Source organism: Cryptomeria japonica, chromosome 5, assembly GCF_030272615.1.
Source record: "Cryptomeria japonica chromosome 5, Sugi_1.0, whole genome shotgun sequence".
NCBI classification, from domain to species: domain Eukaryota; kingdom Viridiplantae; phylum Streptophyta; class Pinopsida; order Cupressales; family Cupressaceae; genus Cryptomeria; species Cryptomeria japonica.
The window spans coordinates 8,318,988-8,391,076 of NC_081409.1; the positions used below are offsets into that span (position 1 = coordinate 8,318,988).

Consider the following 72,089-nt stretch of genomic DNA (forward strand, 5'->3'; position numbering starts at 1 on the left):
GCATGAAAGAAGTTTAACAAAACAAAAGAAAGGAGAAGAGCCTCCCTAAGATGCTTTCATGATGCCTTTTGATGCTTCTCCCTTGTTTCTCCCCTCTCCAAGTCCCAAATGAGTGTAGATCTCAGCTTTTAGCACTAGCCATGGATGCCATATAGAGATTCAAGATGGTTGGATGTGATAAACAAATGCTATGCAAGTGTAGATAGTGATGCTATGACAAAGCTCTATGCTAATACCAGTATAGCAGCAATACTCTAATGCTTCCTTCTTTGCTTGAGGAGAAGGGTTCTATTTATAGAAGAAATGGGGAAATGAAGGGTTAAGATTGAGCAATCTTAATAAGGGTTAGGATTGAAAGAATTCAATCCATGTGAGACTTTCAACCAAATCCCATGTTGACAAGTGTCACCTTGAGGAGGCTCGAGAGGAGAGATACAGAGCATTGAATGTTTGAGGGGACATGATGGTTACCCTAGGGGGTTGGGTTAGGGTTAGGTTAATGGATATTCCTTTTATCCAAGGGATAAATGAATGTGCAAGGGTTAAATGGTTACCTTAGTCAAAGAAATAAATGATTTGAAGAGACCCATGAGTCAAAAGGATGGTTAAGTTAGAGGAAAGTCTCTAACCAAAGGTAAAAGGTGAGTTAACCATAAATGGTTATGTAAGAGCCTTTAATGGTTTGGAAGACTTTAGAGGTTAACCATTTGAAGACATAAAGCCTTTAATGGTTATTGAAGACTTTGGAGGTTTTTGAGAAGTGACTTCCTTTTATTTAAGAATGTGACAATGATTAGGATTGGATTAGGCTAATTAGAAGGAGTTAGAAGAATCTAGAAGGGATTTAGGCATACAAGTGGATTTTGTAGGAGAATGCAAGTGGGAAGAATTTTGAGATTTTCAATTGAAATAATATCATTTATTTCAATTAAATGGTGTAATTTGCATTTGGATAGATATTTAAATAAATATTAATTTATTTAAATGTGAATGTGAATTTTGGATTTTATTTAAATAAATCTTAATTTATTTACATGAGAAAAAAGAAGATAAAGCATTAAATGCTTGAAGACTTTGAGGGAAACCATTAAAGGCTTGAGAAGACTCTAGAAGGAAGCCATTAAGTTTGAAGACTTTAAGGGAAATCATTAAAGGCTTGAGAAGACTCTAGAAGGAAGCCATTAAGTTTGAAGATTTTAAGGGAAACCATTAAAGGCTTGAGAAGACTCTAGAAGGAAGCCATTAAGTTTGAAGATATTTAAGGGAAACCATTAAAGGTTTCAAGTGGGTGAGGATAAATGGGATTTTAAATAAATTATTTATTTATTTAAAATAGTTGTGCAACTTGCATTTGTAGGAAAATGCAAGTGGATGGAGGATAAAGGTGATTTAAATAAATGTTAATTTATTTAAATGTGAGAGATGGGATTTTGGGGGATTTAAATAAATATTAATTTATTTAAATGTGAGAGAAGATTTAATTAAACAAATATGATTTATTTATTTAATTAATGGTCTGAATTTGGTTAAGTGAATTAAATCAAATAAATTGAATAATTTATTTAATTAATAGGAGAAAAGGGTTAAGATGAATTAATTAAATATTAATTTAATTAATTATTGATTGATGGTTAAATAATCAAATAAATACTAAATATTCATTTAATTAAGTGGATAGATTTATGTGACTAGATTTGCCCCTCTTTGAGATGATGCGATTTTATCATGTCGTTTCAAAGAAAGAAAAATAGGTGTGAAGAAATATGCCCCATAAATGTTAATTTAGTGGGTGGTATGCCCCTCGAGAGATGGGCCGAATTTTTTTTGAAGAATTGGGTGATCTCTCGAAAAAGAACGAGAAGTGGAGGGGAGGTAGAATAAAAGAAATTAGCAATAACGGTGAAAGAATGGAAGAAAACATAGTGAATACGGAGAAATGGCAAGCCAGTGAGTACCCGTAGGTTATGCAAGAGATACAGTGCAAATGTGGTGTTGTTCTTTTGATTGATATTGTACAATTGATCAAAATTGGTTGGACAATTTGGTGCAATCGGTTTAATTGCCCCAGTCGAGTCAAAGCATGACAGTTGATGTCAGTTGTTCGCTTGGACAGGATAAAGTCTGAGTAAGTGAATCAAAGTGACCTGATGGTGACTTAGACAATTGATGTAATTGCCCGATGAAGTCAAGGTATTTGAAGCAAAATACTCATTGAGACTTAGACAATTGATGTAATTGTCTGCTATGATTGTGTTTGATTGGTTGATCAATTGATAGTGTGTGCGTGTGATGGATGGTTGTGGTGAATCATAGCAGCCCCGTTGAGACTAGGTCATTATGATAAATGCTTGTTGTAGTCTAGGTGTGCCATAATCGATTACCTGTTGAGACTCGAAGATACTTGATCAGAGTATCTGTTGATAGTCTAGGTGTGTGTGAGTCGATGTGCCTGTGTAGACAGAGTAATTGGCTTGATTGGGTTGATGGGAGATGATGTAGGGTATGTGATGTTGATTACCAAGATGGGGAGGGTGAGGGGGGTTCGATGTTAGATAGAAGAAATGGAGGACCTATGACGCATTCCTATGGAAGAAGAGGAAAATAGAGTATCCATTGTCATTACTATGTATGAATGATATGCAACTATTTATGAATGTATGGATGGATGGAATGCAACGAAATGTAATATATACAGATGAGATGGAATGACGATCCATAGTGCTTTATTTTCATCATTGAGCATGGTAGTATCAATCTTGGATGAGGCAGTAGGAACCAAGGATGGAGCATTGTACCTGCAAGCAAGCAGCATAAATAAAGAATAAAGAATATGGACCCTCCATAATGGTTCATGCTCATATGGTCGGGGTATACGTTGTAGTCAGCAAGCCGTAGTGATCCATGATTGTATTTTGCATAAGATCACGTAGCTTAGTGAACTTCCCATGTAGACACCATTAGTACATGCCCCAAAACTTCATTGAAATAATTCATAGAAGACATACAAACAATGCTTAGGAACCATCCCGACCACTCTAATCACTTGTGGATATCCCGGAGTAGCGTAGGAACCTGATATATATAAATAACCCACAAATCGAACCAAGTACTTGATAGCTTTAACATAAATTTCTTGTCAAAGAAAACGTGATCTTGTCTTTGTTTTGGTAAGGAAGGATACATCCTTGTGAAGACAGTTTTTGCGTCGATGTTGATTGTTGGGTTGATGTGATAAGTGGTGATCATTTTGAGTATGTCACAGTGTTTGTTTGGTATCTGCTTTGAAAAACGCATGTACAAGGTGTTGCCAAGTTTTTGATTGATTTTGATGTTTTTGAAATGTTTTTGGATTTTGTGAGATAGTTTTCCAATTATTTTGGAATTTGATGATTGTTTTCCAATGTTTTTGGTATTTTGTGAGATAGTTTTCCAATGTTTTTGGATTTTGTGAGATAGTTTTGAATGAAGAAGTCAATGAATCACAAAAATAATGTATAATCCACTTCCATCAAACAGATTAAGGGAATTTCTCCCAATTTAGACATGACTATGAAAAAACGGGATGCGAGACGCGTGAAGTACTATCCTTGATTGCAAATCAATAACAAGCCATGGTTTGGACAGATGGATGAGTGGATGAATGTGAATGTGATCACAACAAGTTTGAAAGACAATGGAGCCATAGCTGCTACGAGTGGCACCTGTTTGCTAGGTTTTCACCATCGCACTTACCCAAGGTGCCACCGGAGTGGTTGTTCACCGTTTGGATGCATGATTTTTCTTTACTATTTTGATGTTTTTATATTTTCTTCAGGACATTTACCTGAATGTTTTTGGTGTTTTTCCCGATATGCATGGGAGCCTGATGCTCTGTATAGCTTATGTATAAAACCATTTGAGGTGCATGTTGTTGATCAAATCCGCTAGCGGTTCTCCTTCTAAAGTAGCCAACTGATATGCCCCAGACCCAAATACAATAGTGATAACATATGGACCCAGCCAGTTTGATTCAAACTTTCTTTGATGTTCTCTGTTTGGTTGGTTATGAAGATTCTCTTTTAGAACAAGATCACCTACCTCAAATGTACGAGGTCTAACTCGGTGATTGTAGCTTCTGCTCATGCGCTGCTGATAGGCCTTGAGGTGATTATATGCAGCTTGTCGTTTCTCATTGAGTAGCTGTAAGTCCTGAAGATGTGATTCTCTGTATTCTTCATCATCGATGAGATTGTGCAAGGAAACCTGTAGTGATGGTATCTCAACCTCAATAGGAAGGATAACTTCTGCACCATAGACCATTGAGTAAGGAGTTGCGCTTGTAGGGGTTCGAATGCTAGTTTGATATGCCCATAGTGCTGAATTTAGTTGAACATGCCAATCACAGCCAACATCATTGACTGTCTTCTTGAGGATTCTCAATATGTTCTTGTTTGATGCTTCGACTTGACCATTTCCTGGTGGGTAATAAGGAGTGGAAAAGCGGTGTTGGATATGAAACTTCTCACAGAGCTCACAAACATCTTGATTTTTGAAAGGAAGACTGTTATCTGTGATGATGGACATGGGCACACCATATTGGCAGATGATGTAATTAAGGATGAATGAGGCGATCTGCTTGCCGGTGACTCGGGTAAGTGGAACAACTTCGATCCACTTTGTGAAGTATTCAGTGGCAGTAATAATGAATTTGTGGCCATTGGATGAAGATGGATGGAATTTACCCACAAGGTCAAGTCCCCATTGGCAAAAGGGCCATGGTGTTGTGATTGGTTGCAATTCCTGTGCTGGCGCATATATCAGGTCTCCATGAACTTGGCATTTCTTGCACTTTCTGACAAAATAGTAGGAGTCTTTTTCCATTGATGGCCAATAGTATCTAGTGCGCATGAGTTTCTTGGCTAGTGAAGGACCGCTTGCATGAGTTCCACAAATTCCTTCATGTACTTCTTCCAAGGCCTTTGTTATCTCATCCTACTCCAGACATCGAAGGAGAGTACCATCAAGACTGCGTCGATATAGGGTTTCAGCAATAATGGTATATTGAGTGGTTTGGCGAATGAAGGCTTTATGTTGGTTATTCGATTGGTTAGGAGGAAGTGTGTGATCGTGGAGGTAGGTGTAGAACTCACCGTACCATGGGGATTCAGAACCGATAAGGTGACATATCATCTCAGATTCGGGGATATCATAAGTGGGAATCCAAAGCTTTTCATCCAAGAACTCGTAGCGTGTTGAATTCTGTGGAAGATCTAGGAGAGATGCAATGGTAGCCATAACGTCAACAACTCGATTCTAATCTCTAAGTATCTGCTCAAAGGTGATAGTAGTGAATGATGTCTTTAATTTGTCCACCATTTGTTTGTACGGCATGAGTTTGTCATCCTTTGTTTGATATTCATCTATTGCTTGTCTAATGACCAGTTGGGAGTCGCCATATACTTGTAGTTCTTGTAACTTCTATTGTATGGCTAGCCTGAGTCCTGTGATCAAGGCCTCATATTTAGCTATGTTGTTTGTGCATGGAAATGTAAGCCTATAAGACTTCAGGATACTGTCACCTTGAGGTGTGATAAACAGAATGCCCGCCCCCGAGCCATGCCTAGTGTATGAACCATCAAAAGTATAGTTTCCATGGTTGTGCTGCTGTGATCATGAATATCTCTTCATCTAGAAAATTGGAAATGAGAGGATGATCGCCTATGAGGGGAGCATCGACCAACTGATCTGCAATAACTTGGCCTTTGATAGCCTTACGGTCCACATACTCGATGTCAAATTCACTTAGAATCATCACCCATTTGGCCAAGTGGCCTGTCAATGCTGCTTTACTGAGTAAGTATTTGAGTGGATCAATCTTTGAAATTAGTTGTACTTTATATGTTAATAGATAGTGCCTCAATTTAGTGGTTGCCAAGATTACTGCTAGGCAAGCTCGCTCAATAGGTGTGTAATTGAGTTCATAGCGAACCAGTGTGCGAGAGATGTAGTAAACAACACACTCTTTCCCTTCTGCATTGTGTTGTGCCAATAGTACACCCAATGTTGTATTTGTTGCCGAGATATAGAGTAACAAAGGCCTACTTGGATCTGGTGGAATCAACAATGGTGTATTCATGAGATAGTTCTTAAGCATCTGGAATGCTTGCTGACATCTAGGATCCCATTGAAAGCGGATGTTCTTGTGTAACAGGTGTGTAAAGGGGTGACACTTATCTACCAGTTATGCAATGAATCTTCGGATGGATTGTAGTCGCCCTTGTAATGTCCTTAGTTGACTGATGTTCTTCGGAGGTGGCATGTCCATGATTGCTTTGACTTTGGCAGGATCGACCTCAATGCCTTTGCTTGAGACAATGTATCCTAGAAGCTTCCCTAAGGTTACTCCAAAGACACATTTCTTTGGGTTGATTCGAACATGATATTGTTCCAGTTTGTTAAATATTTTCTCTAATATTTCCAGATGACCTTCTCTTGTTAGTGATTTTGCCAGTAAGTCATCAACATAATCTTCCATTATAGTATGCATCATGTCATGAAAGATGGTGGTCATTGCTCTTTGATAGGTCGCTCCTGCATTATTTAGACCAAAGGGCATTACATTCCAGCAGTATGTTCCCCATGGACATGTGAAGGCCGTCTTATGTTGATCCTCTGGTGCGATCTTTATTTGATTGTACCCTGAAAAGCCATCCATGAGTGAAAGCATGGCATGTCCTGCTGTTACGTCTATGATTATGTCGATGTTTGGTAGGGGGAAGTCATCTTTAGGACATGCCTTGTTCAAATCTTTGAAGTTAGTACAGATACGGATGCCCCCATTTGGTTTTCCAATAGGCACAATATTGGATATCGGATCCGCATAATCAATTGGTCTAATAAAACCAACATCTAGGAGTTTCTTAAGTTCTGCTTTGACTAGCACCGCAATCTGGGGATGCATCTTGCGAAATTTCTGCTTGACAGGTTTGGCTCCTTATGTGATGGTGAGGTGATGCATGACTAAATTAGGATCAATCTCAGGCATGTCTACATATGACCATGCAAAGTTAATCTGGTGCTTCTAGAAGAATTCTACAAACTTAGGTTGTTCCTCTAGAGTTAAAACAGATGCATGATGTATGTGGTGAGGAGTTTCAAGATTCCCCACGTTGTATTCTTTGGTTTCCTCGATGAGAATAGTTGATCATTCCTGTTGTGTACTAGAAGGGAGAATGTCAAACCTTTCATCCTCCGGCGCCTCAAAGAGGTTTTCACCATTGGATACGCTCTTTCTTTTTACTTTTGTGGGATCAAACAGTGCCACAATGTGGTTTTCAATGGAAGATCCATGTTTTATTGTTATATTTTTGTAGCTAAAAGGTTTGACATTCACCCCAAAGTATGTTGCGCTATTAAGTTCAATGGCGAATCCAGCTTTGTGATCCCCACTTGGTATGTTATCCCGTAGTTCCAAAAAGTCAATGATCGCCTCATCGTATTGGAAATGGTCAAGACATGGGGGATTAGGTTTGTTCCATTCGATGAGTTCAGGATGGATAATGGGCATTACCTCATCGATTAGGTTAAGTTCGTTAGATGTGTCAATGAGGGTTAAAACGTTGTGGTGAAGGTCATTGATGGTACTCTCCCTGTCAGAATCAGGTGTAGGATGTGACGTAGGGTCTGTGGAAGAAGTTTCCAGCTCAGGAACCCAAGAGGTCCTTATCTGTGCTTCTTCGTAAACAGGGATGTCTTTGCGGGGTGGAGGTAGTGATGTGTCTTCCTCATCTGAAGTATTAAGTTGAACAAAATCAAATTCCCACTCATGTGAGTCAGTCTCTGAGTCACTTTCCAGTATCCGATTACTATACCATACTGGGATATCCTTTGAGTTAAACACTACAGGTGTGATCGGTTGATGTACCTTTGTAGATGAAATGATTGGTGCTGCAGGAAGGATTATGGGGATCAATGAATCTGATACGGGGAGTATCGATAGTGTTGAATCTACTGCTTCTACTGGAATTGTCGGTGTTGTCGATACTGCTATGGTTTCTGATACAATTGTTGTTGCTAATGGTGCTATTGATGTTATGGTTGCTGCTAATGGGGTTGTGGGTTTGATTGGTGGGATGATTGGTGTTGTGGATGGTTTTGCTGGGATTTTTAGCCTCAATGGGGTAGTTGTTAAGGTGTGTGGTGTTGTTGATATAACCAAAGGTGACCTCTTTGTAATAGGCTGATATAGTGGTTTGTTAGGTTTTCCTTTGAATCTAAGCTTAGGAAGGATCTCCTTTTGAAATCCTAATCTTGTGTTATTTTTGGGCTTTAATTCCAGCTGCAGCGGTTCATGTCTTCCTTGCTTGCAAGGTCCCAAAGCACTCTGACCATCATAACCCATTCTTTACATAATGAGAAGGCCTTTGCCATACTGATCTATGGAAATCTTAGCTTGTGGGATGTCCGTGGTGATTGGGTCTTTATAGATCCATTCTGCTAAGTCCTCATCTCTGGTTTCTTCTTCTTGACTCTTTCCAAGGATGAAAGGCATCAAAGTGCATGCTAGCTTGATCAGTAGCGTTTGAAGTAACCGTTGAGGTTTACCATGAGTTCTAGGAGAAGTAGGCATTTGTCCAACACAAAAGAGTTGGCTCAAATTGTACTCCCCAGGACCTTCCTCTGCTATTTTCATCTTGAGCTTCTCTTGCTTGGGTATAGTGGTGTTTGAACTGGAAAGAGAGGCTGGATTTACATATGATGTGGATGAGATGGATTCTCTATTGTTGGGAATGGTAATCTCTGGTTGATGACTTATATTATGACAATATGCAAAGGGGTTTGCATCGCCCAGGATTGTGATTTCTACGCCATTATGCAGGAACTTGATACACTGATGGTAGGTGGATGGAACGGCTTGCATGGCATGTATCCAAGGTCTTTCTAACAACGAATTGTATGGCAGAGGAAGGTCCAGAACTTGACAGATGATGTGTTTCACCACAAGGCCCACTCGGATTGGTAGCACAATAGCTCCTTTGGATGAACGCTCTGCATCATCATAGGATTTGAATGTGATCTTCTTGCGAGGTTCCACTTATTCAATTGCATATCCCAAAGCTGTGACTAATTGTAGTGTATAGATATTCAGGTCTACTCTATTATTGATCAAGACTTGCTTGATCCTATGTTGGTTGATAAACCCTTCAATGTGTAGTGAGGCGTTGTGAGGTTGCTGGAAGGATGAGTTGTCACTTTCAGAGAAAGTGAGACAAGGTGATGATCTTAGGTTTCTAACCATAGCTTGGAACTGATCTATATTTAGGTTTGCAGGGACTAACGCCTCTTAGAGAGCTTGATCCAAGATTGTTTTATGGAATGGAGATAGGCACAATAGCTCTAAGATAGATATCAGTGCGGGCGTTTTGTCTAACTGTTCCACAAGGTTATACTGCTTTGGGATAGATGGGGTGCCTTATGGAGCTACTTTTATGGTAATCTTGTCGCGACGTGTAACAACATTGCAAGTGGAGCTGGGATTTTTAATGGTAATAGTTACAATTTGTTCATTGGCATCATATAGGTGATTCACAGTGTAATTATACGCGGCTTGCATATAATCAATGGTATCTGTGTTTCTCCTTGAAGTGGAAGGACCCCTTTGATCTTGTGATGGAAGTGGATTTTTGAACATAAGATGATCATTGTTTTTTTTTTTGGGTCATGTCCTTCGATTTCGATTTCACCTCGGTCAATAAGATCTTTCAATCTGTGACAATTGCTTGTCTTATGCCCTTTCCCTTGATGGAAATCGCAATGTTCAGTATCCCTCCACCATGAAGGTTTGACTTGAGGTTCATAATTTGATGTTTTGGGTAAGGTCACCAGATTTTGAGAAACCAACTGACGTAACACTATTTCGATGGGTTCCCCCAAGGGAGTGTATGTTTGTTTTGGTTTAAAATTTTGTTGACATTGTCTGGGTTCCTCTTGAGATGTATTGCGTCCTTGATTTGGAGGAGCAACTGTGTTATTCTTGGGTGGGGGGTTATATCCTGCAAATCGAACCATAGGTTATGCACTTTTGATAGTTCTTGCATCCACAACCTCATCGTTGACAACTTTTTTGTTTTTGTTCCAGAAGTTAGGCTTCTCACTATTGAAGCGTGGGCGAGGGCCATCCTTTGGCTCATTATATATCTTGATAAGCCCTTTTTTGATGAGAGATCGCTCACATTTGAAGCCTTTGGTGATCATGTCATTGAAAGAGTCTGTGTCTTTTACGTCTAGGTGAAATTCCATTTCGTCATTTAAGTTGGAAATAAATATTTCCACTAGTTCTTGTTCAGGTAACTGAAGAGAACGTCTGCTGGACATTTGACGTCATCGTTGTAGAAACACTGAAAATAGCTCACCTAGTTTTTGTTTAGTGTTACATAGATCAGCCATGGTGATATCACGTTCAATGTTGTGTGAGTAATGTGCCAGAAACTTCTGGACTAGCTCTTCGAAGGTCCTAATGCCACCTGGTAATCGGGAAAACCATGATGTGGTTGTTCCTCCCAAGCTTTGGGGAAAAAGTCGCATTAGGTATGTATCCTCGTATGCCACTTCAAGGCAAGCTAAATGGAATTCTCTAACATGATCACAAGGATCTCCTTTTCCTCTGTACTTTTCAAACTTGGGTGTTTCAAACCCTCGTGGAAAAGGTGGCATATGAAGATTCCTATCAAAGGGATAGGGACAAATGTCATTGAGTGAAAATTGATTAGTTTTTTACACCACTATGAAGTTGTTGGGTGAGATTTTCGACTTGTTGTTGCAACATGTCTATTTCATTTGGAGGAGGAGGTGGGGGATTACCTTGAGGAAGGTTATATTTGATGTGATCTCAACCTCTTTCATCCTCATTATGACTTTGGCATTCAGATGCTTGTCTTAGTTGTGCAACATCAAAGTCAGAGGGTAGTTTAGCCCCCTCTTGAGCAAGTCTTAAAAAGTGAGCATCAGCATTGCTCCTGAGCATTTCATCAAAAAGTCTATTAAAGAGAGGGTTGTGTTGTGCCCTTTCTATTGCTATAGGAGTAGGAGTACTTGGGTTGTCATCATTTACGTTTCCTCCAAGGGCTTCTTGGAATTCATTGATATTTTCCTCCTCTTCCTCTTCAATTTCTTGTTGTCTAGACCTGGACCTGGTATGAGCCATTTTGTTTACAAGTTTTTGTTGAAGCTTGATGAAAATGATGATAAGTTGGTGATGAAATGAAAGATTGATGTTTGGTGAAGCGTTTTGCATATGAATCTCTAGCACTAAAGGTAGATGGTACCAAAGTTCCTTCTTGAATTGCTTGTTGTGTTTGATTGACAAAGTTTGATGTGATAAGGTTTAGAGAGATCTAAGATGTGTTACAAACTCAACTACCTAGTAATGAGAGGATTCACTCATAGACTAGTTTTAACCTGCGTAGAAGTGCCTCTTAGGATGAGTTTATCCTAAATGTAGAGACACTCTAAAAAAGTGATGTGTTTGTGTTTGATTCAATCAATATCTAAATAGAACTTAGGACAAAAACCTTTTGATGTTTTGAGAGTTGGAATGGATTTGATGAGATATGAATATGATAATGGATGAGATGTTTAACTTCAATAGAAACTTTGTGTTACAAAAGGAACAAATTCTTCCTCTTCTTGTTCAGGGGTTGGTGGTTCTTCCCGAGCTACGTTATATGTGATGCAAATGTCGGGAAATAAGTCAGAATTGATTTTTCCTCCTTTGTTCTCGTGATAACTCAAATCTTGATATTGCATAAAAGCTTTGCGGTTTAAAGACTCTTGGTCAAATTCGTTTGATTTCCCTTGAAGATATAGACGCATGCGATGTAGGAAGGTTCTATGAGAGACAAAGATTTGTCTATTAAGATAGAAGAATTTCCTCCTTTTGATAAGAACCTTTGAGCTTAAGGGTCTTGTCTTCAAGTTGATGTGTTGATGAAGATTATGCTTTCTTAAGATGTGAAGAATGGTCATATAGTTTGATACTTTTTGTTGTTGCTCTTTGTGTTTGAACTTTTGTGTTTTTGAAAATTTTGGTGTTGGATGAATACTTGTTTTGATTTGGATTTATGATGTTTCTTTGACAAGAAAACAAAGCAAGCACACAAACACAAGAATGTTGCCTAAAAAGGCACAAGTAAGTATGGGTCTAGATCAACCCAATCTTTTGAACTTTTTATGACCCTTTCCTTCAAATGTATTTTAGGTATTTTTCCAAAGCCCGAAGTCGGCTCAATTTGCACTGGTCTTGACTCAAAAATGAAAACACTTCAAACACTCTTTATCCCTAAGGTCAAATGGCCAGTTGCGATAATTTCAGCCCACATCTTGATATTTCTTTGACTTTGGTACTACATACCTTATGAATCCCATCGTGGCAGGTAAGGATGTGATATACTAAATCTTGCGCGAGCATAAAAAATAGATGATCCCTATGATGGGGGAGTCACCACTTTTATCAGGCTACAAGTAACCTTTCAAAAAGCTATGTTTCTACTCAAGGAAATATGTATGGTGAGTATCTTGGGAGCAAAACCTTCTATGCTCTTGCACTGAATTTATCACAAATATCCTCAATCAATAGAATGGGTGGGCTACCACATAAAGGTGTTTAGTAATTTTCGATGTCTTTGGACATAAGTTCATTCTGCAGTGACTCACTTAAGAGCCTTGTAACTTGTGGTGGGGCCCATTTGTCCTTTCGGCAAGTTACACTGTAGGAACAACTATACCCAAGGCTACAACTTTCGCTCACACCTAATTTCTATAGCAGCTTGAAGGATTTACCGCGCGAGGTCGTTCCCAAGAGTGATGTGTCTCTTGGCAGACCTCTCTTAAAAAGATAAATTTTTGAGTGTTACTAACACTTTTCTCTTGCACCTAGGACCACGAAAGTCAAGGGAGAGGATATTGTGTGTTAGAAGTAGGACCACTCTACAGATTTTCCACAAGTGTGCCAAACACAAAAGACACTTATTCTTTTGAACCCATCATCGCAATGTGATCTATTTGCTACCTGGAGATGTTGCTCCAACAACCATGGTGTTCTTTTTAGTCAAGATAGCAAAATGAAGTGTTCATTTTATTTAAGATTGCAAAATAATTGTTCTCTTTTAAACTCGAAAAATAACAAGTTGATTGTTCTTTTTAGCCCATATTGCAAGATGTGAATGTTCGTTTTAGCCAAGATTGCAAAAATGATAGTTTGTTTTAATCCAAGATAACAATGTGATTGTTCTTTTTAAACTCAAAAAAATAACAAGTTGATTGTTCTTTTTAGCCCATATTGCAAGATGTGAATGTTCATTTTAGCCAAGATTGCAAAAATGATAGTTCGTTTTAATCCAAGATAGCAATGTGATTGTTCTTTTTAAACTCAAAAAAATAACAAGTTGATTGTTCTTTTTAGCCCATATTGCAAGATGTGAATGTTTGTTTTAGCCAAGATTGCAAAAATGATAGTTCGTTTTAATCCAAAATAGCAATGTGATTGTTCATTTTTAAACCAAGATAGCAAAATGAAGACAATGTGAATGACTATCCTAGGATTGATCAATTTTTCCAATTAGAACATGTTAAGGAATTTTTGTTGTTGTTGCAAATTTGACACTTTCAACACTTGCAACAATATGTTAGAAAGACGCTCCTTATGTCCTGCACAAGATGTAAACCCAAAATTAAATTAATCATATTAACACAAATCACACTAACAAACAAATTAGATCTAAATTAATAAAACTAATTTAAATCTAATCGAAAACTAAATTAAAAACTAATTTAAAATCTAAATTAGAACTAAATGAAAGACTAATTTAGAAAAATCTTAATTTAAAGACTACTTAAAAAAATAACAATAAAAAAAAATCTAATTTTAAATAAAAACTATTTTACTATTCTAAAAGACTAATTAAAAAAATAAAATTTAAACAACTAATTTAAAAGTCTATCCTAAAAAAGAAACCATTTAATAAAAAAAAACATTCTAAACAACTAACTAAAAAGACATTCAAAAAAAGTAGAAAAGAAAGCTAATTTAAAAGAAAAATTCTATTCTTTTACGTCGGGTTCACCAAATGATGTCATGAAAATGGGGAAAAGGCAAGAACAAAGTTCAATGTTAATAAGTTAGTTTCAACCATAAAACCAAAACAAAGAACTAAAAACCATTCCAAACATATCAAAAGAGATTTCAAAAAAGCATGAAAGAAATTTAACAAAACAAAAGAAAGGAGAAGAGCCTCCCTAAGATGCTTCCATGATGCCTTTTGATGCTTCTCCCTTGTTTCTCCCCTCTCCAAGTCCCAAATGAGTGTAGCTCTCAACTTTTAGCACTAGCCATGGATGCCATATGGAGATTCAAGATGGTTGGATGTGATAAACAAATGCTATGCAAGTGTAGATAGTGATGCTATGAAAAAGCTCTATGCTAATACCAATATAGCAACAATACTCTAATGCTTCCTTCTTTGCTTGAGGAGAAGGGTTCTATTTATAGAAGAAATGGGGAAATGAAGGGTTAAGATTGAGCAATCTTAATAACGGTTGGGATTGAAAGATATTCAATCCATGTGCGACTTTCAACCCAATCCCATGTTGACAAATGTCACCTTAAGGAGGCTTGAGAGGAGGGATAAGGAGCATTGAATGCTTGAGGGGACATGATGGTTACCCTAGGGGGTTGGGTTAGGTTAATGGATATTCCTTTTATCTAAGGGATAAATGAATGTGCAAGGGTTAAACAATTACCTTAGTCAAAGAAATAAATGATTTGAAGAGACCCAAAGTCTCTAACCAAAGGTAAAAGGTGAGTTAACCATAAATGGTTATGTAAGAGCCTTTAATGGTTTGGAAGACTTTAGAGGTTAACCATTTGAAAACATAAAGCCTTTAATGGTTATTGAAGACTTTGGAGGTTTTTGAGAAGTGACTTCCTTTTATTTAGGAATGTGACAATGATTAGGATAGGATTAGGCTAATTAGAAGGAGATAGAAGAATCTAGAAGGGATTTAGGCATGCAAGTGGAATTTGTAGGAGAATGCAAGTGGGAGGAATTTTGGGATTTTCAATTGAAATAAAATCATTTATTTCAATTAAATGGTGTAATTTGCATTTGGATAGATATTTAAATAAATATTAATTTATTTAAATGTGAAAGTGAATTTTATTTAAATAAATCTTAATTTATTTACATGAGAAAAAGGAAGATAAAACATTAAATGCTTGAAGACTTTGAGGGAAACCATTAAAGGCTTGAGAAGACTCTAGAAGGAAGCCATTAAGTTTGAAGACTTTAAGGGAAACCATTAAAGGCTTAAGAAGACTCTAGAAGGAAGCCATTAAGTTTGAAGACTTTAAGGGAAACTATTAAAGGTTTCAAGTGGGTGAGGATAAATAGGATTTTAAATAAATAATTTATTTATTTAAAATAGTTGTGCAACTTGCATTTGTAGGTGGAGGATAAAGGTGATTTAAATAAATGTTAATTTATTTAAATGTGAAAGATGGGATTTTGGAGGATTTAAATAATTTATTTAAATGTGAGAGAAGATTTAATTAAACAAATATGATTTATTTATTTAATTAATGGTCTGAATTTGGTTAAGTGAATTAAATCAAATAAATTGAATAATTTATTTAATTAATAGGAAAAGAGGGTTAAGATGAATTAATTAAATATTATTTTAATTAATTATTGATTGATGGTTAAATAATCAAATAAATACTAAATATTCATTTAATTAAGTGGACAGATTTATGTGACTACACCTATGACATATAATGATGCTAATTTTAAAACCATTGCAAATCATAAATACTTCCCCTGTCAACTTGGCTATGTCACTTCTCTTCAAAATACTTTTAGAAATAAATCTACCCGTTCAAATTTTGATGACATGTTCTTCCAGCTAGGCACCATAAGGGCCCACAACTCTCCTTCTCACTTTCCAAATTTTGGAATTAATTCTCGCTCCATAGAATTTAAAAACTTAAAAAGCCAATCCCTATTACAAATGACTAGCTAACCAAAAAATGATTTATAATATATCCTCCACATCTATTCAAATACCATCTATTGTTTGATTAGCCAAAACATCTGCAGATCGATTTCCTTCCCTGTAAATATGATTGCAAACTACAACTTCAAAGAAACTAATTATACTTAGAGTTTTTGCTAATAATGCATTTAATCTCCAATTTGGTGTTTTCTCTTTTCTCAATGCATTGATAACTATGGTCGAATCCCCTTGTATCTCTAAGCATTTTATATCTAATTCTTTTCATTTCTTAAGCCCAATCACCAAAGCTTGGAATTCTGCTTGATTGTTGGTGCTCAGATCTAATTGTTCTGCCTTTTTAGCTATGATCTTACCATCCCATTTTGAAATCAAACAACCCGTGCCTGATATATCTGGATTTCCTCTGGCTGCGCCATCGAAGTTTAATTTATACCAGCCCTCCTTGGGCAGTTCTCATTTACATTCCATTCTATCTTGTTCACTAGCCGCTCCTCCCTTACCACAAAATTGAGGGATTTTAAGACTAGATCATCTCCCTCTAATTTCACCATCCCAATAAGAAAATGAAGAGTTCTTGAGTGATCTATGCTCATTCCTACTATTCACAACCTCTATGATAGCCCCTTCAATTTTTTTGATTAGTGTATTTGTCTCCCTTTTTGAATCTTTGAAGATTATTCTATTTCAATCTTTTTAGATTTCCCAAGTGAAAATGGAGGGACTTGACATCCACAAGCCATTGAATAGACTTGTCCTATTTAAACTTGGCCAACTCTTGAATAAACTTAGGATATCTTTTGGAAAGGCTATTGCCCACCCTAATTTCACACACAACCATTGCCAACATTGCTAAGAGAAAGTGAAATGTAGGAAGAGATGATTCATTGCTTCCTCAGCCTGTTCACATAGGGCACATCTTGAAGGTCCATTTAAACCAGTTTTTTGAAACCATTATGCTGTCAGAACCCGCCCTTTAAGCATAGCCCAATAAAAATTCCCAGCTTCAGGAAGGCATCCTTTGTTCCAACATAAATGCAAGGGGAGATCTGATTTTGACCAATGTTGTTGTAAAGTTAGTTCCTTATAACTCTCCTTCATTGAGTAGACCCCTGATTTAGAACCATTTCAATGCAATCTATCTCTGACATCTCTAAAAGTCATTCATCTGCTATGAAGAATCTCTTGAACCTAAATAATCTTCACCCTATGGACATCTAAATTTTCAAAGGATTTCCACTCCCAAGTTCCATTCTTATCTTTCATATTAAAGCTAACAAAATATTTTAAAAGATTGCCCCAGACTCCACCTGTTTTGAGTTTGAGTCTATATGTATTCATAAGTGAACTAATGGCAGGATACCCCCCCCAAGAATCATCCCAAAATAGAGTCTTCGAGCCATCCGCTACATCCCAAGTTAATATTTTCATAATTAGCTCCCTACAAGACAATATGAAATTCCACACTCATGACCCCTTGGGGGGATCACTTGTTCTTAAAAGAGATTTTGCTTCATTTCCTACTAAATATTTGTTTTGTAGAATCTTGACCCATTTAAGATTTGGTTGTTCATCCATTTTCCATACCAATTTGGCTCCAAGAGTTTTGTTCTGCCAACCTTGTTTCCTCAGAGCTACTCCACCAAACTCTTGAGGCTTGCAGATAGAATCCTAGGCTATTAAAGCCATTTTTTTTTCCAGTTAACCCTTGCCAGAAAAAATTTCTCGTCTACTTATTCATATTATCAGTAGCACCCGTGGGGAGAGCTAGGCAAGACATAAGATATATGGGCAATGCAGTCAACACTGCTCTTAGCATCACAACCCTGCCCACCCAAGTTAACCATCTACCTTTCCATGTGGTTAATTTATTTTCAAGCTTCTTTTTAAGTGGTTCCCACAATTTTGAGGATCTAATTCCACTTTCAAGTGGTAGACCTAAATATTTAGGGTTACATTCAGAATCTCACTGGTGATACTAATGCCTTCAATGATCCCCATGGACTGAGCCTTCTGTATTTTCCTACCTAATTCCTTAGCCATAATTATAAATAAAAAGGGTGAAATTGTGTCCCCTTGTCTTAGACCTCTGGAAACTTCAAAGAAGCCCTCTGGTGTCTCATTGATTATCACTGAGTATCTTGGAGTAGCAATACAGAAGAAGATCAGGCTGATCCATTTCTTGCAAAATTTGAAAGCCTCTAAATACTTACATAAGAATCTCCATTCCACTTTATCATATACCTTCTTTATATCAAGTTTAATTAACATACTAGGGAGCTTCTTTGTTTGAATGAAATGTAATGCTTCCTGAGCTATAATGATACCATCTAAGATTGAACTTCTTGGAACAAAACATGATTGCTCCTCTGATATGATTTGAGATAAAACCAAGTTTGATTGATTCGCCATGGATTTAATCATTATCTTATACAAGGTATTGCATAACGAAATTGGTCTATACTCCTCAAAGCTTTGAACATTCTCTTTTTTGGGAATCAAAACCAAAAAAGTATTGTTTAATTTTTAAAAAAATATACCACCATTTCTAGTAGCTTCAAGAGCTACTGTCATCTCTTTACCGATTATTTGCTAACATTTCTGATGGAAGATAGCTGGAAAGCCATCTGGACCAGGGGCTTTATCTGGATGAAGTTGAAATAATACCGAAAGAATCTATGTTTCAGAGAACTTTTCTGTCAAGGCAACATTCTGTCTATCAGTTATTATTTTTGGAAGGCATGCTAATATTTCTGATTGATCTCTAAGATTTGATCCTTCCCAATTATTAAAGGTATCTCTGAAATAATTAACTTCTTCCAACACTACCTCCTTTTTGGTATCCAATACCGAGCCATCCTCTCTGACAACTCTCAATATTTTATTGGATCCTCTTCTGATTTTAGTGCTAGCATGAAAAAATTTGGAATTTTTGTCCCCTGCCTCCAACCATCTTTCTGTGGATTTCTAATGCCAAAGAACTTCTTCTTTTGCCAAAACTTCATGATATTCTCCTAATAATATTTTTTCTTGTTCATAGAGCTGAGTGTCCATTCCCTTATTTATCACTTCTACAGATACTGTTTTCATCTCCTCTTCCAATTCTTTTTTCTTCTTAAAAATATCTTGAAATTACTCACAGTTCCACTTTTATAACTTATGTTTTATTGCTTTCATTTTGGAAACAAAGCAGAACAGTTTTGACCCATCCACAATTTCCTCCTTCCACCACTTTTCAATGATATCGAAAAATTGTGCATCCTTAAACCACATATTTTCAAATTTAAATGGACTATGTCTGGGTTTCTATTCCTCACCTATATCCAATATCATAGGATAGTGATCTAATTTTGCCTAGGATAATATATTTGTAGCCATCTCTCCTTTAAATGAAAGCAAATATCCTTTGAAGAAGAATCTATCTAACTTCTCTGCTATGTTACTGAAGCCTTTGTGTCTATTATTCCATATGAATATTCCATTTCCACACTTAATATCTGTTAGGTTATTCCTTTGAACCCACTCACTAAAATCTATTTGAGCTTGTAGCTCTCTTCTGGTACCCCCTTTCTTTTTTGACAAATGCAATATCGCATTAAAATCCCCCCAATAATAGTATGTGGACAGACATTACTGCTACAAAAGGTTTCAATCTCCCTCCATAGTTCTCTCTTTTTGTCTGTTGTTGTTGGACCATATACATTGATCACTCTGAAAGTTAGATCTCTGTTTATACTTCTTAGAAGACCTCCCATCCAATTTTCTTTCTCCATTAAAGGTTCCACTGCAACTCTATTGGGATTCCAAATTATTGCCAAACCTCCTGCAACTCCCATCGCTTGAACTGCCCAAACTGTCCATATACCCAATGATCTCTTAAAACTTTCCATTTCCTCCAAACCCAATTTTATTTCTTGGATAAGTACTACTTCAAGTTGATGCTTCTTGATCTCGCACTTGATTGAGCGCCTCTTGTTAGGGGCATTTAAACCCCTAAAATTCCATGTGAGGAGATTCATGTTTCCTTGGGAAGGTTCTTCCCCTTTCCCTACATTCAACAAGGATGTTATTTTGGTTTGATCTAAAGCATAGCCATCTATTAATTTGAGTTCTGGCAATGTTTTCCTTCCTCTTTTTTTTCCTTTTAGTTTTGTCACAATCTGGTTTATCTTTCAGAGGGCAACACATACGTAAACCCAAACATTTCCTTTCTTCAAGTTCCTCCACCATATTGTCCATAATTTCATCCTCTCCTATCTCCTCCTGTTCCATTTCATCTAAACCTTCATTTTTCAGTATTTTCTGCATTATTTCAAAATTGGCTTGTTGAAGAGCCCCTGAATCCATTTTCGTAGATGCTGAGAGGCCCATAAACTCACAAACCACCTCAATCCTAGAGGGACCTAAACCCAGATCATTAGAGATTATTACTGTTTCTGAGACCCTCTCTTCTTCTATAGAGATCAATGTTTCCAAAGCTCCTTGATTACTTAGGAGATTTAATTGATCCAAAATCTCTTTGTTTAGGATCTCACTATCATTTTTAAAGGTTTTCAGTTCTTTAAGAGATTTATCTGCTTGGCATATTGATTCCAAATCTTTAGAAACTTCTATCTCTAGGCTCACTTTGTTTATTGTGTTTATCTCTATCTTCTCTTGATCCCTACTCAAGATTTACGTATGGGTGTTTTCCTTATGCTTGTCTCAATTTACTTCTATTTGGGACACCTTCGCGAGGTCTTGCCTTGGGACTAGATGTTCCTCTGGAAGAACCCTATTATTCTCATTCTATGGTGTCTCTCTTTCCAAGCCTTCTGTAGCTATGATTGGGCCCATAGCCTCTGACACCAATTTATCACCCATTCTTGGTGCTAAGAGATCTTCCTGATTACTCCCAGTTACTTTATTGATGTGAGAGATATTATAGTCTAAAGCAAGAGTAGGGTTTTCTAATATCAAGTCTTCTCTCATCAGATACTTTTCTGGGATTTTATTATTCAATATCTCGATTCTTTGTTTCCATCTGCCTAGTTCCGAGAGGATTTCAATTTCTTTATATATTCCAGAGCTCTCATCTACCTCTACCAACAAATTAGCTATATCACTAGCTATCCCTTTGATAAAATTTTCTGCTATGCCTAAGCAAGTTCTTAAGACATCACCTATCCTAACCAATGCTTCTATTGGCCAAAACTTAGCAGGCAACCCCACTAAACTGATCCAGATTTGTTTTTAAGACGATTGAACCCTATTGTCCAGTTTTTCCTATAGAAACTAGATCCTTTAAAAACATAGGAAAACCATGCAATAACTCCATTTCTAAGTTGGCTTCATTGCATATGATTAGGAAAAACTTGTTCTGAAGAGGTCTGATACATAACTTATCGGGGAATGAATCTCTCCACCATGCCATGATATCTTCTTGCGATCCATCTGTGCCATACCATTTAATGAAGAGTTCCTTCTCCTTTAGATTTTCTGAAGATGCTTTTAGGAGATTAGGAGGAAGAACTATCATCTTTCTTCCATACCTCTTTATGTAATTTGAAGCTAAGCCAATATTAACCTCCCCTGGCTTCTTCGTGATCCATCAATTGCCTCCAAACCCATTATTCGAATAGCCAAATTTATTCTTGTTTGAAAATATTGCACTTTGTACATGGTCATACCTTCCCCTAGGGCCATTTCTAAAGGTATCTTTATTTCTATGCAGACCCAATCTTTTCCATCCTCCCATCTAAAAGTTAGGGTTTCCATTTTGAATGGGTCTCGTAGAGCTCCGTTTCCTTTGACCTATTGGGATGTGATTTGAACCCATAGCCAAATCATTGTTTTTCCCTTTGACCCAAGATTTCCTCTTCTACCATTGATTTTGACTTAGAAGCTTGAGAGGATCCTGCTCGATCCATGAAGTCCGTTGCAGAGGGTTTTGAAATCTCCTCATCTTTTTTCCAACAGACAATTTTTACTATCCCTACCAATTCATTAATTACTTTACACAATGAATGTGTCTTTTATCCTTTAAAATCATTCAAGCATAAGAGTTTTTATGACTTCAACAATGTGCAGAAATTTTTTTTCATCAGGGCCAGATGAGTCTTGTCTGTCATCCTCCTCGTCCTCTATCACTAGGACATCTTCCTCTCTCATACTCTTGTCCGTATTTTTTTATCTATACTTGAACCCTCGAGAATGATGATATTATTTACAAAATTGGAAAGCAAAACATTTTTAGAGTTTTACATGTAAATCCAGGGCGAAAAACAATGGAGAATGGCAAAATTGGTGAAAAATAATGAAATTGTTGGCAAAAATGTGTGCAACCAATTACAAAAAACAATAAAACAACAAATAAATTTAAATTGAGTGAGGTGAAAACATTAGTATGCCTATATATGCAAGGACTAATAAATTGGAATGATCTTTACAATCAAAACTAATAAAAAAATTATATGTACACAAAAAGGCAATGTCTAAGTAACCTTCGTTAATTACAATTAAAAGTATTTTAAGTTCCATCATTCCATCCAACATCACAAGCACCTGTTCTTCTGTAGCATATATCTAGCTGTAGAATTCCATTTTCTTGAAGCGTCTTTTAATGTTGGCCAATTGTGAGGTAAATTGGGCAAAAATGCCAATTCGTGTCCAACGATGTGAGTGCCACATGTCAAGAACTTGTTGTAGCCGATTGCTTGGACCATACTATTGGTGTTCAAGGGTTTATATCCCATTATACATGGCAAAGTAATTCATTTTTGAGTGTAAATTTTTTCATTAAACTAGTTGGCAAGCTAGTCTTTTAATTTTCTCTATGCTACCAAAGGCTCTCGTTGATAAATTTGGCGTCGAATTTGGCACTCATTTAAAAGATTTGTAGCTTTCTTAACACTTTTTCTACAAATGTAGGTTTTGTTTTGTTTTTTCTTTGTTTAGACAATGGAGAAGTGTTAGCTCTAGTTCTAGTTTTAGAATAACGTTAGTTTATGTTATGATCATTTTATTTGTATTCTAACCATAGTTGGACTACTCGCCCAAAAATTCAGCGAGTTTCTAAAAACTTGTGAGTTTTTCTGGTTGGCGAGTAATAATGACATTGACTTGTAGAAGAAACTCGTCGATTTCTTGGGAAAAACTCACTGGGTTCTTGGTGATTTTTTCACAAAAACTCGATGAGTTTCTAGAAAAAAACTTAGCTACATTAAAAAAAGAAGCCCAAACATGTAAAAAAATTATCTATTTTTTTTTCAAGTCAGTCTCATTCTCTTCATCAGAATATATACATGAAATATAACATTTAAGTATAAGTCACATTTTACTTTAAGTTATATTTCATGTATATATTGGCAAGATGTTTGAGAGTGATTTCAGATCTCTAGGAGTTATAATGCGAATTCTAGGTTTTAGAAGTTCTTTTAAATTTTCAGACTTAGTCAAATTTCAATAATCACTAGGCTTCTATCAACATTTTTTTGCTCTCTCTATCTCACTCACTTTATCTGCCCTGAATTTTAGACCTATCTATCTCCCCATCTCTCTTCCTATATCCCTCTCTCTACCACTCTCCATCTCACTCTCTCATCTCCCTCCCAAGATCTAGACCTATCTCTCTACCCCTCTCTTTCTCACCCTCAGACCCCCGCGAGGGGTGCTACCCTCAATCTAATTTTATTTTGTAGATGCTTGGTGGAAAAGTTGGGGTGGAAATACCCCAAATCTCAAAAAAGTTACCCTCATAATCTTATGTCAGCTTTGTAGTTCATCCAGTTGTGAACGCAATTGGAGCTTGTTTGAGGCCATCCACACGAAGAAGAGGAGCAAGTTAGCTCAAAAATGTTTCAATGACCTTGTCTTTGTGCAATATAGTCTTCGGTTGCACATAAGGAAGGTAGAGGAAGCACTAGTTGGTCCAATTGATTTGGATGATATAGATCCTTACAGTGATCAACCTCCATTGTTTACAAAGGATGACATCAATGATTTGGAGATGCAGGCTACGAAGGAGGAGGGGGTGGAGTTGATTTCACACTAGATGACATTAAGGAGGATGATGAGTCATTGCCAGTGAAAGGTGCAACTAGAGGCATAGCTACATCCAGGATGGAGGATGAGCCACAACCTGAGCCATTCATACCGAGCAAGGAGGCACAATCACACCCACAACAAACTTCTAAGACTAGACCCTCTAGTTCTACCTCTCTCCTAGTTTTTATTAGAGTTGAGAAGAGGAAGATGTAATTGTATTGATTTATTTACTTTTACTTCTACAAAAACTATTTACTATTTTGCTTCCATCCATCAACATTCCTCATGAGGATGCGATTTTGTACCCACTTTGCGTTTAAATATATCTAGAGTCATCTTGTTTCTTTTCTTTTCTCATTTATTGACTTGTGGGATGCATCATCTCATTGAATTTTGCAAAAAAAATGCATTTCTAATTAAATTTAAGCAATTTTTATAAGTTCCTGAGTTTTTTGCCGAGTATTGGCCGAGTTTTTCCTGAGTTTTTTTTTTTTTCAGCTTTGGCGAGTTTTTGGTTTTGGCGAGTAGTTCAACTATGATTCTAACTATAGGTATGTGATTTGCTTTTCATGAGCACATTTAGTTGAGTTAAGAAGGTTAGCATAACATGTTTCTCTTGAAGTTTTAATAGTTTAATTTTAAGTTTTTCTGATTTTTTATTGAATATAATTATATTCCTTCAAATTTTTATAGAGAAAAATGATAAAACTGTTGGCAAAATTGTGAACAGTCAATGAGAAAAAACAATAAAAACAGCAAATAAATTTATTTAAATAAGAATCTTCATATCTCGATAGATCATAAGATAATGTTTTTTTTAATTGGCCAACACTGTTTCCAAAAAAAAGCATTAATTAATCTCTGCCATAAAGAGGGAGTAAGAATACAAATCAATCAAAGATATTTCTATACGTACTTTTCTCTAAAACTAAGTATACAAATCTTTTCTATTCCATTACATTCCAAAATAGAAAAAATATAGGTAGAATTGACGGGCTAGTCTATTCTATTCCATTACAATCTAAAATGGAAAATACAGGTAGAATTGACGGTCTACAAAATCCACATTGTCAAATATTTCTTAAAAATACAAAGCCCCACCATTTAAGCAATGCCTTAAGTGGCTCCAATAACTGTTTTACGGGACGCTGTCAATGCAGTTGAAGCTTGCGGAGGCGTATCGTGGGATCAGACAAGACACGTGGCAGCACATCGTAAATACACCTTGTATTATACATATGTACAGAGGTACAACGTATCCGTAATTCCTTGTACGTGCAGAATCCACAGCAACTGACACATCTCTATCGCTTTCTAGAACAAGGAAAATATCTCCTTTATTTAAAACCCTCGACAGTTCCGCCACTTTTCTATTGTCTTTCATGTAGGGCAGAAAGAACCGTCTGCAAAATAAAAAGTAAAACCTGAGCATCCATGGCCGCTTCATTTGAGAACGAGCGCTCGAGGCTTTTCGTTGGCGGCCACTGTTTTATGCACAGTTTAGGTTTTAATGACAGGCCAAGGTTCGGACGAGAGTTAAGATCTTATGAAACGCACGACGATTTTTCGGACAGCCGATCCCCACGTCGCGAGTTCAAATCCGGGCGAGTCAAACCCACTGCGTCTCGCAACCAGCAACACTGCCACATGCGCCGCGACTGCTTTCACGGTTCTGTCGCGAATCATTTGGAGCGCCTTCAGATAGCAGTTAGTTTTCACAACTTTTTTCTTTAAATTGTTTAAATTTTTGACAAAACTAAAATTTTGGACGTCAATATTAAACATCGCTTACACTAATTTTGAAATTTTTACAGTCCACAATAGAAATCAGTTTGACAAAATTTCAAGTTTTGTTTATATAATATTTATCATTTTCGGATCATCCATGAAATTCATCAAGATGAGATTTGATTATTGAAAAAGTTAATTTCAACATTTTAACCTTTGCCTGGGGTGTAGTTTGTTTGTTAATTTGAAAACTTTACCCTTTGAACTTCCCTGTTGGATGTTGTACTGTACTTGACTCATTTTCAACACTTATTATCACGCCAGCTAGGGACTCATTTTCAACACTTTTATCACGCCAGCTAGGGACAGACTTTGCACCCAGCCTTTTCCAACCGTTAATCTACGGGTGAATGAAATACTTTACCTAATTTTAACACTTTATCGTGTTATCTAGGAGCATGACATGCACCCAGTCTAGTAGATATGCTAGCTTACAGCTGAATCGAGTGTACTACATAATTTCAACCCTATATCATGTTGAGTAGGTATGACCATGTGATCTGCACTCATGCAAGTAGTTGAAGTATCTTATTGTTGGTTCTACTTAACTCAACACACTATGATCTTGTTTAGGCACGGAACTTGCGCCCAGCCTACGAAATGTGTGTATATTAAACGTTGGATGTGCGTCACACAATTTATCAACAGTTTATCATGTCGCCTAATGCCGGTATTTACACACATTCCAATAATGCAGTATCTTTCTGTTGCCTGTACTATTTTACTTCAAACACTATATTATATTGTCTAGGGATTGACTTGTACCCTGCATAATTGCTGCATAGTTTTACTGTTGGATGGAACGCTCAACCCAAATTCTACACTGTATCTTGTTGACTCTGAATGGGACTCGCACCAAGCATAGTTGATGCAATCTCTTACTGTTGGATGTAGAATTTTACGGAATTTCAACACTTCATCATGTTGCTTAGAGATGGAACTTGAACCCACCCTAGTAGATTCAGTATCTTACTGTGGGAACCAGTATTTAGTATTTTACTTAATTTCACACTTAATTATGCAATCCAAGAATGGGTTTACACACTGTTGGGTGCAGTATTTTACTAAAATTGAACACTATATCGTGTCACTTTGGGATGGTCCTTGCACCCAACCTAGTAGATGCAGTACCTTACTTTTAATTTACTTATTTTTGATTGTTTATCATGTCACCTAGGGATGCGATTTGCACCCGAACTTGTAGATGCAGTATCTTAATTTCGATTTACGTAATTTCTACGCTTTATCATGCCATCTAGGGATGGGACTGGCACCAAGCGTAGTAGATGCAGTGTTTTACTGCACGATGCTGTATTTTACTTAATCCCAACACTTCATCATATCAGCTAGGGACGGGACCTAGTAAATGTAATATCTTTGTTGATGGTGCAGTATTTTGCCTAATATGTACATTTTATCATGTACGCTAGGGACAGGACTCATGCCAAGCGAAGAAGATGTTTTATCTTATGGCTGGATGAAGTGTCTAACTTAATTTCAATACTTTATTATGTCGCTTAGCTACAGGAGCTTCTCTCAGCCTAGTAGATGAGCTCTGTTGTTGTTTGATGTAATATTTAATTTGATTTTAACACTGTATCATGTTTCGTATGAATCGAACTTGTGCCCAGCCTTGTAGATGCCATATTGTACTGCTGGATGTAGCGTTTTGCTTGATGCCAACAGTTTATCATGTTCCCTGGGAATTGCATTTGCACATCCTAGTAGATGTGATATCTTACTATCGCATCAGTATTTTGCTTAGTTTATAACACTTTATCATGTTGTCTTGGGAAGGGAGTTACATCTGGCATAGTAGATTATTAGATATGGCACTGTACTCAATTTTAAGTTTCAACAGTTCATTTGATCATCATGTATCCTATGGTTATTGCTTGCACCCAACTGGGAATATGTGGTATTATACTGTTGGATGTAATAATTTGCTTAATCTCTACTCTATCATGTCACCAAGGGAGTGAAGTCACACCAAGTGTGGCAGATGAGGTATCTTATTGTTGGATGCAATATTTTAGTTAATGTCAACATACTCAACACTATATCATGTCAACCAGGGACGAGACTTATTCGCAGCATGTTAGATGTAGCATCTTATAGTTTGAAGTAGTATTTTACTAAGTTTCACAATTTTATTATGTCACCCAACAGGATTTACATGATTTTGGTTTGTTGGGTGTATTATTTAACTTAATTCAATACTATATTGTGTCCCCTAGTTATGGAACTTGCATCCCATCTAGTAGATGTTTATCTTGCAATTGGATGCGGTAATTTACTTAATTTTAACGCTTCACATGCTATCTAGGGTCAGATATTGAATCACCCCATTAAATGTGTTATGTTACAGTTATGGATGCAATATTTAACTTAATCTCAACAATTCACCATGGTGACCAAGGACAAGACTGACAGTTATCCTAAAGATGAGGTATGTTACTGTTGGGTGGAATAATTTGTGATTTCAATACCTTACCATGTTGGCACAGGTCCTGCATCTAGCCCATTAGTAGTTGTATTTTACCCAACCTATTTTACCGAATTGGCCAAAAACCTAGGCATACCTAGGTACAATTTGTTTCAGAATTAGAATCATGTTCAATTCACTGTGGAGTCATCCAGGGCATGGTTTTTCGCACATAGATTTATATGGAATTGTTCATGATCATACCTAGGCCATTCTAGCTACATCGAGACAATTATGGGGTGATATGAAAATCAACAATTTCAATGTGTTTTGTTTGATATTTGACCATCAAAATCACACCCTAAACCCTAAATCAATAGTCATTCTAACCTGTGTTTTGTTTGATGAGTAACAGAGAACAAACACAAACATTATGTTTGGTTTGACAAGTAAGCAGCACCATAATAAGATTCATAGTCGCTAGGGTAAGTAGTGCCACGAATTTCCTTTGATTCTGCAGTCATTTTCAATTTTTGAGTTATATTGCCAACATACTTTTGCTGTATGTGGCAGTGGGGCTGCTTGTGGTTCTTCTAATCTACCTACATCTAATGTCAATGATTATGTTGTTGGTCTTGATGAAGACCTATATGGCATTGATCATCGATTGTATTATTTTAATATTGAATAATAAATATCTATCATGGCATTTGAATTTGACAAATTGGTATTGAATTGGTATATCATATTTCAAATTTGTAATATGTATGGTAGTTTGGTTCAGCATATGCATTATATGTGGTAGTCTGAACTTAATTTCTATTTATAGAGTTAGATATGCATAACTATTTGTTTATGATTTTAGTATGTTTTGTATAGATGTATTTGTTATATTTATGGTAGTTTTAAAATTCAGCATATGCGTGACATGTAGTTTTCTGAACTTAATTCCTGTTTTTAGGGGCAGATATTTATGATTTTTAATTTTTTTTTACAGATGTATTTGTAATATTTATGGGACTTTTGTTCACCAAATACATCATACGTGATATTCTGAACTTAATTCCTATTTTTAGGGGCGGATATTCATATATTTATGATTTTTATATGTTTTCGGGTATGGATGAACCCGAAACATACCCAACCTCCATATTTATATTTTTTTGCCGTACCAGCATATAGTACCCACACTTATACTCAATTCCAATTTAGCAACTTCGCATTTCATAATTAGATGCAATGTTTTACATAATTTCAACACTTTATTGTGTCTTGTAAGGATTGTAGTTGAACCCGAAACATACCCAACCCCCATATTTTTTTTTTTGCCGTACCAGCATATAGTACCCACACTTATACTCAATTCCAATTTAGCAACTTCGCATTTCATAATTAGATGCAATGGTTTACATAATTTCAACACTTTATTGTGTCTTGTAAGGATTGTAGTTGCATAAGTCCTAGTAAATACGATATCTTATTGTTGTATGTAGTATTTTACTGTTGTAACATTTTATCATGTTGTCTATAGAAGGTAGTTTCATTCTGCCTAGTAGCTTGTTAAATGTGGTATCATTCTCAATCTCAACTCGTTTATTTTATCATTATGTCTCCTAAGGTATTGACTTGCACACAACCCAACAGATGCACTATCTTAATATTGGATGTAATACTTGGTTTAGTTTCAATTCTCTATCATGTCATCTAGGGAGGGAATCCTAGCAAGCCCAGTAGATGTGAAATTTTACTGTTGGATGGAGCATTTCACTTCATTTCAACGCTCTATCGTGTTGCCTAAGGATGTGCCCAGACCTTGTAGATGCAGCATCATACTGTTGGAAGTAGTATCTTAACAAATTTATCATGTAACCCAAGGATGGGTTACACTGTTGGGAGCAGTATTTTACTTCAATTTAGCACTTTATCATGTCACCCGCTTATAGGGCTTACACCCAGCCTAGTAGATGGAACTTTTTTAATTAATTAAATGATTTATCGTGTCAGCTAGGGACAGGTTTTGTACTCAACCTATTAGATGTGCTATCTTACAATTGGCTGCAGAACTTAATTTTAGCACTTTATAATGTCATCCAGAATTTACTTAATCTCAACACTATCATGTCATTTTATCGATCTTCAATTCAAACCTTAGTTTGAAATAAAATAATTTAAGTTCACTCTCATTGTTGGTAGGTTTGCGAGGCCTCTTTAACTCCAAAGCTTAGTTACAAGATCAAAATTAAATATTGTTTGACCTTTGTTTCTCTAGATTTAAACCTCATGACCAAGCTTGGAGAATAAACTTAATCTTGTAAATCCCTTTACATCCAAAGTAGAGGGACAAAGATTATTTTTTCATCACAATCAAGGTAGATGCAAAATGGTCACTTTGGACTTTCTTGTAAAGTTCTCCATGAATATTTCTTTGTATTTACCTTATATATTTGTTTAAAATTCTATACTCGTAGGTTTGAGCTATGTGACCGGCTTGGGAGTCAGTTAATCCTAAATCCCTTTACATCCAAAGTAGAGGGACAGAGATTATTTTTTCATCACAATCAAGGTAGATGCAAAATGGTCACTTAGGACTTTCTTGTAAAGTTCTCCATGAATATTTCTATACTCGTAGGTTTGAGCTATGTGACCGGCTTGAGAGTCAATTAATCCTTGCCAATTCATCTGCAAGTTGAGTTTATATGGATGGATGGAAAAATGAATGAATCCCCTTGCTCCTTCCCCAAGTGTAGGCCTTGTGACTGTTGTGACCTTTTTCACACATCGCCCCATTGCAAATGTGGACCCTCTCTTTTCTTGCTTTCTAGGATTTTGTTAGTATCCTGTGACCTTTTGCTGTGACCTTTTGCTACAGTTTCACCAAGCCTTGTCCAGTTGTCCAGTTGAGAACATTTCAGGCCCTGACGATTGAAAGTTAGTTTGTTGCAAGTTATGTGATTCCGAAGTGTGAACACCACCAGAGTGCTTAGAGAGGCCAAAGGACGAAGATCGCAATTGATTTGGACGAATTTGGACAACTTTCTATTTTTAGAAAGTTTGCTTTTTTGCTTTTTCCTATTTTTTAGGAAGTTTCGTTTTTCGCATTTTTAGCCCAATCCCTGGTATGGCTATTTTTAGAAAGTTTTTCCTATTTTTTAGGGATGTCTGCTTTTTTTTCTTTTTCGGGATGCAAACCTAGGGTTTACACTTGCACCACTGACCTGCTTCGACCGGGACTCCGAAAATCCAAGTTTTGACCTAGAAAAGCTAAATCCCTAGATTTTAGGCTTTTGCTTTTTCGGGATGCAAACCTAGGGTTCACACTTGCACCATCGACCAGCTCCGACCAGATCTCCGAAAATCCAAGTTTTGACCTAGAAAAGCTAAATCCCTAGATTTTAGGCTTTTGCTTTTTCGGGATGCAAACCTAGGGTTCACACTTGCACCATTGACCAGCTCCGACCAGATCTTGAAAATTCCAAGTTTTGACCTAGAAAAGCTAAATCCCTAGATTTTAGGCTTTTTGCTTTTCCGGGATGCAAACCTAGGGTTCACACTTGCACCATTGACCAGCTCTGACCAGATCTCGAAAATTCCAAGTTTGGACTTAAACTTCCAAATCCCTAAATTTTAGGAGGTGGGATGCCGCAGATGATCCACCTAAGCACGGATTTCAAATTTCAAGTTAATCCGGTTAAATTAGATTAAACTGTGAAATTTTGAAATTTCTTTGGAAATTCTTCTAAGTCTGGCTAACAAGGGTTTTGAAGTGTTTCTGCAGGAGGCTGTGTGGGTGCTCTCATCAAAGTCTGCCATGCCTTAGGGAGGCCATGTGGGTGCCTTGCCTAAAGTCTGCCATGAGTTTGGAGGTCACATGGGTGCCCACTCTAAAGTCCGCCCCACCTAAAGAGACCATGGAGGAGCAAGGGTTGAAGTCCGCCCAAGGCTGAAGAGGCTATGTGGGTACCTTGCCTAAAGTCCGCCATGCCAATGGAGGTCACATGTGTGCCTACTCCAAAGTCTGCCATGGGTTGAAGGGGCCATGAAGAGGCCAAGCCAAAGTCCACCAAAGCTTAAGAAGCCATGAAGGGGCTAAGGTTGAAGTCCGCCCAAGGTTGGAGAGGTCACATGGGTGCTAAGCCAAAGTCTGCCAAAGCTTAAGAAGCCATGAAGGGGCTAAGGTTGAAGTCCGTCCAAGGTTGGAGAGGTCACATGGGTGCTAAGGTTGAAGTCCGCCCAAGGAGGAAGGAGACCATGAAGGTGCTAAGGCTAAAGTCCACCCCACCTTGATGGAGGTCATGTGGGAGAAAGGGTCAAAGTCCGCCCCAATGCCTAAGTCAAATTTTCACTTTAATGGAGGCCATGAAGGAGTTCTAGCCAAAGTCCGCCATACCTTGGAGAGGTTGGCAAAGTCCGCCAAAATTTGAAAAAGATGGAGATAAAATTCGAAAAATCAACCTACACATGGAAGGTCAAACAAAGTCAACATGATGTCACAAAATCCATAGAGATTTCAAAATTAGATCCAAAATGAAGAAATATCTAAATAAAAAAAAAATCCTCAAAATAAATCCAAAATGGAAAGTTTTTTTGAGAATATTGAGAAAAAAAATAAAATTATTGAGATATTAATTCAAAATGGGAAGTTTTTTTGAAAGGGAATATTGGAGGATTAATGAATATCTTCAAACTTAAATCAAAATGGAAAGTTTTTTTTTAGAATTAGAAGTATGAGTTGGATGATTTTAGGGGTTTTGCTTAAACCTTGTATACAAATACTTCATTATCAAATTCATTATTACACCAAGAAGTTCAAAATTACTAAGGAGAGCTTAGTAAAGTATGTCAGTTTAATCCAAGTCAGAGGTGAAATTAAAATTGTGAATTTTCCGAGTATTTTCCAAAATTTAATAAATGATTTTTTCGAAAAGTTTGGAGAAAGAAAATCATTTTTGTTTTGGCTAAGTATGAAATTTTTTGGAAGTTTTGACACTTGGTGGTAACCACAACCAACTTTAAGACTGAAGGTTTTAAGGTGAAAATTCGATTTTTATGGCCAAGTATGAGAGTAAAAAATGGAAAATTTTCCAACACTTAGCCATTTCGCGGCCCCGTTATTTTTTTCAAAATTTTGCAGAAATTTTCTAACTTAAAGTTTTCATCATTCATCTGCAGGTCTTAAGCACCATGAAGTTCCAGGTAGATAAAGATGCTCCTCTAGAGTCGAGGATGACTTCCAAGTGGAAGAAAATCAGCGACACCAACCTCGGACACATCAATCTGAGGGAGTTTAAGAAGCGAATGTTTGGTCTGGACAACCTTGTGCCTACCACCATTGCGCGAAAAATGATGAAGAGTGGTATCGTGCACGCTGCCGGCTTCCTCCCCACCATGCAGTGCAATGAACTAGTAGTCGAATGTGCCAAACACTACAACCCCATCAGTAAGGATATTGTTGCACCTGATGGAAGAGTGTTGGCGAATGTCAGCGATGAGGCCATCAGAGAGGCCTTCAGGATCCCTGAGTACCACAACGCAGTATATATGACCAAGGACGAAGTTGACAGTCTGTACCACGATCACCTGGAAGAATATGATGCCATAGTTAATCATTCCTGGCTAGACAAGCCGAGGAAAGGCGCCTCCAAACTCCAGAGAAAGAGCCTAGTGCGAGCATGCTTCAAGGAGGACATTGGGGACATGATTGTCTTGCTCAATAAAATAATAGGGAATCCTCAGGGAGCTCCATTCGAACCCTGGATGTATTATTTCATCAATGAAATAATCAATGGAGTAAAAATGATAGACTGGGCCCGTATGATCAGCGACAACCTAGACAGCCAGCTAAGGAATCTGGAGGCGAATAGGACTTTCTTCATGAGTTCTTACTTGTTCTATTCTTTAGCCAGGACCTACAGGTACAGAGGTCTCACTTGTAGAGGAGAAGTCGGGAACAAGGAGAACCAATTTCCGGTATATGATTGCTATCCCCAGCTCCATATGGAGGAGAAGTTCCATTTCAAATGGGTGAATGATGCCTTCCTGATGCACATTACCCGGACCCTTCAAGGTGGCCTGCACCAGAGGCTCTCTCAAGAGTCTATGGACTTCATCGGTCGGTTCGGGTGTTGGTACATCCAATATCCAAAGTTCACTTACCTCCGAATTCAAGGATTCTCTGGGCCTCCATACAAGCTTCCAGCTTACCCTACCAACCGAGTGGTGTTGCTCAAGGTTGTGAGACACTTGGAGGAGTATATAGTGATTCAAAGGGATAAGCAAAAGAAGGCAGGGACATCCTCACTTACAATTGGTAATGGGCTGGAAATATGTCCATCATCACAGGCTGCAGCTACCGCTGAGAAAGAACTGGCCTGGTATCCCTTCTACCAATACAAGGCAAGAAAGGATTTCGATCCATTCCATAGGATAAAGAAGATCGAAGGGACAACGTTTGAGCACAGGTTGGATCTGGAAGACTACTGGGCTAATGCAGCTAATAGTTTTGAGATCCGGAAGAGGTTCTGGTCAAGAATTCCTTTAAGTATGGTGAGAGCAACGGAAGTATTCAAAGTTGCCGATCAGGTAGAAGAAAGCCTAGAACTTCAGCAGCCGGGTTTTGAGAAGATGAAGAATGAACCTTTAGTCTTGATAGATTGGACAGAGGGAGAAAAATCAGATCTAGCAGACCTCATGAGGTCGGTGGTTGAGTACTCAAGGTGGTGGGCGTCTGAAAAGACAAAACAGTTGAAGGCCAAAGGTGTGGTTCTAACTTATGAATTAATGGGAGTAGATGATCCTCTGTCCGTCCATCCTTGTACCTCCGCCGGTGATGCTCGGAATCTAGAAAGTGTTGGATCTCGAAAGAGAAAGGAGTTGGGTGGAATCTCCACAAAGTGCACAGGGAAAACGACTGTAGTTGAGAGAAGAGAATCCAGCGAAAGTCACTCCATCCTAAGTGCTGCTTCCATTGCGCCTGATCAGAGTACAATTGGGGAACAAGAGATGAACATCTATGTGAGTGATGATGAAGTAAGAGTGCTTTCCCAGCTAGTTGAGGAAGTGGTGGAGAAGGTCTTCCGAACTCCAGACAACCCAGGAGAAGCAGAGTTTGATTGGAACACTGTAGAACAATCAACCATTCCTGATTGGCTGAGAGCAAGGATAAAGGCCAAGGTTCCCAAGGATGTCCACTCAATCGAGGAGGTTACCGTAGCATTCCTGGAGAAGGTGAATGAACCTGCCGTAGCTAAACCGCCCAAACCAGCTAGGAAGTTCTCCCTGATTCAGAGAGACAGTGCCGGATTCAGGACAGTCCAGATAGCAGTGCCCAAAGAAGGGAAGACTAGGGACAATGTCACCGTAGATAACTACAAGATTACCACCATAGAGATGGGTAAGCCTACCCAGGACCAGGAGATCCAATATTTTGACGACTCCTATAACGTTCTAAAGACGAGGCTGGCTCATGAGAAAGAAAAGAGGAAGAAAGTGGAAGAAGAGAACCAGCAGTGGAGGAAGTATGTTCTCCATCTTACCAGCCCGCTCAACCATGAAGTCCCAGCTACTCCACCACAGCCTCTTCAGCAGGGATCAATGAAGGACTATGATGAGATGAAGGGATCATACACTCAAGAAAAGGAGTAGATTTTAGACGCTGTGATATGTGCTGACACCCTGGTAGAAAACTTAGTATCAGCACATGAGGCAACTTCTTTGTTGATTGATTGTATCCAGGATCTAGCATCCAATTGGGAAGAAGTGGATGAAATTCAGAATGAAATACTCCCTCACATGAAGGTTATCCGAGGCATGTCAAAAAAGAGCTTAGTGGATGCAGGCATCATGCAGACAGGAGACAGGTACGACTTCGGCATGTGGTACTACGCTCTGGTCACTTGGATTGAGGTTCTGAAGAAATCCGAGACCAAGTGTTTTGAGACAAAGGCAAGGGTTAGAGAGATCTTGGGCAAGGTATTTCGTGTGGCGTCAGAGATCTGGCAGAAGGAAAGCCTAAGGGAGAAGCATTTACAAGCAGAGAACCTAAGAGCTAGGATTTAGGCAAGCTTCTTCTGAGATTCAGGGATGATTAACAAAGGCGATCTTTCGAAGATTGCAAACTTCCTCTCCATCGATGACAACTTCCTCACCCAGGCAGTGGAGTGGGAAGGCATCCTTGCCACATGCGCCGACGATGTGGATCTCATCGACTTCCAGATTGGCGGTTTGCCAAGTGTCACCATGGAGGAGGTCAAGCTCGTGGTGTCCAGATACGTTGAATCTTTGAAAGAGGAAAGTGGCCACTCACCTCAGTAAAATTGGCAGCTGTGCCACTTGTCACCCTTTCGTTTGCTTGAACTGATAGTATTTCGGGAAACCCTAATTAGGGTTTATAGCCTTCAATCTGGGCCCTTGATCACTGTTTGATCTCGGCCGTTCTTTTATTTTTGAGAACTATATAAGGTTGCCTCCTCTCATTTGAAAAGGGTGAGGTTTTTGATGTATTGTTGCTTAAGGTCATTTCCAGATAATATATTGCATGTGCGCTGCTTTGTAATCTCTATTATTTGAATGATTTGCATGGTTTCAATTGCCTCAACACTTAGTTAATATTAATCTAGATTTGCTTTCATTGTTGTTAATTTGAATGAAGGATTTGATAAGTATCAATTGACGGTGTATCTCCGCTCATATTTTTGGTAAATGGATGATTTCCATTCTACCGTGCAAAGTTAGTCTGAGCCCATCCCCTGTGCATCCCAACATCTCGATCATAAGCACAACCCATTGAAGATTGCACCGGCCTTGTGTAGTTGTCCCTAGTGTGGCGAAGCAAGGTTTGGTTTCTCGAGAGCACCCAGTCGATACTGTCTCCAGAGTTCGTAGGATTAGATTAGCCTTCCTAAACTCTATCCCTTTTTCCCTTTCTTTTTAAAGTCTAAATCCCAGAAAATCCCCCCCCCAAAAAAAAGAGAAGAAGAGCCTAAAATTTCTAAATCCATCTAAGTCCAGCAGTTCAAGAATACTTGTCAAACGTAAGTCCCCCTTGAAAATTTCAGCATACACTACTCAAGAAGCTACTCCACTAAAGTCGCTTGTTTGCACATATAGACCTTGGAATCAGTAGTGATTTTTCAGGAGAGGATAGAATACCTTCGGGTATCCTATCCTAATGTTTGGTAGATGATAAAACAGACACCAACAGTGACCAAGCTTGGAGTAAAATGGACCTTGCCATTCAATCTACACATTGATTATATATAGATGAATGGTAAATGTAGCTAGGAAATGTGGAAATCATCAAAGCAAATCAATATTAGTAATCTAGCTCAATCACGAAAGCTCAAATGCAATGATAAATCCTAAACACACTCAATAAAGACATGAAAACAAGACATCAATTCAAGATTGAAAACTAAGCAAACCAAATGCAGACTTGAATGTCTCCTTCATGTGGCTCCATTGTCCTTCTTTCTCCTTCAAATAGCTTTGTTGTGGATCTCACCTACTAGTGCATAAGCATGATATGAAAGCAAGTAGACAAGATGATAGCGCAAGAATACTCGAAGTGTGATTGATTCGACCAGGGATCAGGGATTCAAAAAAGTGATTAGATCGATAATGTGATTAGATAAACCCTTTGATTGAATAAATTCATCCAATTTATAGATAAATTGGAGAAAAGATCAAATTAGCATGAAGAGATTCGAATGGAAATTGCAAATCAAGGATGTCAATTATGACAAATTATGACAAATTTGCACTTTCTATGCAAGATTAATTGATTGATAATTATGACAAAACTATGACAAATTTCTATGTCAAAATTGATTGATTGTCAATTATGACAAAATTATGACAAATTTCTATGTCATTCCCATGAAATTAGGAGAAAAATAGGAGAGAATTGAAAATTAGAAATTAGAAAATTAGAAAATGAGGAAATTAGGAATTAGAAAATTAGGTAAATTAATTAATAATTTGTCATTTATTAATTAATTCGCAAAAAGAGGAATAATTAGTTAGCCAATTAAATAAACATTTAAATGTGACACGAAGACTTAGGATAAATAAATAATTTATTAATCCTAGAGGGAGAAATAACAAACAGGGTTAAATGAATAAAATCATGAAACCCTAAAAGATGAATTAGAAATGCAAGGATGACAATTAGGTCCTGACAAAAGATAATTGACGTCGATTCGATTTAATCATGATTCTGACTTGATAAATGATTTGATTGATAAATGCGCCAATTGACGAGAAACAATGGCTAATTGATCCAAATTGACATGATTGAGAAAGACGACGATTGATGACAAAATAGATTGCAAAATGACAAGATTGAAAATGACTACGATCGATGACAAATCGATCGCAAGACGACAAGATTGAAAACGACAATGATCGATGTCAAATCGATTGCAAGATGACAAGATTGATAAGAGGACAAAACCCTAACTAGGATTGACGATGTCCAAAATGATGACAAATGAATACGCACATTGATGCGACAAGATAAGATCGACCAAAATCATGACAAATATTGTTATCGACAAGACCAAATTCGAAAGCGAGACAAATGAAGAATGCAGAAGAATGACTCAATGCTCGCAAATGATAAAGACCAAGTGCGTAACATAGGAGAAATGTTAATGCGACGCAAAAACTCTAAAATGAGACAATGCGCCAATGTTAAAGTATGACTCCGCAAGCGTTGACCATTTTTAGGTGTCTACAGTAAAATGAAAGAATCTCCTTGTTCACACCATGGAGGAATTTCATATGAAAGAGAAGCAGGTGGGCTGTCGAGACCTAAAAAGTCACTTTGTCTTTTAGCTATGACTATTATACATAACCTTCTAGATATATGTAACAAATTTGAAGGATGAATTTGACGGATGTGGGTCTTGTGACCTAAAAAGTCACTTTGTCTTTTAGCTATGACTATTATACATAACTTTCTAGATATATGTAACAAATTTGAAGGATGAATTTGAAGGATGTGGGTCTTGCGTCTACCGCGAGACATGCATAGGACCATCTTGATAGAAGCCAATCATGAAGCCAATCTCCACCTAACCTCCCGACAATATTATTATGAAAAAGCAACTCTTAGGATGGTCCAAAGATACTAATACCATTTAACAAGCTAGCTAGTAAATTGCATCCAAGGAATTGTCATAGACCAATCTCAAAAACATAAATAATAGAAAGCAACTCTTAGGATGGTCCAAGGATACCAATACCATTTAACAAGCGAGCTAGTAAATTTATAAATTTTTGCATCCAAGGAACTATTTATAGAGGGGGAAAGATGAACCACTACAATAGGCCGATATCAACCTCTCAGGGACTCACTAATCGGCCTTTCCACTTAGGATGAGCACGAAACACAAAGTTGTTAGGTGCCCTGTAAATAACATGGGATAGGTCATAGAGATCTTTTGAGGACCTCTGTTAGCTCTCATCCCAAGGATGCACGCATGGGTCGTGGATGACAACACAATGCATTGGCATCCTGTATGGACAAAGTACAGAGTTTCGTGCAAAAAATACAACGTGATAGATATACAACATGATAGATACGTGTTCTAGATGAGGTAAAAGTAAATAAATATATGATAAAAAGCATAAAATGACCACAAATACTAAAGAAGAGAAATAAAAGAAGGGAAGGGAGTCATCTCACAGCTGGTCCACGATTGAAGCTTCTAGCAAAGCAACTCTTCTCCAACGAAGCCTGAAAACAAACCAAAAAGGAAAAATGTTGGGGCAGTGTTTAGAGGTCTGCCACAGTCATACCCCCGTTTTGGTGTTTCCACCTCCATGGACAACCAAATAGATAGATAGATAAAACCAATAATGGAATAGAAAGTAGATGCAATAACAAATATGCTAATGGAGATAACAAAGAGAAGAGAACTCCCCTTGTACACCCAAAGCGGAGAGCTTGCTGGATGAAGAAGATGAAGCACAATCCTCCTCAGACTGTAACAATGGTGGTGAGAGTCTCAAGAACGAAGAGCCAAGAGTGTTGGAAAGTGTGATTGGAGAGCTTCAATAGAGTGAATGGAGAGCTTGCATAGAGAATGATCTTGATGTTAGAGATGCTTGAATGAGTTGCTAAAGAGCCAAAATGAAGCAAGAAAGGGAAGATAAGTATGCTAGGGACGAAACCAACGTCGGTGGTTGCGGGAAGAGGCATTATGAATCTTGCCAGCCATGGGTATAACGCTCAAACGATCACTTGTGGACTGCAGATTCGTGGGACACTAGTTAGGTGCGCAAATGTCTCCATCGTGTGTTGGCATCAATGAGTCATACGGTCAACAAGGTTGGGGAAAAGGATAAGATAGCGAGTGATGGAGCAAGCTATGCGGACAAAAGGATAAAAAGGTGAAGGAGGTCCTTTCAGTGTAAAGTGAAGGCGCTTATGTAGCGTGGAATTACACATGGTGCAATTTACGACACTACACTATCATAGACCAATCTCAAAAACATAAACAATAAGGAATGATCTTATTGGTAAATTGAGGAAAATACCTTGTTAGATGCTAGTGGATCAAGGGATACTTGTTGGTTGTACCTTGTCTATTTTTTCTCATCTCATTTTAATGGACATAGTGTTCACAACTAGATAATTTCTTTAGATATCTTTGTACATAATAGAAAAAGCTTGTTAGGCATGATATATCAATCAAACCCTTGTGAATTTTGTAACACCCATGGAACTTCCTTAAAAAATGTGCATAGATGCAAAAGATGCAAGGTGAAGGTGATGAAATTTCTTTGATGATGAATATTGTAAATCAAGAGTTAGTTGATATATGATTATTGAAGATTTAAGATGCCTATTGGGACTTTTGAGTTGACTTAAGTTGAAAATTTTGTTATCATTTTTATTGGATTCAGTTATGTCAACATGGTTGCTTCATTACCTTCAACACATAGAATAACTTGAAAATGAATACACTCTTACAATGGTGATTCTTCACCTGCTATCCCCTAAATTGATCCTTAATCTTTTTAAAGATTAAGAGAAATTTGAAAGCCATTTTATCAGAATATGATTTCTTATGGACAAAAACCTATCTGCCTCTCTTTTTGTAAGAGTGTATTGACATGATTGCACTTAATCGCTCTAAACCTCATCTTGATATGAAGGGGCAGTCAAAGATGTATAGATTTATTTTAATGATAAGGAATTGATTAGTGTCTTAGATTTATTTTAATGATAAGGAATTGACTAGTGTCTTATCACTAGAGTTACAGGACTCTGCGAGTCTAGAGGCGAGTCGACTCTGCAGAGTCCAAAGGACTCTGAACTCGGACTCAGCCAAGTCTGGTCGGGTTTGCTCAGACTCGCAGAGTCTGTCAGACTCAGCAGACTTGCTGAGTCCTGAGCCCGAGCTTGAGACTCTGCGCCCAACAAGATCCATAAAGCAAAGCAAATAAAAAATTATTTGTTTTATTTTTGTGTTTGAAAGCAATGAAATGTTATTATGATGTAAATAAATTTCAAGTAATTTAGGTTTATGAGCAAACCATTTCCAATCAGAAAATACATTGTAAGAAGAACTAGAAAACCATTTGATAAATTCCCTAATCAATTATATAGCTGAGTTGGAGCAAAAAGTTGGGTCAAAATTTGGTAGGCTCTTTACAGTGATATCAGGGCAGAGTATCCTGCCAGCTTGTTTAAGTTGTAACATGGCATCATTTAGTGAAGAAGAGCTGGTCAATAAATTTTTTAATGCGAAAGGTAAACTCAAACATTTATCTCAGCCAAAAGATGTAGTTATTAGCACCATAGAGGAAGGTAGAGGGCTGTTTGCACAAGGAGACCCATTAGAGGACCCTGAGCCCGAGGATGATGAAGATGTTAATGTCACCGAGGCTGAGTCTGAGACACAAGTAGATAACATGGCTGCAGAATGTTCTAGGACCTATCTTATGTGCATATGTAGGACGGTTGCAGGGTTGAGTGATCACTGATATTGGCTCCTCTGAGTCTTAGACTTCTAGGCTCTAGCTTTTATGTTGATATATGTTTTGGACTTTTGATGCCATGGATTTCTTATTCCATGAATTTTGTAGACGTTTGACACTATTTATATTTCTAATGTGTTATTTAGTTTAGCTTATTTCTTTCAGCTCAAGCCTAAAATTTGCATTTATACTTATGTGATCGATGTAAACTTGTGTATGTGTTCAAAGTACCTTCTATTAGATGAGATTATTGTGTTTTTAAGGTTTATTTACTATAGGATGCATGAAACAGGTTTTAAATCCTTAAAAATCTTTGAGTTTATTGGTTTTTCAATTTGCCGAGTCTTGGCCAAGTTTTTGCTGAGTCCGGGCATTGAGTCCGAGTCAAAAATAAGCTTGCGGAGTCCAAGCCGAAGTGTTTTAGATGTCCATATGTTCAACAACATATTAAGTATTATCAACATATTTACCAGCCAAAGCTAATGCCTCTGTAGAAACTTCAACAGAACAGCAGAAAATTGAAAAATGACATGCCGTTTTCATCCTAGTCTCCAATGTAATGCAACAAGAAGAAAACAAATTAAAAGTTTAACTTTATTTCTGCTCGTGGACTCATGAAAATGCACCCTCCATGATTTTAGAAGGAGAATTTTCAATCATGGAACAAATTACGGAAAGATTTAAACCATTAGCTCTGATACTATCTTGATAATATGTTGAAAAATGCAGCAAAAACTATAGTAAAATAATCTAACCCATAATGTGCACAGCGAATATATATAAAATATAATTTTAATCACTGGTTATAAAATAAAGTATTGCACAAATTTTTATATATAAGTGTCGCATTCCCTAACTTGCCCAAACTACCACAAACTACCTACTGAAAACTAACTCCCAGCTAAATAAATATTTTAACACTAAAAGTCACTAAGGTGACTTTATTTTATTACAAATGTAAACATTATTTTATTCCAACATTAAGAAGATAGAAAGAAAATCCATGAATTAAGTATTTATCAGTGGCTAATAAAAGATAGTTTCATATGTAAAGGAGTGATGCAGTACACAAACACCCTTACAGAGACTCTCTGCCACAACATAAACAATCAGATTTCAACAAAACCTAAGCTTATGTGCCCTCTCACCCCTCTTGGGTCCTCACACCAGGTTTCAAGGTGTTATGACAATTGAGTCAGGGAGAAACAGTCAGATTTCTGTTAGAACTGCAAAACCTTTTACCAGTTAAGTATTCCTATCGGCAACAGAAGGTAACACACTGCACGTTTGAATTCATACAATAATATGCAAATACAGTAAATAGGCTAAACTACAGAAACAAAGTGGAAACAAGCTTGCAATTTGGTGCCAACAACTTCAAATTTGAAAAAAAAAACAGTTACAAAATTACATAGCAGAATTCTCCTAGTTCGCCCCCTCTCTCCCTTTTGTTCTCTACTCGTTGCTCATACAATTTATACCAAATTTGAACTTTCTCGCCGCGACCGTTGGACTGCATGACTCTTCAAATTCAAAAACTGATAAGTCGTTGTCGGACACAGGTATCGGAATAGCAATTACGAGCTGATAAATCACTGTCGGACACCGGTATCGGAATAGCAATTCCGAACATGTCTTCTTGATCACCCATCGGAATAACCCATCGAAGTCGGCTAAACAATATTTTGCAATCCCGATAGCATAAATTATCCTGATGACAACCTTATCGGATTAACTATTCCGATAACAACTTTTCACCACAATGATGCTTTATCGGGTTAACTATCTTGATGCCAATATCTTATCGGAATAACTATTCAAAGTCGACCGAATAGAATTTTGCAAAACCGATAGTATAAACCATCCCGATGGCCACAATGATACCCTTATCGGTTTAACCTATCCCGATAACAGTAATGACAATTTTTACCCCAATGACATCTTATCGGTATAACTTATCCTGATAACAAAAATGACAACATTTTGAGCAATTTTACAATTATGAAAATCATGACTCTAATTTTGACAAACAGACCCAGAAACATGAAACAACATTACAAATGGTCTCAATAGACCTTATTGAATCAAAATATACCTAACCCTAACTCCTAAGACTCAAAACACCAAATTGACAAATTGACTAGACCTTAGGTGCTCCTGCACCAAAGAGCAAAACATATGAATTGAATATTTTCATGAAGTGGCATAATTTCCAAAGATGAAGATATGAGAGAATGTTTAATAACTTTAGGTGAGTTATTCAGAAGAAATCTCATAATGTTTGGAAAGATCTTTACTAGTCCCCATATTTTTTGGGTTGGGTGAATCAATCATCACTTGTGATTGACACTTTTCACCTTCAACAGTCCTTTGGTCACCAATGTAACCACTCAATTCTTCAATCTTTACAGGATTGCATCTTCGCAAAGGCGAGCAGGATTGGTAGGGTGAATCAATCATCGAGTGACTGACACTTGTCACCTTCATTATTCCTTTGGTCATCAATGTAACCACTCATTTCTTTAATCTTTAGAGGATAGCATCTTTCCAAAGGTGAGCATGATTGGCTGAACCCTATGTTTGCAGACAGATTAACTTAATTACCCTAAGCTGACGGGAAAACTGTCAATAAAAAAGTGTTTTACATCTTGTCTTCCAAAGGAAGTGAATGGTGGACAATTGTATTGTATGTCCTTTCAGTTTTCCTTCTGTCCTTGCAGTTTCCTTGTACTATCTCTTGTTCAAATGTAATTAAAAAGAGAACCTCTTGATCTGAATTGAGCTGGTAATTCAAGGGAAGCTAGTTGAGGAACTTTATGTATTAAGAGCATGAAAAAAAAAAATTAAACAAAACAAGATTGTCAATTATTAAACGATAGAATGGAATAATATTTCAATCGACAGCTTATACAATATAGATAAACCCTGTAAGAAGTGAACAATAATACAAAATAATACTTATACAAAATGGACAAGCCTTGTAGGGATTGGAAATGGTGCTCATACAGAATTCTGAAAAATATTAACTAAACCACAATTATACTGCGAGTGTGAACATAAATTATAAATTGTATTATACTGATATCACTTTGTGGGGACTCATTACAAAGTATTATGCAAATAGTTATAAAGCATTGCATTACCATATAATTCCCAATTTTTCCCTATAGGAAACTTAACCCGAACTAACCAAAAAAAACTAACTAATCATTTTAAATACAAAAACAAATTCACTAAGGTGACTTTATTACAAAATGTAAACCTTAGTTTCCAGCATCCACTCTTAAGACCTTTATAGTTAAAAAAAACAAAAACACATACAACAAAACATGCTGACTGAAACTCAAGTACATATCTTTAGAAGCTTTTCTTTGAAAAAAATTCTCGGATCTAGTAGAATTCCATCAAGCTACCTCATAACCCTTGTAAATATGTAGCTCTCAGATTGAATTTCTGAGTTCCCAAATTCTGCCCTCAAAATTTTGAATTATGGATCTCCCAAATTATTTGACAACCCTTCATGTCAAGTTGTAGCTCCATCAAGTTATCTTATGAACCTTGTAAGGGTATATTTCTCAAAATCCACACGCTCCCGAACTGTTTGACAACAATTCATGTGGAGTTTCATTTACACTAAATCCCTTTCTATCTTCAAAATGTGGGCGTCTTCAAATATGAATTTTTCATCACTTTCAACATCCAATGGAAAGAACACAAATGAAAAATTGATGCTTCTCATGCAAAGCATTGTCTTTGAGTGAAAATTTAGCTTGAGATGGGGACATTCCTCCAACTTTTGGTGTTTGCCAGCCTCCTCTATGATCCTATTATAGTTGCATTAGACTCTTCAATAGCACAAGCATGTGTCTTTGAAATCTTTGTTAGGCATAGCATGGATATCTTCAAGAACACAAACATTATATGAAGTAGCCACGTAGTATTTGTTGAGTTTTTCACTCACTTTGGAGCTTATGCATAGGTTTAGTGTGAACATGCAAATAGTTTGAGTTATTTCCATTTTGCAATTCACTTTAATCATATGAAGTAGCCACGTAGTGTTCGTTGAGTTTTCACTCACTTTGGAGCTTATGCATAGGTTAAGTGTGAACATGCAAATAGTTTGATTTATTTCCATTTTGCAATTCACTTTAGTGATTAAAGTGAGTCTTTTATTTAGTTAATTAAGTTGAAGTGTAGGTAAACTATTTAGACTTATATTCCAAGTTGTCTCTTCTGTCTAGAAGTAGAGGTTGATAAATTGTGGACCAAGAGTCCTTGTTTACAAAATTTTTTAGTTGAAAATTGTAAAAGAGATTAGGGAAGAAAATTGCAGGAGGGTTTTTGTGATGAAAATTGCAGCCTAAACAAATTAGAAATCTTTTCTACTTCAGTAGAAAAGCATTGCCATGAAAAGATAAATTTTGGTGGTTGATAAAAGGTTTTTTGAGTTGTTCTTTGGTAGATTATAGGTAATGGCTCGGGCAACCCAAGTCTAGGGTTTATCAAATTATATCTAGGGCGCAAAAGTAATGGCTATGAATTGGTTTGAATTTGTATCAGATATTTAAGCTAGGGTTTACTATCGTAATCAGTTTTTTGGATAAGTAAATTTAAAATTTATTGTGCAATTTATATTATTTATAGATATGGGAAGTATGTTTAATGGAAAAAATATAATGGCATTGTGTAGCTTTTGTTTTTAGGATAGATTGGATGTTAAATTTCTGGCCTTGGAAGGTTGAGATGACCTTGTTACCGGAGGAAAATGATATTTCGGAAATCACAAAGGAATAGATAACTCTGTCTATAGATCCATAGGATTTAGTAGTTCACAAAAAGAAAGAAATTAAAGCCAAGTAGATGATCCTAGATGCAGTGAAGGATTGTTTAATTCTCACTCATCAAAGAAGAAAACAACCAAGGAGATATTTGACTCTGGTTAGTTCTTTCCAAAGTGAATACATTAACAAGAAAATGATATTGAGAAACAAATTTAGATCTGTAGAGATGTCTAGTATGGATATTGCTAGCAGTTACTTGATGGTGGTCACTCAGCTTCATGACTAGCTTGTAGTAGTTGAGGAGAAGGTTGAAGATGTAAAACTCGTGAATTTATCATCGAATGGTTTCACATCTTTATGGCATGCTTTTGTTAAGGCATTTGTGTCAGGGAAAAGCTTTCCTCTTTTGAGAGATTTTGGGATTATTCTATTTAGGAGGAAACTCAGATGGATTCAAAAGCCAACAAAAAGTTGGTGACAAGAATTTAGCTCACTAGATAGGAAAAGGGAAATAAAGAAAAAGGGAACTACAAGGGAAAAGGAAAGGATGTGGATTCATCATCAAAGATAGGGAAAAAGCACTCCAGTAAAATCAAGTGCTATAGTTGTCATGAGTTTGGTCATTATGCTTCAAAGTGTCCAAGCAAGCAGAAGAATTGAGGGAAGTAGCAATAGCATGAAGTAGCAGTCTTTATAGAAACTTAGTTGAACGAATTTGTTTTCAAGTTTGAGAAATTGTTTTCAATGGTTTCTTGTCTTTCTACAAGCGCAATATCAAAGGATTCTTGGTTTGTGGATAGTGGTGCCTTTATGCATATGACATCTGTGTGATAATGTTTTGCCAAGCTGGAAGAACACAACTTTGGAGTATAGGTTGAGCTTGGTAATTGTTTCAAGTATCTAGTAGCAAGATTTGGTACAATTCCTTTTTTCCTTTTCTCCTTTTTTATTACAGTTAGGTAACTTTTTGGAGTTTGACAATGTTTTGCTTGTTCCTATTCTCAAGCAAAAATTTCTCATAGTTTTGGTAATGGAGGATGAGGGCTTTGCAGCTGAATTCAATGATCAACAACTTCTTATCAGGCCGAAGGGATCTAGCTACAATACAAGTTATAGGGGTTAGAGAAGGCAACCTTTATAGGTTATAGGGTGAACTAGTTGCAATTTTATTTATAAGTGATAATTTGTGTGAGTTATGGCACAAGAGGATGGGGCATCTACATCATGCATCATTACCTATTTAGAGGGATATTGTCATAGGACTTCTAGAGTTTAGCATTGAACAATAAGGAGTTTATAAAGGATGCACACTTGGCAAGTTAGCCAAGTCTGCTTTCCCAAGCAGTGAGCATAGGTCTAAGGAGGTTTTCTACTTAGTGAATTCGGGTGTGTGTGGACCAATGTAAATGGGGTCAATTGTTGGAAGCATGTATTATGTTTTGATTTCTCTTGAAATGCATAGATCTATTTCTTAAAGACCAAGGGTGAGGTCTTTACCATGTTTTAGGAATTCAAAGCTCTAGTTGAGGACTAGATATGGAAGAAGATCAAGGTGTTGAGATTGGACAATGGAGGAGAATATACCTCCAAGGAGTTCGGAGTTTTGTGCAAGGAAGCAAAGATAAAAAGGGAGTTTATAGTTCCATACAACCCACAACAAAATGGGGTTGTAGAATCGAAGAACCAATCAATTGCTAAGGCCACGATCTGTCACTTGAACTTGTTAATGTTTCTTTGGGAAAACGCATGTCTTACAAGTTTACAACAATCTACATACAGAATAGGTACGCTCACAATATGTTGAGACAACATAGGAGGCATTTAGTGGGGTGAAGCTAGAGGTGAGTCATTACCATGTCTTTGGTTGTCACATATTTCTATATACTTGTAGAGAAGAGGACAAAATTGGAACCTTCTAGAATGTGCTCACAATATGTTGAGACAACATAGGAGGCATTTAGTGGGGTGAAGCTAGACGTGAGTCATTACCATGTCTTTGGTTGTCACATATTTCTATATACTTGTAGAGGAGGACAAAATTGGAACCTTCTAGTAGGAAGGGTTTATTTGTAGGTTACAATGAGACTTCAAAGGCCTACAAGGTCTACATTCTATAGCTAAGGAAAGTTGTTGTCAATAGGGAGTCAAGTTTGAGGAAGACTTTGCATCTAGAAAATTTCATGAATTTATTCTAGAAATAGAGGATGAGGAGTAGGAAGCTTCAAAGGTTGGATCTCAAAAGTTTCCAATTGTTTCCAATTCAGAAAATTAACCTTCAAGTGAGGTGAAAGAAACTTTAACCTTTTTTTCTTCTATTAGGAGACCTTGATGGTTTGAATAGACATTGAGGGATTCTCAAGAGCATGTTGAGGCTCCTAGGAGCACATTTAGGGAGAGTAAACCTCCAAAGAATTTTACTAACTACATAACAGTAGTGGATCAACAATTATCCAATATTCTAATCAAGTCCTTAGCAAAAGAGAAGTTTGAAGCATGTAGAAACAAACTTACATTGGCGTAAAATTCCTCCTTTCCTAAGAGGAGTGTTGAGTTTTTAGCTTAGTTCAAAACTTCGTCATAGGTTCAGTGTGAATGTGCAAATAGTTTGATTTATTTCTATATTGTGAATCTGCAAGTAGTTTGATTTATTTCTATTTTGTAATTCACTTTTTTAAAGCATTCTATTTATTTAATTAAGTCTAATAAAGTGTAGATAATCCCTAATGATTTAGACTTATCTTCCAAGTCATCTTCTATGTGAGATAAGATTTTTATTGTAGAAGATTAGATTTTTTAGCTGAATATTATAAAGATATATGCGAGATTCAAGTTCAATTACTTAGTTTAGTGTAAAATTCTGTATAATTGTAGTTGATAGTTATGGATATTTACTTGTAAGATTTTGAAGGAATGCGAAGCAGATTTAAAGGTGTAAATTGTTGTGTATTTTTGTTCATTTCCATAGTTCGAATTTCAATGATTTGTGTGATTAATTCATTGTTTATTTAAGCATTAGAAAATTAGTTAGTATTTTTGAAACTTTAATAATATGTGGCCATATGCAAAATTGAAATTTGGAGAATTGTTTTCTACCCATTTCAATACAAATTCAACTCAAAATTATGTCTTTGCTCTTACAAAGATACCTTATAACTCAAAATTATGTCTTTGCTCTTACACAGATACCTTATTACTGATTTTAAACCAATTCAATCACTTGTTCTCTAACTGTATTGATTCACTTGTCTTTCACATTTTTCTAATGCCCAAAACAAGATAAGTAATTAGAATTTTAGTGCTTTTGCATTGATCAATCTTACCATAGTTATTTCCTTTGAGACTAAATGCCACCAATTATTCACCTGCTCATCTTCTACACCATGGATATAAAAACATGCAAGTACTCATGGTTTTTTCAGCTGGGAGAGTACTCCCAAGTTTAACTCGTGAGTCTCTGTAGATGAATTGTAGTAATAGTGAACATGAAATGGAAGAAAGAAATGTTTTAGCCTTAGTTTGGGGTTCTTAAAGGTGTGGGAGTGTTGTGGGTGAAGGAGAATAACCAAATAACCCGTCTGAGAGCCTTTCCACTATCTTGGAAACTTATGCAAAGGGCACTTTCAATTTAAAAAAAATTGAAAGAGAATAACCAAATAACCCATCTGAGGGCCCTTCCACTATCTTGGAAACTTATGCAAAGGGCACTTTCAATTGAAAAAAAATTGTCCAATTTTTGATTGTCCTAGGCAAAAACAAAAATTAAAAATAAGGGGGTAAGTAGAGTGTGGTCGTGTCATATTTGCAAGTAGAATTTCAGAGGGAGCTACACTAGGGCATATTCTCATCTCTTGGGCATTATAGGACACGGGTTAAGATGTGTCCAAACATAAAGGAGGATGAGAAGGTAGAGGTTAATAGATTGTATATAGAGGTGGAAGCAAGTTCTAAGAGTGTGCCAATGCATGGTTTGAACAATCAGCTCTAACTATGCCAGCCATGGTTACTAGTGGCAATGGTGATGGTTCTGCAAAAGGAAAGAGAAAGACTTGCAGGGACACTTGTAATTATGTTCAAGATCAAACAATCAGCTCTACCTATGCCAGCCATGGTTACTAGTGGCAATGGTGATGGTTCTGCAAAAGGAAAGAGAAAGACTTGCGGGGACACCTGCAATTATGTTCAATATGCAAGCACGAATGTGTTACTGTCTTCCATTACCGAATTTTTCTCTGTCCATCCCATTCCATTTCATTTAGCATGTTCTCTTTCAAACAAATGTTCAAAGATGTAGCTTTTGTTGGTCTCTCATTTACTACCTTCAGAGAATATAAACTATGCACCACCCTTCTTGACAATGAATATTTCCAAGGTGTTTTTGATGATGGAGGACATGAAGTAGATTTGGATTAGGATGGGCTACTCTATTGTTGTGGATGGGTGGACCAATATTAGGCGTCAACCACTTATCAACATCATAGTCATGTGTGCTACTAATTTTTATTTTTTCAAAGGTGTTGTTTGTTCAAGGAAGTGCAAGGATGCATATTTCCAATTTCATATTTTGAGAGAGGCCAGAGAGGAGGTTGAGGCCTAGGCCTCAAATTGTATAGGTGGTCACTAATTCGATATGTGTGCGAATCAGCTAGCATGCTAGTGGAGGGTGCTTACAAGCATATTTTTCAGATCCTATGTGTTCATGCGCTGAATGATGCATCAAAAGACATAAGGAAGATGGGTTGTGTGAAAACAGTGGTGATAGAAGTTAGAGATATTCAGATGTTCATTTGCAATCACCACAACTCATTTGCTCTCTTTACAATATTTCCTTTGAGAAGGAATTTCTCAAACCTATGGAGATTAGATAGGTTAGTTATTTTATTTTGTTAGAGAGGATTCTTAAGGTGTTAGAGCCTCTATAGGTGATGATGGTTAATCCAAAGTGGAGCGAAGGGATTAATTCAAACAATATTGAAGGAAATTGTGTCAAACAAAAAGATCCTGGATAACAAGTGGTCCACTATAAATTAAGAAATTGCTGATTTTGTTCTTAAATTTCTAATTTTATTCTAAGTTCCTAGTAATTTGAGTCTTAATTCTTTGTTTAAAATTTTGTTTGTAGATTTTTTACGTCATCATCTCACTTTTGTAGATGTCATTAGATATGCTGATATGGGCTCTCCTATTATTTGAGAGATATATGAGACATTTGACAACATACTTGGGTAGATGAAGTGGGCAATTTGTAATAGGGATCTTAATTTGGGATTATATGCTAGTAAATGAGTAGCATATTAAATTGATTGTGAAGTGGTGGCAGAACACTATGAACAACTTGCTTCATATGAAGGCCTTTCCTGTAAATCTCAAATGGTATGCATCAAAGGCTATGAGGTTGCCTACTTGTGATGATGAAGAGGTGAAAGCAGGGCTAATAAAGGACCTTAAAAAGATGTTTTCAAGTAAGGAGTCAACTTTACTCCACACATAATGGCTTGAATGGCTTGCCTTATCTTTGTGGTCGAACATTCAACAAACCAAAGGTAAAGATAGATAAAGTTGCATTAGCTCAAATGGACTCTATGGGATGGTTGACATAGCATAGCAAGGGTATATGTGAGTTGATTATGCTTTCCATTCATCTGCTTTCATAGGTTGCCAATTCCTATTTTGTGGAGAGGAATTGGTCTACATGCAAATTGAGCCACTCTTTCTAAAGGAATATACTTACCTCTAGATGAGTCGAGAAGTTGGTGGCCATGCATAGTGTTTTGCAACTTCAGGATCATCAAAGCTAGAGTACAAACAGATTCCAGTTCTCTGGTGGGTTGCTAATCCCAAAGATGTCACCGAGATTGAAAGCGAGGAGGAACAAGAGGGATTGGTTGGGGTTCCATTGGATGAGGTAGCCCTTTAAGACTTCGATTTTGATGAAATGCTGATAGATGCTGAGTAAGGTGCAGCAACACATTTTCTATGTTTTTGTCATTTTGCAGTTGAAACTTGTAGTCTATGGGCATTTTGTTGTATTTTTGTAGTCTTAAAATACATATCATATGCACATTGATAATGAATTATGAAAGCAATTAAATTTTGTTAAATTTTTCAACTCTCATGTGAACCATCAATTCAAATTTAATGTTATGATGAATGCTTTATCAATATTATTAAATATTTGAAATTTCCCTGTATTTTAAAAATTCCATTATTGTTCAAGTACCAAATTGGAAATAGAAGAGCATACTTAATGCTGACAGATATAAAGTACACTATCATTCCACTAAGGGTATAAATTATATTATACTGATATCACTTAATGGGAGTCAGTACAAAGTATTCAGTAAATTCTTATAAAGTACACTATCATTCCACTGAGGGTATAAATTATATTATACTGATATTACATAATGGGAGTCATTACAAAGTATTATGTAAATTCTTATAAAGTATTGCATTCCTATATAACTTCCGAAAACTTTCCTATAGGAAACTAAACCCTAATTAACATAAAACTAACTAATCATTTTAAATACAAACACAAAGTCACTAAGGTGACTTTATTACATAATGTAAACCTTAATTTCCAACAGTAGGAGAGATTTATGCCGTCTACTTTGATTACATGTTTTGAATTTAGCTATTATACAACTTTACAATACAAGAACTAGAAAACTTATTAAAAAAGGTAAATTGGAGTTCTTGGTGACAATCGAAGAGTCACAACACTTGATAGTGAACCATGTGCCTCTTGGAAGTTGAAATGGACAGTCAGATGACAAAATTATTAGAAAACTGAAAATGTTTCTCGGTGCTAGTGGATTTTCAATTTTGTTACCCCCATTGTTGAGGTTATAATTTTTACCCTATTACTTGAAATTCAAAGTTCATACATGTGTTAAAATGATCAAGTCTTGAACTAATTAATCCAGTTTGGACTATAGAATACGGAAGGTGCAATTGTTGCATTACCAAATTTCATTCCATAGGGCTGCGGAAATCTAAAATAAAAAAATGTAGAAAATATCGAAATTTAGATTTTCAGGATTCTTCGTGAAATTGTCTCTTAGATGACCTGAGATGTTCTCTAGATCACCTCTCCAAGTGAGAAGAGCAATAAATATTTGAATTCAGCTTGTAGCCAACAGAAAATGTCCTGGCAAAGTGCATCTCTAGAAGGCATGACTGATTGTTTCTCATTTCCCACATAAAATGTAAAAATAATCTGATATGCCAGCTTTGTAGATGATTGATTTGACTGCCAAGCCTTGGTGAATCACCAGGTATGCCAAGACTGTGTTCAGAAAACTCGACATCCAAATGGGCTAATAGTATTTTTTATGTTGCATTTTAGGATCACTAACTACCACCGTGGAGCAATGGAAGAACTCACTTGATCATGTAAGCCTTTTGTTTCGTTGTTATAAAAGCTTTCTTGTTCTTCCACTTTTAATCTCTTCAATAACGGATCTGATCCTTGAAATTGCAATTTGAAAACACAGCTGTTTTACAAAGCTCTTGAGGGGGTGACCCTTTCTCCTATCTATCTTCTATGCTCGATAATGTAATCCCAAATATATCAAACTTGTAGTTTATATTTCCCAAGGTCTTCCCAACAGAAAAGTCCTTTTCCAGCATATGGAAGAACTCACTTGATCATGTAAGCCTTTTGTTTCGTTGTTATAAAAGCTTTCTTGTTCTTCCACTTTTAATCTCTTCAATAACGGATCTGATCCTTGAAATTGCAATTTGAAAACACAGCTGTTTTACAAAGCTCTTGAGGGGGTGGCCCTTTCTCCTATCTATCTTTTATGCTCGATAATGTAATCCCAAATATGTCATACTTGTAGTTTATATTTCCCAAGGTCTTCCCAACAGAAAAGTCCTTTTCCAGCAAACAAAACTCAAGAGGCCAAGCTAACCATGTGGGAAATGAAAGGTTCATATAGTTTTTAAGGGTAGATCATGTTTTATTGTGTCAGATTATTAATCTATTTATTTGTTAAAGGTAACACGCCATTGAATATTTGCATCTTTCTTTCTGCAAATATCAATTTATATAATGCAGATAACGATGAGGATGTTTGATTGGCTAAAAAGAATAGAGAAAAATAGCTTATTTAATAGGAAATATCAGAATCACTTTTACTCTTGTTGTTTATCATTTTGTGTAGCTAAATTTTTCTTATTTTGTATCTATCTATCTACTCCACTTTTGGCATTTTAAGTTCATTATTCTGTATCTGTCTACCAGCATTTAAGCAATCGCATCTCATCATCTCTTTGCCATTCTTTTCGCTAGTCTTTTTCTTGTTTCATGTTCTCTCAATTCAAATTTCGTCCTCTCTGTCCAACTTTCCAATCTCTATTAATCTTCTTTGAGTTTTCCTAACTGTTTATCTTTATTGCATCTTTTTAAATTTTGGTTTCATTTTTGTGCATCCATATACTAACCACCACCTCTTGTTTTTGCAACTAGTTTTCTCAGCATACAACTTAATTTACCTCTGTTGAGCTAATTTGCTGAGTATTCCTTTCCGTTTGTCTCCTTCGGTTTTCCCTGCATTTTCATGCACTTGGTTTTATTTCCTATGCATCCTCAGATCCAGTTTCATTCTCATCATGTTTTCGAGGTTAATATATTGAAATAAACTCCATTTTCTATCCTGATTCCTAGAATTAGTCTGCAGCATTGTTCCTACTCTGGACTTTTTCTACTCTACTACTTCCTCACACTGATAATTTAATATAGAAAGCTATTGATCTGAACCTTATCCTGATACCTATTGCCTGGTCTTACAAGAAGTAGAACTTTAGTGCATCATCCACTACTGAGAATGAGTACAGTGAAGTAAATGTGGCAGAGGAGGTTGCTTGTATCGGGTATCTTTTGTTGGAGCTGGGTCTTGCAAATGGATTTCCAGCTACTTTCTTCAGCAATAGACAAGTTTCTACTGCTATAACTCATAATCCACTTGAGTGGCAGCAAATAAAGCATATTGAGATCCACGTGCAATACATTCATGGGATGACATGTCAATTTTGTATTTTGTAAGGACTGATAGTCGGATGGCAGAGATTTTCATGAAGCCAAGTTCACTGAATCTAAGATTTGGTAGTGCTTTTTGATGCAATCGTTAGGGGACAGCAAGTAAATGCCTCATCTGGGGGAAGGGCCAATAGTAAACACTGCATTCTCCGAGCCCCTTTGCTCGTGATTTTGGGGGGATGACAGATTTAGAGGAGATATTAGATAGATCAGAGAAATCTCTTTTATTGCATCCTTTGGTATATCCTTTAACCTATGAAATATATTAGGATGAATGTTGGTATGGTAGCCTCTTCAATGCTAAACTCACCCTATATATATATCCTTAAAGACTAGTTATGTAAATAAGAGGCTTTGCCCACCTATCTCTTTGTCACACATTCTATTCTCCTCCTTTGTCCAATATCTCTGTGTTGTATATGACCCCTTGAATGCTTTGTTATTCATGGAATATTGCATGAGTCTCATATGCATTTGCAGACTAGAGTGGGGATTCTTTCTTCTTAATAGGATCAGGAAGGGAGAAAAAGGCTGCATGCATGCATGTGGTTTTTGGTTTAAATCAATGAGTTCTATTCTTTAAATTGTAGGAAGGTAGATTATTTGTGTCATTTAAGTACACTTAGTCCCGGGAAACATTTACGTATATGGTTATTACCACGTTACTTTTAACTAAATGCAACATTGTTATTAGGAATCATGTTTGTCTTACAAAGTTTGTATTGGCAGAAGAAAATAATTTGATTGAGCTTTCTGACAGAAAATAATAATATACCCATTTACCTATGTGTATGACTCGCATTACTGCTTAACTTTTAAAACTCCTAGATGCTTCTTGCCTTCATTCTTTTCCTCTCCACTGTGAGTCTGGCCAAATTTAAATGTGGGAGGTCATAATTGACCTTGGTGATTGCACCTCAAAATTAAATTAAGTTTGTTACAAGAAAAAAAATGTAAATTCAATTGGAATTGTTTGGTCCGATACTACCAAACTCTAAGAAATCAGATTCCAAGCGTCTTTGCTGTTTTTGGAGGAATTTTCGAGTTGTATTTAGGAATGTTCTATGTTTATGATGATGACAGAAGACGTTATTTCAATAGTCCTATATTTTTCATAGTGTAATGATTTTCATGGATTACATTGATGCTCACACTGTGACAGGACCACCAAGTGCTACTTTCTGAGCAACGTCCGAGACTTGGCAGTGAGTCCAATGTTGATATTTCCAGCCATGGGAATGGTGTTCAACTAAAAAATTTGCTTACATTTTCAGAGCAGGCTATCAAAAATAATAATATGCATGGAGCAGCTATGTGTGCAAGAGATAGGCTTCATCAGAAGTTTAAAGCTGCATCACTTTTAGATAACAGGTTAGTTTTCTGTTTTCTAGCTGCAATGATTCTACAATGCAGTTTCTTGTCTTTCTCTGGGATTACAATTTAGTACATCCTGGATTTTTAACTATCTGTTAATATTATTGCATAGGATGCAAGGTACCTCCTCGACTGGATTCAGAGTTGAGAACTATGCTCGATCAGATAAATATGGCAGTTTAAGTGGTATTGAATGGGAAAACTATGTGAGACATTGGCTAGCTTCAATTTTACAAAGTGAATCTTTGGCTATAAATGAAAAATCTGAACATGAAAACTTGGAGTTAGAGAAGGAAGAGTGTCCTATATGCTTGGATTCATTCTTGCCTAGAGAACAAAAGATTAAACTTCCGTGCAGTCACAGATTTCACATTGCCTGCTTGACTCCATGGCTCCTTATTCATAGAGATTGCCCCTATTGTCGTGCAAATGTGTGCTTGTGAATCACTGAACTAGTGTAGAAGAGCTTGAGCAGCGTGAAGTTCAAGTTCATCTTGTAACTTACCAAGCATGATAGCTTTTCTCGTTACAACCAACTAATATTGTAAATAGCAATAAAATTCCTCTGATCAAAGATATTTCGGCAACAAATATAAACTGAGGCTATTATGCTGGGCTCATGGAAACTAATTTTATTTATGTATGTATATAATTCTATCTAATTTCCAATGTACAGTTTTTCAATTATTATAGTGGATGTATATTTTTTTTCTTTTGCTTTTGTAATGTGACACTCTTTCTGGGCATTTCTTCCTTTCGACAGTATTTACACGGTTTTATTGGTCATTCCTATACATTAATATTATCTAAAATTTAAAATATTAAGTGCCTAATAAGAATTAGGTTTTATACTAATTTGTTGACTGGTTTTATACTCGTTTCTTTGATGGTGCAAAGCCATTGAAGTTATGGAACTTTTGTGAATCATCAGGTGATGGTATGTTTTCTTTATATTTATATAGAATAGCAGAAATGAAGTTACTATCTCTAGATTAATCTATAATATAGATGAATTCAATTCTCTATAGTTAATAGATAAACATTCTTTTTTGAAAGAAGCATGTTGTATATATACTGTCACGTTATGCTATTGTTTTATTACTAACTGCTATGCCGTCGTGCATATATATATGCGCGACTCCTGTTGTAACGCTTTACAATTTCTTTCTTATGTTCATATATACGCATAACGGTGTAGCAAGTTCTTTAATAAAACAATAACATAAACATGACATTGAACACGAGGGAATTCTACCATTTAAATTCTTGAATACAAAAGAATTCTACGAAGTGCTTAAGTTTGGAGATGGTGCCGGAGGCATATATATTTATTTGAAAAAATAATTATAAAAAGATGTATAAATATAGGAATTATAAATGAAGTTTTCACATACTAACTAAATAGTAAGCACATTGTAACATTTTAGTTTTAGTTTGGAATTTATATTATAATTATATTTAAATTTTTATAATGATAAGTATAATGTTCAAAATAATAGAACACAAATAAGTCAATAATGACTAATGGTCTAATGCTTCTAATAATCCCCAACTTTCTAGAATTATTGGACTCCACAAGCTCAAACTTCTTCAAATCAATGCCAACCAAACTTGTTTGTGTCGGCACTTCTAACTATTTTCCATTAGGTTTACAAACATGAGCTTCTCTTGTGTCGAATCACCATCAAGTTGTGTTGGCGCTTCTAACTATTTTCCATTAGGTTTACAAACATGAGCTTTTCTTGCCCTCCTAGAGGTAAGCTTATTCTTATTGGAGTGGATGAAGTTGTAAGTAGAACAATAGAACTAGGAACTTGGGATGCAAAATGAATAGTTAGAATGGTAGACATAAAAATAGTTAGAATGGTAGACACAAACATAAAAATAGTTAGAATGGTAGACACAAAAATAGGCCCTGCATTCATAGGCCCTGCATTCTACCATAAAACTAGATCCTGCATTCTACCATAAAACTAGATCCTCTTGTGCAACAATCTCCTTATCTATCATGGTCTTTTTTTAAATCATAAATTTTGTCCACTTAGTAGAAATGATGTCGGAATGATGTCGGCATTTGTAGAAATACCTTAGTATTCTATAAGTCTTTGGATATACCATTTTGGGTTCAATGTATAGGCAACTAATATACAAGGGAGTCTAGAACTTTTCTCATATGTGATGAATGATTGGTTAGAGCTTTTCTCATGTGTAACTCTACAAGTCTTTGTATATACCATTTTGGGTTCAATGTATAAGCAACTGATATACAAGGGAGTCATACAAGGGAGTCAGGAGCTTTTCTCATATGTGATGAATGATTGGTTAATTCTGCCGTAGAATTGCAATGTAGGGTCTTGTAGTCATAAACTAATCTTCATTTGGTCAAACATAGTGTCAATGCACTCATACACCTTCAAAGGTAGGTGAATTAGCATTCCTACATCTAATCACTTCAAAGATCAAGTAATGATGGAGATCATACATTTTGTATCGTCCTATAAAAACTCTCTCTTCACCACCTCGTTCACTCTGTTCCTTTACATTGTTTTAGACCTAGCCATTGATTCAAATATACTATCGTAACCATTAGTTGTAGCCATTGATTCAAATATACTATCGTAACCATTAGTTGTAGCCATTGATTCAAATATACTATCGTAACCATTAGTTGTAATACCTCTTGTAGCTCAAGAATAATTTCCAAGAGAATGAAGTATGATGCATATCTAGTTTCTAAGAAATTTTTAAACCTTCCCCTACAATTTGGTTGGGGTAGGAGGGAGGTAGCTCGATTGTAGGGGGCTCACTTCAAAGATCAAGTAATGATGGAGATCATACATTTTGTATCGTCCTATAAAAACTCTCTTCATCACCTCGTTCACTCTCTTCCTTTACATTGTTTTAGACCTAGCCATTGATTCAAATATACTATCGTAACCATTAGTTGTAGCCATTGATTCAAATATACTATCGTAACCATTAGTTGTAATACCTCTTGTAGCTCAAGAATAATTTCCAAGAGAATGAAGTATGATGCATATCTAGTCTCTAAGAAATTTTTAAACCTTCCCCTACAATTTGGCTGGGGTAGGGGGGAGGTAGCTCGATTGTAGGGGGCTTGCCCTAAAATTCTATGGAGGGGGCCCACACTCAATAGAATTTTAGGAGGGCCTATAAAATAGTAGGGAGCCCGTTAGAATAATTCATTAATGCGCCAGTTTTTTTTATTCCCAACATAGATGTTGATTGAGTCGGTAGGTGTTGGATCTATTGGTTTTTTGCAACTCCTCCCACCCCTTAATAATTAGCTAGTTAGTAGTTATAGTAATTATAGTAGTTAGTAGTAAGTGGTTATAGTTAGTTGAGGACGATTACATGCCGCACTATCTCTAGTTGTTCCTGGCACGTCCTCGATAACATGAGAATGATGGCTTGGCTCTAGGCCCCTCAGAGTGATGGCCGATACTGATACTTCTTTCTTTGGCTTTTGGTTGTAGATAAACATTGGCACATATTTAACATCACTAACAATTGCTTTAATTTGATTGATTTTTTCTATGCCATTGAGTGCATTATTCATGGCATGCACCCAACAAGTTCACCAAATATGCCTAAAGACCACATCAATCAACGTCCCTCCATCTTTGTACACATGAGCCACATCTATAATTACTTTCACCACACTTTGTGGCTCAACCTCTTCTATAGTATCTTTAAGGATTGGGAATTAAAAATCAATATCCTTGCTATGCCTTGAACAATCAACAATTCTAAGGAAATGACACTGGGGCATCCACGTGGAGGGAATCCCAAAATTTTAAATTTTAAATTTTAAATTTGCTTTTCAAAATTTTGAATGTTCATGCTGGAGAGGGAATCTCACCAAGCTCTAATTGTAGCAAATTAGTAATGGTTATGAAAAGTAACGCATGAGAATAATGTGGGTTTTTTTACCATTGCATCAATGGTATCAAAGCCAAAAGATTCTAAGTGTGTAAGTAGATTTGTCGGAGGGAGGAAGCTTGCACCAAGATCGAGCTTGTGGGTATTGTAAGGGATGTATGCAAGAGGAGCCCCGTGTGGTTGGGGTAGAGGTGGAGTTAGAAATGAAGGAGAAAACCCTCCAGATGTTCATATTGATGATTTTAGAGCCCTGAGTAGGCAAGTTGAAGCCATACGAGAAGAAATAAGAAGAGGAATTGCTTGCAGGAGAGTACTTGAAAGTGAAGAGGGATGAAATGGTAGGTGCAGATGATGAAAGACATGTTGAAGATGAAGCAAAACAACAACTTTGAATGAGATCCTTTAGTAAGGGCATTGACAAGAATGGGAAAGAGACCAAAGGTCGATGTTCCTACCTTCAATGGGAACTTAAATCCAAAGAAGGTAATAGACTGGATAAATGGTATGGAGGAATATTTTGAATTTGAAGAAGTGGAAGATCCTGATAGGGTGAGGTTTGTAAAAACTAGGTTGAAAGGTCATGCCTCTATTGGTGGAAAGAGGTGTAGCTTGAAAGAGGAACACAAGGAAAATACAAGATTTGCAAATGGGACATAATGGTAGAAAAGATGAAGAGACAATTTATTCCTATGGATTATGAGTTAGATTTGTTGAAGAAAATGCAAAGCTTGAGATAGTGAAGCAGAATTGTAAGAGAATGCATAGAGTAATTTCATAAAATTTTAATCAGAACAGGCCATTACAAAGCAAATAAGGAGAAGATAGCCCATTATATTAATGTGTTAAAACCAAGTATTCAAGAAGAGTTGGGATTGATAAGGGTTTACACCATGGAAGATGCATTCCAATTTGCTTTGAGAAATAGGAAGACTTTTTAGATTTTGGGAAAAGAAGGAAAGCTAGAAGTAGGTCGGGTTTATCCTGAGGGTGAGAATAAATCATTTTGGTTGCAAGTCATAGTTGAGTTTTGCAGATTTGGAGGTGAAGTTTGGAGATTTTGAAGGAGGCCTTTGGAAGCCATGGCGACTATTGATTATACTCCATTATTGTAGGTCTATGATTAGGCAATATCCAATTGTGATGTTGTAAAGTGAAGTCATTAGGCTCACCATTTTGTAATGCAAATTTTCTTGAAGTTTCAATAAGAATTTCTGAAAGTTTTTGCATCAGTTTACTATCCATTTTAATCTATTTTGCTACCATATATATCATATTTGTATGTGAGTTTGGAGTGCTGGTTGTTGTAGGGTTGTGTGGGTTTTCGAAACATTGCGTCAATTGGTTTGATTTTTTCTATGTCATTGAGTCCATTATTCATGGCATGTAGCCAACAAGAAGTTCACCAAACATGTTTAAAGACCACATCAATTAATATCCCTCCATCTTTGCACACATGAGCCACATCTATAATTTTTTTTATCACATTATGTGGCTCAACCTCTTCTATAGTATCTTTAAGGACCAATAATTGAAAATCAATATTCTTGCTATGCCTTGAACAATCAACAATGCTAAGGAAATAACCACCCTTTGCACATGTAACCGTGATAGTGATGAGTAGAAGATGACTAATGTCATCCATGTATTATTGACTGTTACATCTAATTGTGATCCATGTATCCTTCATTTTTTATTAAAATATTAAACTTGGCATAGTTCTTAGACAAATTTATTCTCTTTAATTGTGTCTCCCTTGTTGGCACATATGATGGGCACACCCTTGTTATATTTTCCACAACCTCCTCATAACAAGGAGAGTGAGCTGCATGGAATAAAATGTTATTTCCAAAGAAGAATCAACCAATAAAATCATCTACCTCACAATTCAGTTGTACATTGAATAATTATATTAATGGATTTGGAGCATAATTGGTCACCCAATGTTTCCAATTTAGCTTTGTTATGCCCAAACTAGATGAAATTTTAATATAGGCTTGTGTTCTTTTCAAAATGGTAGAAGTAGAACTCTTAAGACCCCCCTCCCTGCCCCTCACCCCTAGTGGCAAAGTAGCACCAATCTCCTTAAACTCTCAATCAAGGGGACTGCCTCTTTAGCTAAGTGTTTTGTACTCACAAATTGTTGAAGGCCTTCCAATTACTTGTCAAGCTTCTCCAATTGCTTGTTAGACACTTGAATTCAAGAGTCATCCTCATTAGGAGAATCACGAGGGGAATGGTTTTCAGGTATAGAAGGCAAGATGTTTGTTGGATTGACAAAAGGTTGGTCTCCTAAGTTGCTTTGTGGGAATAAGTCAACATGTGACTCCGAATTATTGTATAGGGACTTGCTTGATTCAAACCCCGTGTTGGTGTTCAAACCTCCACTATAGCTATGATTAATGGAAAAAAGAGATTTTCCTCAAAAGGACAGAGGCTAAAACAATAATGTAAATGCTTGATTTGACAACTATTACCTCAAGTGTGAAACCCTTGGCGTGAAGTCTCACATAAGGCTTGATGTTTCTTATAAAATGTTAATGCATGCCTACATCATGGAGGAACACATTATGATTGATCATGATACTAAAACAAGGATGTAGACTTGAATGCTTCACTCCTTGATTTCAAATTTGTACTCAATAAGATGGTCTCAAGAAGACTTAATAATTTCAATGAGAGAGGGAGTTGTATTTATTTGAAACTTACACCTTTTGAATTTAATTTCCAGGTAATGCTAACATCAAAGAGCAATTTCCCACTACTTACAAAGTTGACATTCATAATTCAAATTTTGGGGACAAACTACCCGGATAGGGGCATTGGGAACCCTAGTTGTAGCAATTTGGGCTAGAAAAAGGTCATGAATAAGGGAATGCACCAAGTTAATGAAAGCAGTCTTGAAACTATAGCTTATTCATTTTCCTTTTGAGTGACATGAGAGATCTAACAAGTTAAGGTATTGATAGGGTTGTTGTTTCATTCCACAATAGGTTGATTAGATTTAGATTTGAATACTTGTATTTTGATTATATAGTTTGAAATCCTAGGAACCAAAACATCATTAAGTTATAGATTGTAAATTAGGCTTCTACATGCAATAAAGGGGACTATGATTCCATTTGTTATAAGTGCAACACTGAAGTATAATTCTAGTTTACTAATCATGGAGTAATCAAATATGAATATTATATAAGTAGTTGCATAGAGTACATATGTTGTTGCAGATTTGAACTACATTACACATTCAGTTTGTAAAAATACAACATAATCAATTATATATAAAAAATGATTGATCTAAATGTATATATGAGATAGTGATTAATCACAATATGTTGTAGCTATTTGCATTTCTTAAAATTTCAAATTTCAAACTTACAATATTATCTGAGGGTGGGGGGGGGGGGGGGGGGGTTATGTTATCAATGTCTATCCTTAGTGTAGTTAGCAATCAATTTAGATATCTTGTTTGTTCACAAACCGAAAAATACATAAAAAATAGAATACTGACAAAATACCTAGCTGGGGACATTGTAGTGGTATCAAAATTGAGATCTTGCTAGCTTATTATGGGAAGAACTAATCTTGTGATGTAGATCTATTTTGATGCATGAAAGTGATAGACGATTTAGATATCCTCAAAGGGGGATGCGAAAAAAGGAAAGCATGGGTGGTCAAGCTAAGAGAGAAGAAACACAGATCTAGGAAATATTTGATTGAAGAAATCATAGTAATTGAAGTAACACTTAGTTGGCTAGGGAGAACCAAAATTCCATGAAGGAGTTTAGGTTAGAGATGGCTCAAACATTGATGGTGTTGAAAAACTACTTGAGTACATCTGAGTCAATCTAAAATACTATAGGTGAAGGAAGTAATTCAATTGATTAGAGAATCCTCGATCACCCTCCAACTAAAAAATTTTGGGCAAAGTTTCTACAAAGGGAAGATCTATTAGAAGGAGAGAAATATTTCTAGCCTCACAAGGAAGATGATATGACTAAGTATCATTAAGATTATAATTATCTAATTCAAGCATTGCATAATGATTTATATCCTAAGTACTATGATTTGAAGATAAAGAATGGGCATAGAAGAAGAAGGAGATATCATCATGATTAGCCCTAGAAGGAAATAAAATATCTATTGTGTAAAATAATCATACATACACATAAATATGATTCACAACTAGGGGTTGGTTGCAAAAGTTGGACACATACTTTTAATTGAACCTTGTGTATGAGGAGGAAGTAATTAAAGTTTATACCCTATATTTGGAGGGTGTGATCCGTGAGTGGTGGTTTCATAGTATGATTACATAAGGGAGTAGCTCCATTACTATCTTAGAATAATTTTGAACAAAGTTTGATAGAGAGATTCTAGAGGTTCATTTTAGGGAGCTAACATAGTTGAGGAAATAAGGTACAATAGAGTACTATGCCAATATAATTTTAAAGATTACTCATGATGGTACTAGATTTGACAAAGAAGAGACTCATTGTGATATTTTTGAAGGATCTATTGAAGAGAACCTTTTAATGGTTTAGTTAATGCCTTTGATCCATGCCACCATTATCATATTCCATCACTTGATAGCCTTAACTTTGGAGAATTCAATTCCTAAGAGAAAGGAACCACCTTTAGCATCATATAAGAAACCACTTCAAAAGGAATCAATTCCTTTGTAAATCATACCAAAGAGTGTCAACAAAGAACAAGCCACAAATAATGAGAATAAAAAGAAGAAATTATATCTTATAGAATCCATGGGGATCAATTCATCGATGCCTAGATGAGGGAAATGTACATTACATAGAGGCACTTATAGATGTAGAGATAAAACAAAGGAAATAGAACTAGATGTTGAAGAGGAATAGATTTGGGAGGGAACCTTTTCTTTACTTTCAGGTGCACCTCAATATTATCCATATAAATTTTGTGGGGTTTTGCATGAACAATCATAGTGTTGATTGATAATAGAGCAATCCATAACTTAATAGATGCGGACTTGGTTTCCAAGAGAGGAATAGGCATAAAAGAATTTGAAGGATTCAATGTCATATTTGCATATGGCTTTACCATTCATTCTATTAAGAATATATAATAGCTTGAAATCACCTTGGTAGAACATATGATGTGTGATTATTTATATGTTGCGGGATTAGGAGAGACTAACATGGTTTTGGGTGTACAATGGATTTATTCCCTAGGAGAGTTCATCCTAAACTATCAAACTTTAGAGATAAAACTCAAATTATAAGGGGAAGAGGTAGTGCTTTCAGGCATTAATGTTGGATCTCTAAGATTCACTACGGTCAAGAGAATGGAACATCAACTAAGGAAAATGACAACTTGATTCACAAGTGAGTTATCTTCTTATGATGGTATTTGGTCTAATCTGGATTATATTTGTATGGTATTTCATTATAAATTTCTAAGATTTTCATTAAGTAAAAAATGCCATCAATGGTTTAGGAAAAATGTTGGATATATCATTCCTATTAAGGAAGTAATGACCACCACAAGATCTCAAGGGGAAGTTCACATCCAAATATTAGAGTAGTACAACATAATCATTGGACACACTTGGATATTGTGGAAAGATTCATTAAAAATATATGAAGAAGTAAGTGGTGATAGTATCCAATTATCAAATGATAGAGTTTAAACACACCCAATAAAACTACAAGTCTAATTGATAGTATTGATAATTTAAACTCTTATAGGTGTTTGCAGTAGTGAGAAGAGGAATTTTTTAGTTTTTTACTACTAATGAAGTAGTTACAATAATTGTATGGTTGTTATTTGGCTATATATATTGCTCATATTTTTTTATTTTATAAGGATGCTTTAGTTTTATAGCTATTGTATCATTGTCATGTTGTTGCACTAAAATATATTAGGTCTAAAACTATTATTATCACTCTGAAAAAAATATAATTTTGTATATTTTAAGGGTATTTCACCATTGGATGATGTGGGTTGAAGGTTTGAACTAAAGTGAATAATCATTTTAGCCACCATAGCTCTAAATTGAGTGAGATTCCAAGTAATTTGTAGTTCTAGTAATTCTTTCTAGCCTATAGATAGTCTATTTTGTGTCATATTTTGGAAGGTACAACTTACAAGATTTGAAGGGTCTGTTGGAACTCAAGTATTTGGTTATGATTCTCTAATAAATGTTCTAGATTCTTCATCACACAGGAGCCAAGTGGTGAAACAAAAACTCAATGGTGAGTATGTCTGGCAACCTTTGATTTAATGGGAGATTATGATCAAAGAGGATCATCTTGAGAGTGAATTGTATTTCTTATGTAATATTATTTTCTATTAGAAGGAGACTCTTCAATATCTCATCACAGTTTAATAGAGGTTCGCATTTATTTTGTTTGGATTCATGCACACCTCTTTGTTATTTTTCTCCTAGAGATCATATTGCTTGAGGTGGCCAAGGTTTGTATAAGAATGTGAGTGATGATGGTAGTTTGCCCCATAGTGATGTTTGGTAGTAGTTGTTCCACTTGTCAGATATAAGATCCAAATGATATAGAATATATTATAGAGGTATTTGAGCATCCAAGTTTGCTTGGTGTTTTCTGGTAGAAGTTTCATTTGAAAGGTATATGATCTATTTTTTGCCAATATTAGTTTGTATTGTGATTGATGTCAAACTTGTTGGTCCATATGTTGTCTGGTTGGTTCGGATGCGGTTTGATACAGTGCAATACTACAAAGTGGTGAAAGGTGAATTGTAATTATGTGGTCATTTAGTTGTCACGTAGGTGTGTGAAGACTCATCAAAGGATTCTCTAAGAATACATTGTATGATGTTTGGTGAAGCTTTGGAAACTTTAATTATTAAATAATACGTAATTATTTAATTTAAAAGAATTTAGGATATCTAAATTCAATTAATTAAATTAATCAAATTTAGGTGTCTACATAAACTATGGTGATTAGTCTTGCGGTCTGGTGATGTCATCTTGCTGAACAGAGTGTACAACTTACATAATTTGATATAGTTTAGTGACTGTTGGTTGAAGTTGAAGGTTTATGGATATATGGAACCCACTTGAAGACTTTCTAAACATAACATTTTGTCTTGTGATGTTTTCAGAGCTCTGTTGGTAATTTTTTGTTTACTGGTATGATGGTTTAGTCATGTCTGATTGTTCCGGTGAATAGTTTGTCATATAGATTGATACAATACATGACAAATATGCATCATATAGTTATGTGGATTCAAAGAAGTGTTTTTGGATGTACATTCTTATTATATCTTAGTTTTTAGAAAGATAGGCAATTTATAGTTGAAGATAATTATGTCTAAGGTCCAGTTGATATAGTTGCAGAACAATGGTGCAGAGGAATGTATTGCATTACTTGGTTTATAGTTGGTGAAGTGTTGCACATGGTTGATTAAGGTTCTCTAATGTATTATGTTGCTTGTTTGGTTGCTCACAAGTCATGTTGGTGGCCCAAATTGAAATTTGAGTTTGTTGTATCGACATATGTTAACTGTTTCATCTTTTGGGTAGACTCATGTATTTTTGGTCCATGCAGTAGCGTGTGGTTGCATGAGAGATATTTTGGGTGTATCTATCTAAGGTGTGCCAACATGGTGTGATCCTTCACATGTTTCATTTGCCTTTCACACTTGCTTTGGCAGCTATTTTGGGCCGATGGTTTTGTATGAATACATTACATCTTATTAGGCCGACCTAGTGGATGTTATTGAGGTTGTAGTTGATATTTAAAGGATAGAATCATTATATTGATGGCGATCTAGAAAAGTGCATGTGTGTGGTGTACGAAGTAATTGTGATAAAGATCAGAGGTTTGGATACATATCTGAGCAGAGATGAAAACTGTTTCAAATGTGTACTAAATTGTGAACTGTTATCAACATTTTAGTAGGTGTTTTTTTTCTATAGTTCAATCCTGTTGATACTATTGTATTAGAAGAATTGTATCTTTCTCTAAAGAAGTTATCTTCAGTGTGTGCAAGTAATCACTATACCTTGTCCTATGCTTGCGCACCTTAGCTTGCAAGTCATATTACAGAGCAATGAGCTCCTTGGCCTTTGGCCTAAACTCTGTAATCTACTTTATATATATTGTGAGCTTGATTCTCACCGTGTTTTTCCCAGTTTGGGTTTTCCAAGTAAAAATCTTGGTGTTCATGTGCGTTTGGTTTAGTGGTTTTAGCTATTTGTTTTCATGATTGTAATTAATAAAATGAATGAAAAAGTAAGAAGTTAATTCTAATCAAGTTTTAGTATAAGATGAATCACCCCCTCCTCCCTATCAACAATCCGATAGTATTCAACACTAGTCTCTATAGATACTACAACATGATCCACAATTTTATGTGAGTAATCAATTCTAAGAAGAATAGATTGTCATGTTCCTTTTTCATAGACTAAAATAATAAAAAATATTATTAAGTTGTTCCCTAGTAATTTATAATTTTGAGGGCAACTTAACAATATTATTATAATTAAAATAAATGGTCTTCTAAATATACAATATTAAAATAAAAAGTATTTTTGAATATTTGGAGGAAAATTTAAATCCAAGGGCCCAATTTGAAGAGATATATCAAGGAGGTGTCTAGCATTATTTCATCATGATTTTTTTGGGGTCATTTTTCACTATGGAGTTCCTTTTTGAGTGGGAATTCACAAATATAAAACCTTGGCTATTTTAACAGTTCTCAGAGGATACAACCCCTCTTGGATATTTATTTCTAGGTTTGAGGATAAAAACCCCCACTTCACACATGACATCTCCACACATGAGTTGCATTGGAGCTAAATTTGGACAATTTCATGAAGATTTTCGAGTTTGGGCGGTCAAGATTTACAAGAAAATAGTTGGGCATTATCAAAAGGATTTATCATTTGATATTTCTACATCCATTTTTTAAAATATTATCTATTTTAGGTGCTAGAATATTTTAGATATTTTGGGAGAAATACATCATGAAAATTTAGAGTTATTCATAGATGTTGTTGATATTAAATTAAGCATGTTGTGCCCAACTAATGCCTAATCACAACCTATCAATCCTCCATTAATAGCTAAGAGGGCAAAAATTTAGAGCAAAAGGGAATCACAACTATCCAAACATCGTCGTGATTTTTACCAATTGTTTATACCATCTAATTTAGTTTAATTATGAGGCTACCACAAATAAGATAGTGACATTGGATGTTGTTTGTAACTTGGATTTAGGCCAATCACCTTCTTTTGGAGTTTCAGAGGATATATAATCTATTGAGGCATTGACAAAGGTATCATTTCATTTCATAATGTGTTAGTCGAGTGTATATTTGAATAGTTGTAATTGTTGATGTGAATAAGGTGTTTTACCTGTTGGAGTAATCAAAACATTTATCTAATTATTCAATTAATTAATCCTTTAATTACTTTTTCACTTAAGCTAAACTTAAGTTCTTTTGTTATCTAGAGTTTACTTTTCTATCTTTAGTTCTAGCTATAGTTTAGCTTAATTTAGCTCCTACTTTGCATTGCTTTAGTTTTCCTAATTTTAGCATTAGGGTTTTCTACCTAGGGTTTCATTCACCCTTTTATAAGTATTCATTCATTCATTGTAATTGAGGAATCTCAAATATTGTATTTCCAATAATTGTGTGTGCAATAATATAAAATTATTAGGTTGTTATAGAGCATATTATCGTTTTTTGATGTGTTTTGTGTGATAGGTGTTTTGCTTGTAGATGAATCTTGGCTCATGTGGTTGTATTATTAACCTCTACATGGTATCAAAGCCTTAAACTTCAACATGGTATTAGAGCTTGAGATATGTTAAGTTCTTGTCCATATTATTGAGGCATCCGACTTTGAGTGATTTTTCTAGTGCACATTGGTCTCACATAGAGGTTTCCATCATGTTCACAACGTATCAAAACCCTAAGATCGATTGTCATTTTGTCAAAATCCAAGAAGTTTAATTTTGGGTCAGATTTGCTTACGACATCTTTGTGCTTTCTTTATAAGCACATCATTATGCATTGTAAATTCATTTTGTAATATTTTTTTGAGGAATATGACATATTTTTCTTGCTACTCTCATTTGTAGAAGGTGTTCTAGTTTGTTGCTTGATCTTGCAGGCTCGTGTTGTAAAATTCAACATGGTATAAGAGTCTTAAAATTCAACATGGTATTAGAGCATGAAGGACTTGGTGACACATGGGAAGTTTTCAGAGATATCATCATATATTTTGATTTTGATTCATACATCTTCCTATTTATGGGAGTGAATTTTCATATCTCCAATGGATTGGTTTCTTCCAAAGGGGAGAAATGTTGTTTGTAGCTAGTGGATTGTGTTCTATTTTCGGGCGTTAATTTTTGGCACAGGAGCTAATTCTTCATTAGGGGATCACTATACTCATTTTATCTCTCTTATGGGGGGGATATTCATTGTACTATTGTGATAGAAGTAGTCCTTGGGGGATCACATTGAGTCCTCCTTTCCTTCTTTCTCTAGTACAATTATTCTATTTTCTCTCTTTTGGAGAGGAGTTTTGTTCCACTGGGTTTTCTCCTTTTCTTTGTTTGTGAGAGTTGCATTTATTTGTATTGGTTTGTACATGAGTACCTGATCATGCCTAGTTGTCGGGACTCATTCATGCATGGATTCATCTTTAGCCCTTTAGCTTTTCCCTAAGTTAATCTTAAGGGAGGGTGTTGGAGTAA

General features: G+C 36.1%; 1 protein-coding gene across 2 annotated transcripts; it reads left to right on the forward strand.

Moving 5' to 3' along the window:
- Positions 1-25,422: 25,422 nt before the first annotated feature.
- On the forward strand, positions 25,423-58,179 carry LOC131077969 (probable E3 ubiquitin-protein ligase RHY1A). 2 transcript variants are annotated; one of them, XM_058015578.1, is made up of 4 exons: positions 25,642-25,776; positions 28,226-28,306; positions 57,255-57,463; positions 57,579-58,179. In XM_058015578.1, the coding sequence occupies exons 2-4, from the start codon at positions 28,265-28,267 to the stop codon at positions 57,907-57,909; spliced, it is 582 nt and encodes a 193-aa protein (XP_057871561.1). In that variant the 5' UTR covers positions 25,642-25,776; positions 28,226-28,264; the 3' UTR covers positions 57,910-58,179. The 2 variants fall into 2 exon arrangements, with proteins under 2 accessions (XP_057871560.1, XP_057871561.1); XM_058015577.2 differs by lacking the exon at positions 28,226-28,306 and having other exon boundaries at positions 25,423-25,776.
- Positions 58,180-72,089: the final 13,910 nt, after the last annotated feature.

Excerpts from the sequence above, each read along its gene's own strand:
- LOC131077969 (XM_058015577.2), top strand. The coding sequence starts at position 25,504 with ATGGCCGCTTCATTTGAGAACGAGCGCTCGAGGCTTTTCGTTGGCGGC. Across the intron at positions 25,777-57,254 it reads TGGAGCGCCTTCAGATAGCA|GACCACCAAGTGCTACTTTC; the intron begins GTTAGTTTTCAC and ends ACACTGTGACAG. Across the intron at positions 57,464-57,578 it reads GCATCACTTTTAGATAACAG|GATGCAAGGTACCTCCTCGA; the intron begins GTTAGTTTTCTG and ends ATTATTGCATAG.